The following is a 72,089-nucleotide window of genomic DNA, read 5'->3' as shown; positions in this document are numbered from 1 at the left end:
CATTTCCTTTAAATCTCACCTCATTCTTTACACTTTCTTTGCAATTCAACTCACAAACAACAACAAAAAATGACCCCAAATTTACCCGACTTCTTAAGCTCAGTGAAGCTCAAATACGTAAAACTCGGTTACCAATACTTAGTTAATCACTTCATTTCTCTCTTGCTTATTCTAGTCATGTTAAGCATCTTACTACACCTTCTCCAACACGGCCCGTGCGAGATCATCCAAGTATTCTCGTCTTTCCATTACCTTAACTCGTTACAAATTATATCTTCTTTGTTAGTTATTGTATTTGTGTCCACCTTGTACTACACGTCCCGCCCACGGGCCGTGTACTTGGTGGACTACGCTTGTTTTAAGCCACCCGCTATGCTTAGGGTTCCATTTTCGGCTTTTATGGAACATTCCAAACACATTGTAAAAGACCAGAAAAGTGTAGACTTCCAAATGAGGATTCTAGAACGTTCCGGGTTAGGCGAAGAGACGTGTTTGCCTGCCCCTATTCATTACATCCCGCCTTCGCCGAGTATGGCTGCAGCTCGCGAGGAAGCTGAGGATGTTATCTTCAGCTGCCTAGACAAGCTGTTTACCAGTACCGGAGTTAAGGCAAAGGATATCGATATTTTGATTGTTAATTGTAGCTTGTTTTCTCCTACTCCGTCTTTGTCAGCAATGGTGGTGAACAAGTATAAGTTACGGAGTAATATTAAGAGCTTTAATTTATCTGGGATGGGTTGTAGTGCAGGATTAATATCAGTAGACTTAGCTAAGGATCTTTTACAGGCTCATCCTAACTCTAATGCGATCGTTATAAGTACGGAAATTTTAGTCCCGAATTTTTATTGTGGGAAAGAAAGAGCTATGCTCCTCCCAAACTGTCTGTTTCGAATGGGAGGAGCGGCTATTCTTCTTTCTAACAAGACTGCGTACAGAAGGCGGGCTAAGTACCGCCTTCTGCACGTAGTAAGAACACACAAAGGAGCCGACGACAAGGCTTATAACTGTGTGTTTCAAAAAGAAGATGATTGTGGTATAATTGGGACTTCACTTTCAAAAGATCTTATGACTATAGCAGGCGAAGCGCTAAAATCAAACATTACTACTTTAGGTCCATTAGTCCTACCAACTTCCGAGCAACTCCTTTTTCTACTCTCATTAATCGGGAGGAAGCTCGTTAACACCAAATGGAAGCCTTATATACCCGATTTCAAGCAGGCGTTCGAGCATTTTTGTATTCATGCTGGTGGTAGAGCGGTTATTGATGAACTCCAGAAGAACCTTCAGTTGTCAGGTGAGCATGTAGAGCCATCTAGGATGGCTCTACATAGGTTTGGAAATACTTCGTCGTCGTCGTTGTGGTACGAGTTGGCCTACATTGAGGCCAAAGGGAGGATGAAGAAGGGTGATAGAGTTTGGCAAATTGGGTTTGGAAGTGGGTTTAAGTGTAATAGTGCTACTTGGAAGTGTTTACGAGGTGTTACTTCTGTTAGCAAAGATAGTCCTTGGGTTGACTGTATTGATAAGTATCCTCTTCATATTCCTGAAGTTGTCAAGTTTTAATTAATCTCTTAATTAATTAGTTTAATTTATCTGTAATGGATGAGTTTCAAGGGTGTGATTTGTAATGTGATTTCTAGTATTTGATAATCAAGAAATAAATATGATCTATTCTGTTGAGTTTAAATTGAAGGGATTGATGGTTTCATGAATATACTGCATTTTGTTGGGTGTTGCTATTGGTGGTGCAGTAGTTGTCTTCAGTTTTGATTTTGATTCTGTTTTTTTATTTAAAATTGTTGTGCAATGAATTCAGTGTATGGTGATTGAGATATGAAATCAAAATCAGAGGTATTTTTGGCATTTATTCGGTAAGAAAGTGACAAATCTTGGTCGAAAATGATAAGGTCAATATTTAAATTTCTAATCTTTATACCACAATATTTTACAAGTACAATAGAGTTATTTAAGTATAATCAAGGAAATTTTGTCTAAAACCACCAGTTTAAAATACTTTTTTGTTAAAAACCACCCACTTAAAAATATGTTGCCCAACACCATCCAAATTAAAATTTTTGTCGTCAATGACCACCTGACTCAACATTTCGGCATTGACCATAAACTTTGGCATTGACTTAAGGCACATGACTTGCACGAGATCCTCCTTCTTTCTTTTTTTCCTTCGATATTTTGGATGCCCTCTCTTCTCTCTCCACTCTTCTTCCTTATTCTCTTTTCAATCTCCATTTTTACTTCTTAAGTTCTAAAATTCTTATCACCCATTATTGAATAGTAGCAAAATCCTTTGAATTATCCTTAACTCATATCCCACCTAGATAAAACAAGTCATCCACACGAAATCAACCTTTTTGATTTGGGGTAAAAAAGAAATAAAGAACATGAAATTAATCCAAAAAATTATAGACAAACAAGGGGGAGAGGAGTAGAAGATGAAGAAAGGTTAGGAATCAGGCCATGGAATAATGAAGTTTAGAGGATGGGTTTTAGAATAAGGAGAGAGAAGAGAGGAAAAAAAAAAGGAAGTCAAGGCACGTCTTAGGGTCAACGCCGGACAATTTAATCAAGGTCTAATTTCCAGTGATAGGTGGCATTATTTGACAACATAATATTAATTTGGGTGGTACTAGGCAACAATTTTTATTGAGGGTGCGTGGTTTTAGACAAAAAAAAAAGTGTTATTTAATACAAGTAGGTGGTTTTAGACAAATTTCCTAAAATTTACAGAAAACCAAGCCCCAATCACAAGCTCTGGTGGAAGGCCCTCTTTCAAAAAAGATGCAATTTAGCTAGCTCTCTTGAAGAAGTTTATGTTGGACAATATTGTACCTAGTGCCGTCGCTGGGGCAGGGCAGCCGGGTCAACCGCCCAGGGGCCCCAAATCAAAATCTCTGTTTGAATGATAAACGGAGTAAAATTTAAGTTATAATAATTAATCTCCTTAAATATTTGAGAAATAAGAAAACAACTTAATGGTTATAGCATGTTGTTATAGTGGGCTTTAATAAGCCTTGTGTTTTAGGTACGAGACCTGTCATATGTTTTTAATTCAACTAGCCTTTTGGTTTGTTCGGTGCGCGGGTTCTTATCTAGGTTATTTCATATGTAGGTATGTTTTTCAATAGTTGAAACTTTTGATATGAAATACGAAGTAATTGTTTCATTGCTAAGACTTAAAAGGAAAAAAAATAGGGATGTCAATGGGGCGGGGCGGGGCGGATGTTGGCCTTCTCATCCCCATCCCCACCTAATATTTTCATCCCCATCCCTGCGGCGGGTCCAATTTTCATCCCCATCCCCGCCCCACCGGGTACAACTCCAAAATCATCCCCGCCCCACCTCCACTTGGATATCCATCCCCACCTAATCCCCGCCAAAGACCTGCCTAATCCCCACCCAATATCCACCTAATATCCGTATCTCAAATACACAATCTTACATAATTAATACAAATTATAAAATAAAACATTCTATACACATTTTTATGTTATAATATAAGAGTCGTACAAAGTATTATAATTAATATTGTATTTCATGTAATTATTTTATAAATAGAATAAAAGTATGTAATTTTGCTTTAAAAGATATATAAATGTGGGTATGAGGTGGGGATGAGGCGAGTACAAAATGGGGCGGTACAACTTAAAATCCACCCCCGCCCCATCACCCATGACGGGTATGGTTTTTATCCCCACCACCCGCCACACCACCCGCCAAACCGAGACCCATAATGGGGCGGGGATGGGGCGGGTCTCCTATTTGACCCGCCCCACTGACATCCCTAAAAAAAAATAATGAGGGTAGAATTGTGGAAAAAGATAAAGGAATTTCGATACGTATATATACATGAAGATTGTAGGATATGAAATGACATATTGGTATAAGTTATATTTTAAATCTATTAGTTGAAAAGATAATTTTTATATAATTTAATTCATATGTTTATGTGATACATATTAATTGGTTCAACTTTATTTTATTATGATGGAAATGAAACACTTCATTTTCTTAATTGTATTTGCAAGTTATGAATATAAAGCCTTAAACAAAAAGATCAAAAGGGGTGACATGTGTCATATGTGGTAGTGAGTGACTTGTGATGACATGTGCCATATGAAAAATTATGGTTTGTGTTTTTAAATACTAAGTATAGATATAGATATAGATATAGATTTTTTTTTTGTACTTCTTTTTTAATTTTTAATTTACTACTTTCTTTCTACTATAACCATTAGCATTTTTTAAGTTTATTTTTATAGTAGGCTTCCAATTTACTTATTTACTACTGTCCCGTCCCATAATATTTGAAACAATTTGAGGCAGTTAAAAATCAAATGAAATATTATAAAACTATGTAAAATAAAACTAGAACATATAATTTGAGATTCTAAGACAAAGAGGGTATAAATTTTTGGAAATTTTGTTCGGATAAATCTTTTAAAGTGACATTTTTTATCAGAAAAACCTTTTTAAAAAATTTTGGCTAGGAGAAACCTGTTTTATAAAATTTTTTTGTTTAGAAAAACCTGATTAAAATTTTTTTGGATAGGAGAAACCTGTTTTATATATTTTTTTATTTTTTTTTTCAGAACAATCAAGGGGGACTTTTTGACTTTTTTTTTTAATGAATTTGCACTTTAAGTTAATACTATTTTTAAGTATAGTTTTTAGGAAAATGAATGTATATCTAGTATATCACGCAAACACCCAAATTTATAGGGGCCCCTAAATATTAATTAAAAAGACTTGCGTGGACCTGCTCCACAATAATGTTATTGTGGACTCGAGGTTTATATACACGCAACTGACATTATATTGAACATAGTGACCCTTAGTTTTTACATAGTAACCTTATTTTTAATATAGTAACCTTATTTTTAACATAGTAATTAACCTTTATTAAAACTAGTTTAATATTATTGTGAACTTAAAGTACAACGTTATGACCCTAAATTTAACATAGTGACCTTTATTATTCATATTAAGCAGTATATAAAATATTTTATTAAAAAATTAACCTCTTATAACCTATATATTACCAAAATGACTTTTATTTCAACATATATAGAGACCTTTTTTCTATTATAGTGACTTTTTTTTATTAATAAAACAACCATAATTTTCCTAATGCTAGTGGTCCACGTACAATAAATTAGTATGAATCAGGTCCATTTAAGAATTTATAATTATTTTTTGTCCTTAGGCCCCTAAAAACTCATAAACGGCCATGATTGTACCTAGCTAGTGTAAGTATAAATGTGATCTTCACTTTATTTTTGAGCTATAGAATATAGTCATATACACTTTGATCCATTTTGATTGACGAAAAATGTGTCAATCAAGAGCCAAAATTTAAAATGGGAATGTTGTCTTGCTGCTATAAAGCACGAAATAGTTATCAATTATTTTTATGTAAGTAACAACTAATTAATGTTTATATTCCAAATTTAATTGGACGGTCTCAGATTTTTCACCCTGTCATTAATCGTTACTGAAACAACCTACTTTTTCGTGTACTAGCTTCACAGTATGGCTAACTAGGTAAGTAGCTTTTACCTCCTCTTTTCTTCCTGTGGAGTATTTCAAATGAGGCCATTTATTGAAACTTTGTTGGTGTGTTCCGACATCCAAGCGCATTTGTATCCAATATATATATTTTTTGGTTCTTGGTTGTTAAGATGAATGACTCTACTAACCCGGCTATTCTTATAGTCATATAGGATAAGCAATACACATAAGTTAGTTTGTTTGGGGCATATCCGTATATAGTACATACCGACAATATGCTAACTTATGTGCTACTTGTCGTTCAAATAGGAAACTCGTTATCTATAATAACTTGAGTCATTAATGATCATAATAATGTGCATTGATATAAATTTATGATTAGTTGGAGTACCAAATTACCAACAAATGCAAAATACTTTGTTGGTATCAAACTACTAGGTTATGTTGGGTGCCTGGGTGTGATTGAGTTATGAATGACTCAAGTTATTAGAGGCTGAGTATTACTCGAATAACTAATGTTGTACTGTATTGTGTTAAAAAATGTGGGCATTCTTGAGAATTTGTACTGCCGTAAAAGCCGGAGATGTGGTGAACTGCAGAACTACTGCTGGGAATTAGCTCAATTTAAGCCACATATAAGTGCAATGGCCCGTGGTCATTAATCTAAAGGTACGATTTTATTATGTAAAATTTGGAAAGTGTCATAAATGTTTAAACAAGAACTATACTTGAATTCAATTTCATTGTCCTCTTAGCAATTACGACTAATTTATTTTGTGACACGTTTTGTATTTATTGGTGCAATTTAAAGAAGCTAGGCCAAGGACGACCCAACACTTGTCAATATAATCAGCAAAGTGAATCAGACCAACTCAATTACTAATCGAGTACAAAGTTAAAGAGAACTTTGCTGATCAAAGGCCATCCATTTGTTCGTGTGGTGAGAATTGAGAAGAGGTTCTTTGCATAAATGACTTTCAAAGACATTGTTATGTTTTGATTATTCATCTATTATGGCATAATGAGTAGTAGTAACTAATTATATATTGCCAATTATAAAATATGTGGTATTGTTAATTCATTAATCAACAATAATTATACCTAATATTAAAAAAACAATCATTATACAGAGCACTAATTATTGATAAATATATCATTAATCCGGAGTTAATATCAATCAACGATCATTATACTTTTTTTTGAAAGAAAAAAAGGTATATTTTTTGTTCTAATTATTAATAAATCATGAATAATTATTAATAGAAAAATATTATATTAATTATTGATTATTTAATTATTATATAAATAATTAACATCAATAAAATAAACTTAATATAAGATAATTATGAGAAGAAATAAACTAATCTAAACTTAACTATATTGAATTTAATATAGTTGAATCGAATTGAGGGTCCAAAAGAATGTGACACAATATAACGGGAGCAAAGAAAAACGAGCCTTTGTATAATCGTGTATTCGTGTAGCATTAGGGACTTTTAGTTGTAACGTGTAAGCTGCTTTGACTAGCTATTAGCTTTTAACTATTTGAATTAACAACTTTTGACTAGCTAATTGTAATTATTATTATTTTTTTTCACAAACTGTTGGGTGCAGACGTACAACTGCCTCTTTCTTCTACAAAAATCCCCCTTCCCCTACTTTGCCATTTTTACCAGCGTCTTCGCCGAGTATCCCCTTGCACCATCGATCGGAGGAGCAATATACTCGACTCGAAAATCAACCCAACCCACATAAACCTGATGAAACAAACCTTGAATCTCGAAATCGGTGGTTACGGAGGTGCGATTCGCTGGTGGAGTTCATCGGTGGTGGTTCGATTCGTTGGTGGTGGTGCTGTGATTTTGGAAGGGTCGTGGGTTGGTGCAGTGAGTGAGGTTATGGTGGTTTGGTGGGACTGTGGCTGGTCGTGACTGCAACGTGTGGCCGTGTAGGGTTTTCGTAGCAGATATGGCAGTCGTGTTTAAGGGAGAGGTGGTGGCTTGACGGTGTAGCGGTGGTGCCTTGCTGGGGCTGGTGGTTCGGTGGTTGATGGTTTGGTGGGTGCGGTGAGATCGCCACGGTACATAGATTTTTTGCGGCTGATTTGAAGGAAATGAAATGAATCATTCACTTTCACTTGAAACGAGTGGAAGAAAGAGAGGAAAAAAAAGTTGTTGGTTGTAAATCATCCTTCCTCCGTTTCTTTTTAGTTGACACGTTTCTTTAGTCACGTTTGTCAATGCACTTATTCAATCATTAATATCTTTAATTATCAACAAAAATTATGAAAAGTTGATATTTCGAAAGAATATAACGTGACAAATCTAACAAGATCTCACATGACTATATTTTTCATTACGTATAAAGCACAAAATACGGTCAAAGGGAGATGTGTGAATAGTGCTTAAGTCAAAACGTGTCAACTAAATAAAAACGGAGGTAGTATTAGATAAAATGATGCATATGAGCCAATAAAAGTAAAATATCAGCTATATGATATATAAGTCAATAAGAGGAATACATCAGCCAACAAGAGGAATGTATTAACTATCAAAAGGTACTTATCAGCACTACTAGAATTAAGGCTGTTTCCGACGGAAAAAATCCCTCGAAAACATCCTGATTTCCGTCGGTAATGGTGTTTCCGACGGAATTCCGTCAAAAAGTGGCGTCGTAAAAATGTTCGTAGGAAAATCGACCTTTTCCGACGAAATTTCCGTCGGAAACACTGTTCCGACGAAAATTTCCGTCGTCAGAGGTTTTTCAGTCCAAGAAAAGTCCGTCGGAAATTTCCGACGGAATTGCATTCTGTCGGAAAATTCCGTCGTAAAACCCTTTACAAAAAAAAAAAAAGATGAACCACCCCATACCACCACCAGCCCGCACCGCAATACCACCACCTCCACCGCAACAAATAAAACTAAAAAAACTCCTCAAATATTCCCCACAACCACCACCACCACCTCACGGCCTTACCTCCCCCTTAACCTCTCTACCAGCTCAAACCCCACACCACTACCACCGTTCACCACAAAAATAGAAATCTAAAATAAAATTAACCCAATAAAAAAAAACAACAACCACAACATATAGATCTAAAGTTAACCACCAAAACAACAACAATTAACCCAAAACAATGTCAAAACAAGTAGATCGAACCACAAAAATCAAAAGGATTCAAATAAATATACAATTATCCTCAAAAATTCATACACTAATATTACAATTACTTGAAAAATTAACCATAATCAGAAATTTATTAAAAAATACAACTAGATCTACAATCTAAACTAAACTAAAACAATATCTACAATACTTGAGCGGTTGACGATTCTCGCGACGGTGGTTGTGCAATTGGTTTTGTTGCGTGTTGTCGGTGTTATTGTGGTCGCCGTTGTTGTTGCACGGTTGTAATGGTGTCCGTTGTTGTTGGTAGTTGGTGATGGCGGTGGTGTTAGGAGAGAAGGGGAAAGAAGAATGCGGAACTGCGGACAGAGAAGAGGCAAGAAGGAGAAGAAAAAAGAAGAGGAAAGAAGAAGGAGAGAGAAAGAGCCAGATCATAGGAAAGAAGGAGAGGAGAGAGAAAGAGAAGAGAGGAGAGAAGGAAGGAGAAGAGAAGGGCGGACAGGAGAGAGAAAGAGAGGAAAGAGAAGAGAGGGAAAAAAAGAAAAGGGGCGGAAGAGCTGTAGGGTTAGGGTTTGAAATTTTATTTTTATTTAAAGTTATATATTCCGTCGGAAATTCCGTAGGAACTTTCCGACGGAATTTTTTCCGTCGGAAATTACTCTTTTCGACGGAATATTCCGTCGGAAAGTACTAATTTTTTGACGGAATTAAATTCCGTCGTAAATTTACGACGGATTTGCGACGGATTCTTTAGTTTCGTCGGAAACATACGACGGATCAAAAATCCGTCGGAAATTTCAAATTTTCCGACGGAATTACGTGCCCGTCGGAACTAGTCCGACAGAGATAGGTTGTTTTCTTGTAGTGCAGCCAAATAAAAAAACATATCAGCCAACAAATGAAGTATATTAGCCAACAAAAAGGATGAAATCAGTCTAACAAAAAGAATGTATCACTCAACAAGATGAATGTATTAGCCAACAAAAGGTACTTATCAGCCAATCAAAGAAACATATTAGCCAACAAATGAAGCATATCAGCCAAAAAAGGATGAAATCAACAAACAAAAGCAACAGGTAAGCCAACAAAATAAACATATAAGCCAACAATTAAGATATACATATCAGCCAACAAAATAGTTATATTAGCCAACTAAATAAACATATAAGCCAAATGATGTCTGATATCAGCCAGCAATAGGGAAAAAAAATAAAAATCAACCAACAAAAGGAATATATTAGCCAACAAAAAAATCATATTAGCCAACAAATAAAATATATCAGCTAACACATGAAACATATTAGCCAACAAGTAAAATATATCAGTCAACCTCCCGCACTAAACAGTTTGTGCATCCATCCGCACACAATACCTTCTCATTTTTTTTATAAAAGTGTTAATACTTGTAGACACCCAAATGTGTCTCCCCAAAACCAAACTCAATTATGAGTACCTTTCACGTCGAATCATAATCGAATGAAGTGAAAGTGTGGAAATTCTAGTGTTGCGGATAGTTTTAATTTCTTTTCTCTTCTCTCTGTTTTTGAAAACTTATTTTAAGAAAACAGCCAATCCAGTTTGGTTGGTCCATGATATGGGTCCAATAGTAGTGTAGTTAGATGGGGCTTGCAAAGACCTTTCCAACGATATATTATAAGCCCAATTCCGATGAATATTGAGGAAGTTATGGCCAATTTACCAAACTGGGCCCGGTTTGTGCCTTATATACGGCCCAATGATCTAGGGGAGGGCCTACTATGATTTATCATTCCTAATGCTATTAGGAATGGTTTTAGTCTTCTAGATTCTTCTAGAAGGTTCTTTACATTCCTAATTCAATTAGCATTGATAAATTGATTTTTGTTGACTTTTCAGAGTTTTAATCAAAATCAAATAGCATTTTCGAGGAAATTATATGATTTTATCCTCCAGTACGGCAAACTTATCTGATTTTCGAAAACACGTTAAAACCAGGCTTGGCGCCTGACCCCAGCCTTTGGCGCCTGGAACCAGGCCTGGCGCCTGGCGCTAGCTATTGGCACTTGGTGCCAATGTTGGTGCCTAGCGCCAGTTAGCCAGGGTTTGCGCCAACTCTGTTCTTTGTGCGTCAGACTCTGTTATGTTTATTTTATCTTTTTGGCTGATTTTCTCTATAAATAACGTATTAAAAACTCCGTTTCCAATCATCTACAATCATCATTCCCCAATTCTCACGAATATTCACCTACAATCAGTTTTCATTCGCAATCATTAATTCTCTAATTCTCTCTTAATCATTCACCAATTCTCATCAAGTTTTCTTGATTGTTTCATCTCATTCAATTCTTACTTTGTTTTCACATACAAAATTCCGCATTCACAAGATCTAGACACACCTAGCCATATTCGAAGTTACCTTCGCCCTAGACGTGAAAGGTTTTAATTTTTGAGGGTTTGGTCCCAAATATTTATTTCAATTATTTGATTTAATTGTTTTGATTATTATTTTCCTTGAAGTTACTAACGTGTGTATTTTGTTATTAGAAAGAAATACGAGGCATCAAAGTAAATGCTTTAATGGTTTTTAATTGATATTATGATGTAGAAATCATGTTTATATTGTTATTATGATATTCCTAGTATCATGTTTAGGGAAAAGGTTATAATATCAAATATGCTTATTATGATTGTTGCGATGCTTCCTATGTTCTTCCTAATATCTGTGATTGTTGGTATCATGTTAGGGTTAAAGATTTGATTTTTATTTCTTAGTGACATGCTAGGGTTTGTTATTAATCTTGTTAGTATCATGCCTAGGATCTTGCTATTATTATTATGCTATAATGTTGATATGATTATTTTAATTATGATTTATGATTATGATTTTATGATTATAATTGTTATAATTTATGATTATTATTATTATTATTTTGATGATTATAATTTTATTGTCATGATTATTAATTATTGATTATTATTATGTTGCTTGATGCTTATTTATTGTTATTGCTTGATCACGCCTTTATGCATGTTTAAAGGGAATCCTATACTTGTAATCACGCTTAATAAGATAATTAATAATCTTGTTAGGTTTAATTTGATTATAATTCAAGTGATCGCCAATAATAGTTTATTTGTGCATTAAATTCAACCAACATAGATTAAACAGGTTTAGGGTTAATCCTATTGATTGCATGTTAATCAGAAAGCGCACATGAATACGATCAGAATAAATTAGAGGCCTATTATTAGGGCAGGTTCAATCTCTTTTAGGTTGGATTTGTACCTTCATCCCCGAACCCTTATTTGGTTCTAGACCTTATGGAGTTGACGATCTCTTGAATCGTTAAGGGGTGTAACCTTCATCCTGTGAACGGTTTACAAGTTCCTAAAAAACTTGTTGGCGACTCTTTTGCTCTATCTTCTTCCCTTTTGGACGCCACCGTACTTTAGTGTATGATCACAGTGGGGTTCAAGTTAGTGGGATTTAAGGCTTGAAATTATTCCCTACAATACTGTTATGAAATATTGTATGGATATCCATTATCCTCCTTTATTATTTCGGAATGTTCTAGAACTAGGGTATATTGTTATCTAAGCAAACCCTAGTTATATTGTATGTATATATATATATCTCCTCTCTATGGAATAATATTGACTGATCTATTCTCCCTAATTTCTCCTATTTCTCTTTAATTTTATAACACGTTATCAGCACCAAAGCTCTAATCAATATGTTAATTTTATTATTGATTTCTTAGGTTAATGATTAATTCGTTGTATACTGAATGTGTTAAATTATACTCATTATTATCTTGTTATGTCGCATCTTGGGAAGAAATTAGAAGGAGATTAATCTTGATCATGGGATTTGATCTTTTAATAATGAAATCACACATTTCAAGAATGTCATATCATTCCCAATCCTCATTAATTTATTTGGGACTAGTACAAGAAGTCTCACGGTATTAATAATTTGGTTACAAAGAACTACTTAATAATAGATTAGGCTTAATCAAGAGATATACTTTATTTTCTTTTCATTGATGTTTTCATGAGTTACAGGCTAGCAGATGACGTTGACAACATGAAGTTGACGATAAGGCTAGTTTTTATAGTGGACAAGGTTTTTATATCAGGAAAGTTCATTCTCAACTATGCTGTTATTGTTAATTTTAAACTTTACATAATATGTTTATATTGTTTCCCAAATTTTCGTATTTTTATTATTCCTGTTCAATGAGCAATTTGGGAATAGTTGGATTTGATGCAGAATAACTAATTAGTAGTTTTGTTTTGACTATGAGTTTTGTTTAGTTTGAATCTAAAAGGTATTTAAAATTATTATTGGGGTTAATTTTATGAACGTATGGTTTTCATGAACTTGTAGTACATATATTTGCTAGATTTTGGTATTACTTTTCCTATCCGTAAACGAGTTTGGTTATTTCTTTATGCTTGATAGCAAATATGAATGGTTTGATTTAGCAATTATTTACCCATGTCTAATGCCTTGAATTTTGTAAATTGTACGAAGTAAGCCTAAGGCACATGTGAACTATTTATAATTTATGTATTGAATTATGTTTTTATATTTCAAGTATGATATGAACCATGTGGTTTTCCACTAACGTGAATGTGTTAATATTGGTGCTTATGTACTTGTTTCTATTTTCTAATTAAGCTATATCAGGCAATATATTGATATAATTGATCGATCCGACAGTATAGTTGATTCAATCGATTCAGGTATGTTTTTATTAAAGCGTGAAGTAGTAGGTTCTCATATTATTTTTACCTTCTCATTCAATTATAGTATTATGTACCTATTATTATTATCCTTATAAGTTGATAAAATTATGAAGCATACTATATATAGATTATATTGATTGATGTGTGATTAAATTCAATTATAGTATTATGTACCTACTTGAAGTTAGATTATTGGAATGAATGTAAATTGAATATGATGTGCGGACCTGAAGTTCCTTATATTTATAAAGAGTATTCATGTCTTATTTTTACCTTCTCTTTCTGAGAAATGTAGATGGATTGGTATATATTCTCGTACATATGGACTTGAAGTTCCTTAATTAATTAAATATATAGCAAAAAGTGTGTTATGAGTTCAAGTAATTAAACATGACATTGTGAGAAACTATACATAATCAACGTTTTATTATGCGCATAAATATAATGATCATAAGTTTATCATGGACCCGAAGTCCAGTGAAATATGGATTTTTAAATCCACACTGTACAGTGTCTTGCATCATTTTGAGTCTTATTTTCATGTGCATGTGTGAGTCATAAGTTAATGGATATTTATTGCATATATAGGAAGTTGTTAGATGCATTACTTTATTGTATATTTGTTAATATGTTATCATATTTTCTATATCTCATATTGCATGCATTAATTTCATACAATAACTGTGGTGTATGTAAATGTTCATTCAAAGTATAGTAAGGTATGTTTACAACTTTGATGAAAAATTAGAAAGAGATTAATATTCCAATGGGCTTATAATTGTGATGAAATTATTAAATGACACCGATTTAATTGCACATTATGAATTAAGAAGAGTTCCTGAAGAACTTATATACGACCTATTGTAATATCCAGCCCTACAAAGTTTATATCTTGAATTTGCAATTATTATCAAACTCTTGAAAATCTATGTACGTGACAACATTATTAACATCTCAACCTGAAATTTGAGCATATGAGAGTTAATGAAATTAACTATTTGTATTTGCAAGAGAGCTATCGTGTCAATTATGAAACATCTAAATAATATCAATGGATCACTTATGCGTGACAATGTTTTCTTATGGTCTAGAAGAACCATAATTAGCGTATATAATTACGTGTGTTATATTATAAATCATATGAAAAGAATTATATTAATAATATCAAGCTAAGTTTTGTCATCAAATTATTACTCGTATTAATGAATGTTTGATCAAATAATGATCATCAATATTTATTATCAACGACTTTCAGAAGAAGTCATAACCGTATAAGTTTATCCTTTGAATCAACTATTAAACAAAGATTTGAAATATTGATATTAGAGATAAACACATGTATGGTGAAATGAAGACACTTCACATGTTAGCGTGAAGACTTGAAGATGCAATTTCAATTTAGGAGAATCAAAGATCAACAAGTGATATTTTACCAACTTATTAAAAGATATCCAACATATTGGATTCATTACTGCGACACTAGAAGATCTCAAGTTATGTATTCATCAAGGGGAGAAAATACGGGTGCACTCTTTTTCCCTTGACCATGGTTTTGTCCCACATCGGGTTTTCCTGGTAAGGTTTTTAAAGAGGCAACATCTCAAGCGTATTACGAAAAATGTTGTACTCTTTTTCCTTCATTAGGTTTTTATCTCACAGGGTTTTTCCTAATAAGGTTTTAACGAGGCACAATCTTCGATAATGGACATCCAAGGGGGAATGTTATGAAATATTGTATGGATATCCATTATCCTCTTTTATCATTTCGGAATGTTCTAGAACTAGGGCATATTGTTATCTAAACAAACCCTAGTTATATTGTATGTATGTATATATATATATATATATATATATATATATATATATATATATATATATATATATATATATATATATATATATATATATATATATATCTCCTCTCTATGGAATAATATTGACTGATCTATTCTCCCTAATTTCTCCTCTTTCTCTTTAATTTTATAACAAATACCGATTATTTTAGAGTATAAAACAACCAAAACATTAAAAACTCCTCCAAAAAGCTCCTTGCATGAAGTTTTTTAAAAAGAGTTTTTAAAAATTTCTTTCAAATTTTTACTATCAAAACAATCTACTCCGTAAAAAACTTTTTAAAATGGTCAAACAGTTGTATTTGTTTTCAAAAAGCCTATACTAGTCGTATTTAAGACCAATTGGTCAGGTCCAAACAGTTATTTAATCCAAACATAAATATAAGCCCAAACTTTTATTTTCTGAAATCTAGCCAAAAAATTTAAGAATTGAAGCCCAAAATAATTGCTCACTTAACATTTACTCCCCTGTCCTACGGTTTCTACCGATCAAAGAAAGCTCCCAAGATACTGACATTATTTTTCTAGTTCAATAAGTGTAATTAGCATCAATGAATGCCTCTAATTAAGATTTTTTCCTAGTCATTCCTCCGAAAACAATAGAATTAATAATGTTGCCCCCCTTTTCTCCGCATTGTTTGCCTTGATTAGAGCATAATTATTTCTTTCAATGTCAACGGAAATAAGAGTACGAGATAGGATTTTATTAATTTATTAAGTACGGAGTACACCGTAATGGTTAGTGTGGTGAAGAGACCTACTCCCTTTGTCTTGTACTCTTGTTGGATGTTAATGAGAGTGAAAGGATTAAAGTATTAGTGTATGGGAGAGTAAGACTCTGTTTAGTTCACCTGATTTAAGCTGATTTGGTCTAGTCTGTTCTGATCTGATTTTATTTGATCTGATCTAAACTTATATTTTCTGATCTAATCTGATCTAAACTTATTTTTTCTGATTCGATCTGGACCAAACTTATTTTTTCTGATCAGATCTGAACTGAACTTATTTTTTCTGATCATATCAGAACTGAACTTATTTTTTCTGATTTGATCTGATATGAACTTATCTTTTCTGATCTGATCTGATCTGATTTGAACTTGTTTTTTCTGATATGAACTTATTTTAATTATTTCAATATTCTATTTTTAATTTTAATCAATATTAATGTTTTATTATTATTTTTTATGATTATTATTTTATTATTATTATTGTTAGGAAAATTATTATTATTATTATAAAACATTGTAGATCCCTAACAAATATTTTAAAAGAAACCTAGAAGTATTAATATTATCAGATAGTACAAGGTAATAGACTTGTAATATTTGATAATTTTATTATTTACAATGTCCCACATCATAAATGAATTTTTTTTATAGGAAAGTATAAAAATGGGATCCTAAAAAACCTAAATTATAGATTAAATTTTTCATAACTTTTTGTTATATAGAAAAAAGATATTTGCCTTGTTTTTGTTATAGGGAACTTTACAAATTTTTTGGTAATGTAAAATGGTTGACTAAATTGAATTGAAAATTATCATTTCATATTTCAATATTCTGAACAATTATGGGTAACACCTCTATTTTCCTATATAAAACATCTTAGTGTCATAATTTTCACAATCTAAATCAATCTCCTAAAATATTTTTCTATTCATCTGTTCAATAGGTTGTTTATCTTTTATCTCCATCATAGGTAAATACTTCAACACTCTAAGTCATTAATTTTATCATTTGTCCATTGTTTTTTTTTTATAATGTAGGAAAATATACATTTATTTGATTTCATGAATTTTACATTTGACCTAATGCAAGTAATATTGATGAAAATGTAAAGCACAATTAATATTTTATCTCCAGTTCATTTATTTCAACAGCATCCTTTTGATTATAATCCTGGTGCCAATTCAACATTAATGTCTATAATTTATGCATGAAATATTGATTCCAAAGTGCTCTTTATCATAGTGTAATGGCTGGTAGGGTAGCATGGTATGAAGAATGTACGGAGATATTGTTGGACATATGCTCACTACTAGAAAAGGGTCATTTCCGACGGAAAAATTCCGTCGAAACCACCCCAAAATCCGTTGGAAAACCCGTTTCCGACGGAATTCCGTCGTAACCGATTGTCGGAAAACCTTTCGCAGGAAATTTGTCTTTTTCAGACGAAAATTCCGTCGGAAACACTTTTCCGACGGAATTTTCCATCGAAAGAGGTGTTCCAGCACCAGGAAATTCCGTCGGAAATTTCCGACAGAAATTGCGTCGAAAATTGTTTTTAAGGAATTAAAAAAAGTCGTGCCACCACGGCACGGCGTATCAACCACCACCAACCACCAAATAAACCCTTACCCCTATATCAGACCACCGCCACTACCACCAGCCCCTAACTAACCCCCCACCACCAGCCCACACCACCAACCCCCTAACCCGTCCCATACCACCACCCACACCACCAAAACCCATACCCACCTAACCCTAACCCACACAAAAGAGCCCAGATCTACCACCCCACCTAAGCAAACCACCCCCACCACCCACCTAAAACTACCACCGCCACTACCACCAAAACAACCTATCACAACCCAAAAATTAAACAAAAAAAAAGAAAAAAAATTAAAATCCCAACCCAACACCCAGAAACCCGAAAAACTCCCAACCCACCTCACCCTAAAACCGACCCACCCTCCTAACCGACCCAGATCCGACCAAAAAACCAAACCACCATGGCACCAAACCACCACACAGGCCACCACAACCACACCGTACAGCCAACAATCGAAAATATTTATAAAAAAAAACCAAAAAAAATTAAAAGACTCGAAAAACATACCTTATTAACTTAAATTGGCTTTGAATTCTTCAATTTGGTTTATATAGGTCAAATTCGACTATAAAAAGTGTAGATCTACACTTTTCATGGTCGAATTTGACCAAAAAACCATTAATTTCGGCCATGGAAAACACCAAGTAAGAGAAGAGAAATGAGGAAAGAGATTAAAGAAAGAGAAGATGGTGGATAGAAAGAGATGGAGGAGGAGAGAGGAGGCGAGGAGTCTGAAATTGGAGAAGAGAAGGGGCGGAGGAAGAGAGAGAAGCGGAAGAGAAAGAAAGAGAAGGGCGGAAAAGAGAGAAAGGATGAAAATGAAATGAAGGAGCAGTGAGGAATTTTCTCGCTTTAGGGTTTTAAGAAAGGTTGTTTTATATATATATATATATATATATATATATATATATATATATATATATATATATAATTGTATTCCGACGGAAATTTCCGTCGGATTTTAATTCCGTCGGAAATTTAACTTTCCGACGGAATTTTCGATCGGAAAGCATATTTTTTCCAACGGATTTATTTTCCGTCGTAAATTTCCGACGGAATGTTAAAATCCGTCGTAAATAAATGACGGATTAAAAAACCGTCGGAAGTTCCGATGTTTTCGACGGAATTTCGTGTCCGTCGGAAGCATTCCGTCGGAAATCAGCCTTTTTCTAGTAGTGGCTTGGAGATGAAAGAATTTGGATAATTAAAGCTTAATTAAGATAGAATAGTGAGTACTTTGATCGTAAAAAGTGGAAAGTAATTCAATATCAAACAAGTAACAAATCATTGGAATGATTTGAGGAATAAATTCAAAATTTGGACTGAGATGGAGCTCAATTGGACTGACCTTAAATTTGATTCTATTACCGATTGTCCTCTAGTTGAACAAGATAATAAGTGGATGCTATTTGTGAAGGTATGACATGTTTTAAACAAGTTTATTATCGGTACATTGTTGGTTACTTTATTAAATTTATTTAATCTAAATTAAATCTTGTTTTTGCAGAAACATAGAGATATACTTGGAATATTCCTTAAAGACCATTACCTCATGTAGAGAAGATGTGAGCACTTTTTTCTTAACAGACCATTACCTCAATTAAAGGCGATAATTGAAAATCCATCAGTATTTTGTGAAGTCGTTACCTAATAATAATAATAATAATAATAATAATAATAATAATAATAATAATAATAATAATAATAATAATAATAAATAATAATAATAATAATAATAATAATAATAATAATAATAATTTGTATTTAATCTGAACTTATCTGATCTGAACTTATTTTTTCTGATCTGATCTGATCTGAACTTATTTTTCTGATCTGATCTGATTAGAACTTATTTTTCCTGATATGATCTAATCTAAATTTATTTTTCCTAATCTGATTTGAATTTATTTATTCTGATTTGATCTGATCTGAACCTATTTTTTCTGAAATAAGTAAAAATAAGGTGAACTAAACAAGGCCTAATAGGACAAACTTAATGGAATGTTAGGGAAAAAAAACTTTTTAAAAAAAAAATAAATAAAATAAAAAAACTAGTTGTATAAGATAATCTTTTGAAATATAGAAAAAATAACTAACACAGGTTTGTTCTAATTTACAGAACTGAGCTGAAGTGAACAAAACTGAACTGAATTGATTGGAGATGAACTGAATATTTATGAGATAAGGAGATTCGGAACTAATCTGATTAGAGCTGAACTAAACTGAAAATAAAGTGAAGAGAACAAGCCCTAAAATAAAATACTTCGTATAAGTATTTTTAGTTTGGAAGTGGTTGGTTAGAGCAAGTAAGGGCCTGTTCTCATTGACTGAACCCAGCTGAACTGAACTGAGTTGAACTGAACTGAACTGAAATGAATATTTTATAAGAGAAGGATATTAGGTGCTGAACTGAACAGAGCTGAACTGAACTGAACTAAACTAAACTGAATTTTAACGTAAGAGAACAAGCCCTAAATATGGGTTGGTTATCTAAGTGAACTAGTCAAAATCAATTTGTCAAAACAAACTTGCCTCGTTTACCACATTAGTCAAACTCTACCTATTTTAGTTTATCGTACAAGTATTTTGACAAAAAATTTCCTATCTTAATGGTACGGTTTGGTTTGTTTAGGCGATTTGACTAGGATTTATTTTTCTAAGCCAAAATTAGGCTAGGCTTAAAGTCCAAGGACATGAATTTTTTGGGTTGAAATCAAAATGTGTTGAGTTGGACTACTTTTAAAAAGTATTTAGTAATGTTTGGTGCTTTGATGTAACAGTAACCGTAATATAGTTATGTATAAATTTATTACGACTAAAGTGTTTACTCACTTGATAAGGCTCTTACCTCCTTAGTGTTTGACCCGTAAATATTAGACTAAAAAAATCATAAGGGTTGAAATATGATCAGGGTCCTCTTTATAATAATAATAAAAAAAAAAATTAGAGTTCGTTTGGCATCATTGTAGTTTTCTGTTTTTTGGGTTTTTGTGTTTTAAAATCATATAATATATGTCATATAATGAATTAAAAATTAGTCAAACTTATTAAAATAATGATAATTTTGAAAACTGACAACAAAAAAGTGAAAACATCATTTTCTTGTTTTTGGTTTCTAGTTTCTAGGTTTCAAAAAAAAAAACATAAAACTAAAAACAAAAAAAGACGCCAAACACGTCCTTATATGTAAACTTAAAGGCCTATTCTCATACGTTGAAATTCAGTTCAGTTCAGTTCAGTTCAGCTCCTAATTTCCTTCTCTTAATATTCATTTCAGTTCAGTTCAATTCAGTTCAGTTCAGTTCAGCCGAGTTCAATCAATGAAAACAGACCCATTATTAAGTTTATTTTGACATTTATTTGCAAGATTTTTTATATACTGTATTTTTTTACTCACGAAGATCCTTTATAAATATAATACTCGGTACATAGTAGTGTGTACATTTATTATTATAGTAGAAAATATTATCATAATTTGTAATTTGGGACATATTTTAATTTACTTCAAGGGAATATTCATATTTTTCCGTGATAAAAACAGTTGTTCATCTATTAATTAGAATTCACATCAAAGTAGTGTGTACCTTTAATAATTATTTTAGATTTTAAATTTTTTTGTTAAATAATCAGTTATATTTAAAAGTTGATACAAGTATTATTTTTTAAAAATACAATTACCGTGCGTGGCACGGGATCTAAACTAGTACCTAATAAAAATTTTGTATACACTCGGTATTCAGTAATTTACTGTACATTGGGTACACTTTTGTCAGATTTAGTGTCACTTTTGTCAAATTTAGGGCATGTTCTCTTCCGTTGAAATTCAATTCAGTTCAGCTCAGTTCAGCTCAGCTCAGTTCAGTTCACTTCAGTTCAGCTCAGCTCAGTTCAGTTCACTTCAGTTCAGTCCAGTTCAGCTCAGTTCAGTTCAGCTCAGCTCAGTTCAGTTCAGTCCAATTCAGCTCTTAATTTATGTCTAATGATATTGCTAATGATATAAAGTCAAATTTCATTCTTTTAACCTTTTATTACAACGACGACGACAACAACAACAACAATAATATTAACAATAATAATAATAATAATAATAATAATAATAATAATAATAATAATAATAATAATAATCAATAAGTAATAAATAATAATAATAATAATAATAATAATAATAATAATAATAATAAGTCCATCATCTGGCCGATTACCGGTGCTTATTTAACCAGCGAAGTGCTCTGTTTTTCTGTCATTAATTCCGTTGTTGTTGGGGGCGTTTTTCCGGCGTTATATGACCTCTTTTAGAGCGTTTTTTTTTTGCTGCGGTTTATGGTGTGCTTTGGGTGCAGTTTTCTGGCGCTTTTTAGGGGTGTTTTCTGATGTGTTCTGGGTGCAGTTGTGGTGTGTTTGGTGCTGCGATTTTCTGGTTCAGTATTGGTGCTTTTGGCAGTTGTTTTGGGTTGTGTCGTATTTGTATTTGCTGGTGTATTCAAGTGGTTTCTACTGTAGTTTTCTTTGGTGGCTGTGTGTAATTATGTCGGCTGCCCGGGTGAAGTTTCATTTCCCCTTTGTAGGACTTAGTGGGTGTCAAGATGGAAGTGGCAACGACCTTACTAAAACTTCTCTTATCAGGCATCTTGGTGATCGTCATTTTTGTACTGGTGCGCGGGATATCACACGGCATTCTCTTACTTCTAATTTGGCGGTTTATTCTGAGGCTGAAGTTACCTTTTTGCGTATGGGGATTTGGCTATGTGGGGTTTGTTACAAAATACATACGCATCGTACGAAGTGTCGTCATAGTCGGAATGAGTTTGTGTCACCCCCGGATGATGGAGATGGTATTGTTCGTTTTGTGCTTCATGGGTTCTCTAAGCCACAAGCTCCTTCCTCTCCGGCTCAGCTTGGACGCATGAGTGGGTTGGTTCCAGATCAACAGTGTGGTTTTGATGTGGCTCTTCTTGATTGTTTATTCTCCAAGGGGCTTCGTACGGTGAAATCTATCCCTCCTAAGTGTCGTTTGGGATTTTCTCGGGTTCTGAAAGGTGCTCTTGATAAGGTAATCTCTAAGCCTAATGACATTACTGTTTGGGTCTCTTTGTTGGTGTTACCTCTTTGCATCCTTAAAACTTTTCGCCCGCGGAGCAGCTCTGAGTCTAGGTCTTCAGTAAAGCGTCGGCGTCAAGAAGAGAGTATTTCCCGTGCTATTTGTTCTTGGAGTGCACCAGGCGGTAATTTGTAGCTTGTGAGGGATACTTTGGCTGAGGATTCTCCTACTTTATCAGTGGTAGATGATGAGGACCTTGATCTAGAGGAGCGAATATCAAGCAGTGTCGCAGGAAGATTTGTGATGGCCATTACACTGCTGCGGTCCGGGTTCTTTCTTCTTCAGGTGTTTCTCCTTATAATGAGGCCACTATTGCGGATTTACAGTCTAAACACCCTACTTCTCTAGCTCCATCCTTGCCTGATATACCTATTGATGGCCTTCATCTCGTTACTACTTCTGCTATTGTTTTGGATCGGATTAAGATTTTTCCGCGTGGCACATCACGTGGTAGGGACGGTTTAAGCGCTCAACACCTTATGGATTGCTTGAGTGGTGCTGCTGTGGCTGTATCAGATGAGTTAGTTAATTCTATTTTCGGGGTGGTTAATCTTTTTCTATCTGGAAGATGTCCTATGGAACTAGGGGAATATATTGCTAGTGCTCCACTTACACCACTTGTCAAACCCGGTGGCGGTATTTGTCTTATAGCTGTGGGTACTATTTGGCGGCGTCTGGTTTCGAAGGTAGGTGTTGTTATGGTTGGCCAGTCTTTAGGAAGTTACTTTGATGGTCTTCAATTTGGCGTTAGGGTTTCTTTAGGTGGTGAGGCAGTTCTTCATGCTGTGAATCGGTTGATTGAGGACCGTGGTTCTGACGTTGGTCTTTCTATGTTGTTGGTGGATTTTCAAAATGCTTTCAATCTTGTTGATCGTACGGTCATGTTGCGTGAAGTTCGTCGTCGTTGCCCAGGCATTTCGCGATGGGTTGAGTTCTGCTATTCTAATCCAGCTAGATTGTATTATGGGGACCAATCCTTATGGTCGTGTCAGGGAGTGCAGCAGGGTGATCCCCTTGGTCCTCTACTTTTTTCTTTGGTTTTACAGCCCTTGGTTTGTAAAATCAGAGATGCTTTTGACTTATGTCTTCAGGTGTGGTATTTGGATGACGACACTATTATTGGTGACACTTTGGTGGTGGGGAAGGTTCTGGAGTTGATTATAAAGGAAGGGCCTCGTTTTGGGTTACATCTCAATGTGGAAAAAACTGAAGTTTTCTGGCCTTCAGAGGACCCTCGAAGCAGGCTTGTGGGTGTCTTTCCGCCTAATATTGCTTGATCTTCACATGGTGTTAAGTTGCTTGGTGGTCCAGCTAGTTTCGATCCCGGTTTTGGAGGTGACCTTATGATGCAGAGGGTGACCAAGACCATTTCTCTGATGGATAAGGTTGCTAAGCTTGATGATCCCTAGTGTGAGTTGTTGTTGCTTAGGGCATGTACCGGAGTTTCAAAACTCTACTTTGCTTTGCGTACTTGTCCTCCGAGTATTTTCGAGGTGGCTCAGCGCACTTTCGACGAGGCTCTTCGTTCTTCCTTGGAGCGTATCGTTACTGCTTCGGGGCCTGGGTTTGGCGATTGGCAGTGGAGACTTGCCACCTTACCATTTGCGTTTGGCAGACTTAGTGTTTATTCTGCTGGTGATGTTCGTCATTATGCTTTTCTTGCCTCTCGGCTACAGTCTGCTGGGTTGCACACAAAGTTACTACGACACGCTGGCGTTGTTGGCCTTGGTTAAGCCTTTGCGGATACGTTGAGTCTGTTTTATAGAACGGTTGAGTCTGACATTATGAGTAATCCTACTGAGGTCGCTGCCCCTAAACTTATGAAGAAATTGGCAGATATATACTTCACAAAGGTTACCGCTTCTGCAGAATCTGCCTTCTCTTTATCTCCTCGACAATTAGCATTGTGGAAATCGCAGCAGGGAGATCATACCTCCGTTTGGCTTCGGGTGGTTCCTATTTCAGGGTTGGGTCAGACGATGAACGCAAAGACTTACCGATGTGTGTTATGTTACCGATTAGGTGTTCCATTGTTCTCTGTCTCGACGTCATGCTCTGCTTGTTCAAGGGTTTTCACAGGGGATATTTTCGGTGATCACGCGATGTTGTGTGTTGGTATGGTGGGTATTAAACATCGGCACAATGTTGTTCGGGATACCCTTGTTGATATTTGCTATCGGTCAGGGATATCTGTTAGGAAGGAGGTGGACATTGGGTTATCTGGAGGGAATATCGGGGCTCTCAAACCTGCAGATGTGTTACTTTATTCATGGGATCGTGGTCGCGATGTCTGTGTTGACTTGATAGGGTCTTCTCCATTGACACAATTTGGGCTTTCTGACTTTGTTCCTGGACGGGTAGTGACTGATGCGGCTAATCGGAAGCGGGTGAAGTACGAATCTAGTTGTCGAGCAATAGGATATGGCTTCCTTCCTTTCTCTTTCTCTTCTCTTGGGGAGTTAGAAAAGGAGGTTGTTGCATTGCTGAAGCGGATCCAGAATTTTTCGAAGACTCAGGACATTGGGGCGCGTGCTGCAGATCATATCTTTACTAGGATTGGCTTTTCAATAGCTAGAGGAGTGGGGGCCCAGATTGTATCTCGGCTTCCCACTAATTTTCTATAGGTTGTATAACTTTGTATGTTATTGAGATTAATAATAATAATAATAATAATAATAATAATAATAATAATAATAATAATCAATAAATAATAATAACAATAACAACAACAACAACAAACAACAACAACAACAACAACAACAACAACAACAACAACAACAACAACAACAACAACAACAACAACAACAACAACAATAATAATAATAATAATAATAATAATAATTTGGGGTTAGATACTAGTTAGATACATGTATTAATTAAAACATTTAAGAGAGTGGGTTAGGGTGTTGGACTGTTGGGTCGTTGCCTCTGTTAGCTTTTCGTGTTTTTTTTCTTTTTTTTTAAAAATATTTTTTAAAAAAATTTGTTTAAATGGGTTAGATACATGTAAGTGTTTTGTGTTCTTTTGTCATAATACTATTTTATTTTTAAATTAAATAGTATATGTGTTTAAAATGTTTAGAGGTTTCAAGTTTTTAATATATTTTCCATAAATTTTATAATTATATAGTATATTTTTCGTAAATATTTTAATATGTACATTTGTATATACACATATGTATAGTAATAAATAATCAATAAATAATCAAAGATCACTAATCCATAGTTAAAAATCACTAATTAATAAGTTTAGTTCAGTTCAGTTCAGTTCAGTTCAGTTAAGCTCAGTTCAGTTCAGCTGAGTTTAGTCAATCAGAACAGGCCCTTAGTGTCACTTTTGTCAAATTTATCAATGAAGCATAAATAACTTTTATATATGTCAAGGTAACTTTTGTGTGTTTTAGTGTAACTTTTACACATTTTATTGTCGCTTTATAATGGATGTTAAGTAATTTACCGAACATCCGTTTTATTTAAAAGTTTGTCCTATAAATAACACCCAATAATATTCTGTACTTAATATTTTAGTTAAAAAGAGATAATGTATTTGGACTAATTCTAATGAATAATGCTCATATGACTGACCAGGTGAGAAACCACAAATAATTTTCAATTCAAAAACAAAATAAAAGCACAACAAAACACATGCGTTAGCGTCACCTTAAATTCTTCCATGTCTACTCTTCTTTAAGCTTTCTCTTATTAACTCATACCTTCACCTACATTCTAGAGAGAGAAATATAGAAAGAGAAAATATAGAGAGAGAAAATCAATGGGTAAAGAAGAAGCAACAGCAGCAACGACATTGCTAAAAGAAACCATAGAAAAAGCTGGAGGATGCGGTGTTATTGATGGTGGACTTGCTACTCAGCTTGAAATTCACGGCGCTTCTTTCGATGATCCTCTTTGGAGCGCCGTTTGTTTGATCAATGATCCTCATCTTATCAAAAGGGTACTTTATTTTATTTTTTTTATAATTTTTATTTTTAATTTTGTCAATATTAATGGAAATGTTATTGTAAATTAGATCGTACACTCGAGTGCATAATGCGGGTTTTTATAAGTAAATGAGAATGTAGTTGAGGTTAAATGTGTTGATTGGTTTTAATTTTATTTGTAGGTTCATTTGGAATATTTGGAAGCTGGTGCAGATGTTTTGGTTACTTCATCTTATCAGGTTACCATTTTTTGTATTTCTTATTCATTTTTTTATTACATTGTTCTTGAAATTTTATTTAATTTGTTTTTATTTTTGCTATTATAGATTTTGATTTGTTTTTACAAAAATGTTGGTGTTGGTGTTGTTGATGTTGTTGGTGTGGTAGGTTTAAAATCAAAAGGGGTAACATTTCAATTGGGTTGGTGTGTCTTGGAAAACTACAACGATTGACTGGAATTGAGGAACATGGTTAACATGATATTGTGATTTGAACTAATTATATAATTTGAACTACTAACAAAAATATGAAAGTTATTTATGTAATATATTGTGGTAACGGTTATAGAATCATCATTATATTATGAACTTCCTGTCTTTCCTGTTTCATTCATATACTCCGTAAAAAAATAAATAAATAAATAAAAATAAAGAGTTGTGATAGATGCTGCTGAAATGTTAATTTGATATTGCTTAAAAACTACTTTAAGTCATTACAACAAAAATGGTTGGTGAAATTGGTAAAATTTATGTGTTGACAAACTCTTTTTGGAATCAAAGAATTTCTTGTGCTGAGAACTTTGACCTTTGACAAGGGAGAGAAAGAATTTAATGACACGGTTTTCTTGGACTTTGGATTGATTTTAAAGATTCAGTTTATTACAGGAACGTAGGAAGGAAAATTGTATAATGGGTCTTTTTCCAAAGTTTAAAGATTTAAGTATTTCTTTGCTTTATGCTATGTCTCCATCAGTTTGGTCGTAGAGGCTTACCATTTGCACCCGCTATTGTTGCTTAAAAGTATTACCATCTTTTTTATTCTTACCACTGTCCTAGATGTTCTGCTCCCAACTTGATTGCTCCAGTTAAGTTGTATTCTACCGATGTAAGATAATTATAATAATTCAGTACACTCAATCTTCAACATGATTATCAGCAAATTAGGATAGATAAGGTCATAATGCTGATGTTATTGTCAGCATAGAACTACAAAGATGTTGTGGGACATGGGTGTGATGAAACAACATCATCATAGGAACGGCCTAAGAACACTTATATGCTTGGATAGCCATGTAAAGGGTCTTGTAAATGAGGCCTTGAATGGTTTGCATTGGTATATATTGGAAAGTAACCGTATTTTTCATTATCCTAGTTGTGTTGTGTCCAATTGTCCACAATACTAGGAAGGTTTATATATTGAGAATAGCCAAAAGACCTTAATGGATGTATGGCTTGCACCTTCTTGAAGCCATATAACTGTAATAACTCAACTAATCTGTTTTCTAGAATTGGTAGATCAACTAACTCATTAACCAACAGGTAAATTCTAATGAGGAAGTTTTCTTACATTACCTACAATTTACCCATTAGGTTAGACTTGGACAAAATCATCAGTATTACTGTAGCTGGTGACAGTGAGGGTGAAGATGGTTTATAGATTGAGAATAGCCAAAAGACCTTAATGGATGTATGGCTTGCACCTTCTTGAAGCCATATAATTGTAATAACTCAACTAATCTGTTTTCTAGAATTGGTAGATCAACTAACTCATTAACCAACAGGTAAATTCTAATGAGGAAGTTTTCTTACATTACCTTCAATTTACCCATTAGGTTAGACTTAGACAAAATCATCAGTATTACTGTAGCTGGTGACAGTGAGGATGAAGATGGATTATGTGATAGAGAAGGTAACCTGAATGTCATAAAATGTATTCTTTCTTGGACCTAGGGCTACTTTCGTGTGACATGAAACTTGATGAAGTCTTTTTAGATTGTATATACTAGGGTTATGGGTCGTGGTAAGGTTAACTTTGAATTGATCTGTCTAAAACTCTAACCTTAAGATGTTTTACCTCTTACAGGCAACCATTCCAGGATTTCTGTCAAGGGGCCTGTCAATGCAAGAAGCAGAGTCATTGCTGGAGAAGAGTGTAAGATTAGCTATTGATGCCCGTGATGAGTTTTGGAATGCTGTTAATAAGAAGTCTGAAAATAGTTATAATAGGGCCTTGGTGGCAGCATCAGTAGGCAGTTATGGAGCTTATCTTGCTGATGGCTCAGAATACAGGTGATTTCTTTGTGAATCAACTAATCTTGCATCAATTCTCCGAATATATGATTTCCTGTTCTGATTTCAATTTACTAGCTTTGATGTAAGCTGGTGGGAATTTTCTATGTATATATACGATTATACGGTGATCTAAATTTTAAATGTAAACCTCTCTTTGTTGCAGTGGACATTATGGACAGAATATTGATGTGGCGAAACTAAAGGATTTCCATAGGCGAAGAGTACAAGTTTTAGCTGGAGCTAGGCCGGACATATTAGCATTTGAAACAATTCCCAACAGACTTGAAACTCAGGTTTGATGTTCCTGACCAAATATATTGTTGATTTGTTGATGTATTCCAATATTCCTTGTAAATGGCTCTAGTACCTCTAAGATATTGTCAATGTCTAGTTTGTACAATTGTCCTCAACAAATTTAGAGGGAGAAAAAAATAATAATAACTGACTTAGATATCTTCAGAAATTACTCTTTATCCATTTCAGAAATTATATTCGAAATGATTTCAGATGCCTTTAGGTGACTTACTCTGACACTGATATTGTTATAATCATGATACATCTCTAAATAAAAGGCCAGATCGAACATCAAAAGACACTAATAAGGCGATAATGAGACATGAATCATCTTGACTTCTTGATGTTGAGATAGTACTATCTGATTATTTTATTTGCTCTTGGAGTAATTTGCCTCATTGCTAGAATATGTCCAAGGAACTGGATTCTTGGATCTTGAGGGGGCTGTTAGTTATTTCCAATGGAAGATGAATGAAGAAGAAATAATGTCACTTAATTTGCTGTACACTTTGGTAAATTGATTGGGTTTGGGAACTCAATTCACTGTCAAGAGCTGTTAAACTGTTCCAAAAGTTTATCACTTTACCAATTCACATGTTAATCTTATTCTGAGAGAAGATTTGCTAGTATTCAAGAAAGCTATCAAGTTCTTATTTTGGTGTGTTCGACTTGAACTCAAATCACTTTCTGGGTCTTGTATAATTCTTCTTACATGACAGGCACTTACCAGTTTGTCAAGTGTCGTTCCCGTGTATTTTAAACACCTGTTATCGCCGAATTTAGTTTACAGTGGAGAAGGTGGAAAACAAAGGGATTAGACAGAACTCACTGAAGTAGTAACTAGTGCAGGATAGATAATAAGTTCAATAATTCTTTTTTCTAGGCAACTATACAATGCTAATTGAAAAGTAAATAAAAAGGAATGAGTATGTGAGTAGAGCTTTGATCTCTCTTCGGTTTCTGGTTTAATGCGTTTTCATTACAGTTCATTTGCAAAGGATTGTTCTGATGTCATTGACGGGCCAAACTGGATATGTGATGTTTAGGATAAATATATGTACTTTGCAATTAAGCTCCCCTCACTGTATATCAAACATCTGTCATGTGTGAAAATGTCTGCAACTATTCTCCGTGACTTATGAGAAAATAACCTGACACCCCCACAATTGCAATATTAATTTGCAGGCCATTATTGAGTTGCTTGAGGAAGAAAATATCAACATCCCGTCATGGATCTGCTATAGCTCAGTAGATGGCGAGCATGCCTCATCAGGAGAAAGCTTCGAAGAATGTCTCAGTGTTATCAATAAGAGTAAGAAAGTTGCAATAGTTGGAATAAACTGTGCACCGCCACAATATGTTGATGGTCTAATTCGCAAATTTAAGAAGGTATACTGCATCAAATTTTACATATATCTGCTTAAATTCTGCCAGAGTTATTATTATTATTTTTTTAATGAGATTCTCATTGCCTTCTTTCTCCAATTTACAGCTGACAGACAAGTTGATAGCAGTTTATCCAAACAGTGGTGAGACATGGGATGGCAAAGCAAAGAAATGGCTGGTGAGGCACTGGTTTATGCTTCCTCTAATCTATGCATGTTTTTCATTATTCCTGACTTAACTGGTATTCGAATCTCAAATTGTTGTTTCTAAATGATCTCTGTGCTGTTTGTTTGAATATTACAGCCACCCAAATGTTCGAAGGATAATGATTTTGGGTCGTTAGCTATAAGATGGCGTGATTCAGGAGCTAAACTTATTGGTGGGTGTTGCAGGACATCGCCTGCAACTGTTCGGGATATTTCTAAAGCCATGAAGACAAACCTTGATTTGTAATGTTTTTGTTTTTAAACATTAGTTTACTTGTGCAATTCCTATAAACATCTTGATATGTTTGCTATTCTTTTGTCACTTGCTCCCTAGTCAGTAGTAACTCCCTTTGTTTCACGTTATTCTTTCCGCTTTGATCATTTTTGTCTCACCTCCTATTCACAAGCATCAATAGTGAAGATGCCACCCTTTCACCACTTCTTACATTTTAGTGATTTTACCCTTGGCAAAATGAGTATTTTTAAATGGCAGGACTTTGCAAATCTTATTAATGTTAATAGGTACTAGACATGGCAATCCTAATCCTGAACCGACCCGAATGACTCGAAACCAGTGACCCGAAATTGACCCAAAACCCGAATCAACCCGACCCGACCCGAAGTGGAACTGACCCGACCTTGACTTGAGAACCAAAATGACCCAACCCAAAACGACCCGACCTAAAGTTGACCCAAGACCTGAAACGACCTGACCCGATGTTGCCTAGACCCGAAAATGACCCAACCTTTAACTTCTTTTAGTAAATAATTATATAAGTTACAAAAAGTTTATAATAGGAAATTATACATAATAGACCCAACAATATCTTACGTGACTACATTGACTTTCATATAATAGCTAAAAAAAAATTGTCAAAGTGAGATGTGTGAATAGTGCAAAATGTTAAATCGCTAAGAGTAATTTGGGACGGAGGGAGTATTAAAACTAAGATCAATAAGAGAGTGAGGTATAACTCAATTAGTTAGAGCATCCCTCTTAGTTTCATGAGTTCCTGAAATTGATTCCGAGTCTAAACACACACACAAAAAAAGTCAAACAATTACTATATTCCATGAAAAAATAGCCTTAATAAATACTAGTATATTGAGTTTTCCGTCAATAAATAAATAAATATATGTATAGAGTTGAATTTAACCAATGAATCACCCGAATATTACTCGACTCGAAGTTGACCCGAAAATTGGACTCAAAAATTGACTCGAACTGACCCGACCAGAAAATTAACCCGCCCCAAACTGACCCGACCCAAACTTGACCCGACCCGAAGTGCTGACACGAGACCCGATTATTAGTCGACCCAAAATCAACCCGAAACCCGAAATGACCCGACCCGACACGAACTTGACCCGATAACCTTTTGATCCGAACTTGACCCGACCCATACGCGACCCAAATGACCCATTTGCCAGGTCTAATAGGTACTCCGGTTTTAATCTTAAAAAGTACTCTGTATAATTAATCACAAATAATGATCAACTTCTTAATTCTGTAAAACATGTTGATTTATGACCATTGACTAATACTTTGGACTGAGTTGAGTTTTGAATAACTAAACATTATACAAATATCAATACTTACAACTTTACAAGCTACATCAACCAAAACTATTAGCCTATGTAAATGTGTAGTTGTGTATTTACTATAATTGATTTTCATTCCCAATGTACTCTGTATATATACTCACATACTAAGCAATGAGAAGGCACGGAACATATTCCTACATGGTATCAGACAAGGTTTAGGGTTCCTGTCTTTTCGTCTCCTCCTTCTCATCTCTTCTCTGCTTTCTGCCTCCCATCCTCTTCTCTTCTTCTGCTGCCATGGCCCAAGAACAGCCAAAATCTTTCCCTTTTCACCCTGCTATAGCCGTCAATAACATCAAAAGTGTCATCCCCATTACATTGGAAATGAAAAAATGTTCTCTATTCTTCTTGGGCTAAATTATTTAAGGTTCACGCACATGCATACGACCTTATCGATCACATTATCCCACCTCCTGACAAAGAAGAACCAGCCGACCCAGCTGTTTGGAAGCGCCTTGATGCTATTGTGCTTCAATGGATATATGGGACTATATCCAACGACCTTCTTCAAACCATCTTGGTCCCAGATTCCACGGCTCAACAAGCGTGGGAACGCTTTCGTGATATCTTTCAAGATAACAAAAGCTCTCGTGCGGTGCAATTGGAGGGATTGTTCTCTAGCATCGAGATGAAAGACTTCCCTAATGTCTATGCTTACTGTCAACGGGTAAAAATTCTAGCCGACCAACTTGCTAATGTTGGTGCTCCGGTCAACGACCATCGTTTGGTGTTAACCCTTATTCGCGGTCTTCCGAAATCCTATGACGGTGTTGCTACTATCCTCCACCAATCAGACCCTCTGCCTTCCTTCTATAAGGCACGGTCCATGCTCACCCTCGAAGAGTCTCATCTTGCGGACCAAGCTGCCAGTGAAGCAATTGTGGCTGGCTCCGCCCTCATAGCTGCTAGGCTGGAACCGACTCCGCTTCATATCACAATGACCCCTCCCCTGCTTCTGACTCGCAAAATCGCTCATCTCACCGTGGACACAAATCTCAGGGTCGTGGAGGTCGCCACCGCGGCGGCGGCGGTCGTGGCCGCGGCCGGAACAACAACCACCGCGGGGGTGGACAGCATAGCCACGGCGGTGGTAATAATAACAACAATCAACAACAGCAACAATGGAAATCGTGGGCTCCTTGACATCAATACCCACCATGGGCTCCATGGGCTCAGCAAAATTGGGCTGCTCCACCATGTCCCTACCCAAAAGCCTCATGGACTCGCCCTTCTGGGCCGCGCCAGCAAGGTGTACTGGGACCTAGGCCACAACCGAAAGCTTTCTCTGCCCACACACCTCCTCCTTCAACCTATGCTCCAACCGACATCGAAAGTGCTCTTCACACTCTTTCCCTCACTCCGCCGGACGAGGGGTGGTACATGGACACCGGCGCCACCTCCCATATGACTTCAAACCAAGGTACTCTCCAATCTTATTCTAATTTGAGCAACATTCATCGTAATATAATTGTTGGTAGTGGGCATTCTATTCCAATTCATGGCATTGGCAACACCTCTCTTCCCCCACCTCTACCTCCCTTATCCCTAAATAATGTTCTTCATGCTCCCAAGTTAATTAAAAATCTGATTTCGGTTAGAAAATTCACTTTTGATAATTGGGTATTAATTGAGTTTGACCCGTTTGGTTTTTCTGTGAAGGACATTCCGACGGGGACAACCATTTTGCGATGTGAGAGCTCCGGTGATCTCTACCCACTCACCAAAGCCGCACCCACTGCCCTTTGCTCTTCCACATTTCCCGCAATCTCCCCCTCTCTTTGGCATGATAGCCTCGGCCACCCCGGCACTAATATTTTGCAAACTCTTAGAAAGAACAATTTTGTTGAATGTAATAGACTTTTAAATGCTTCTATTTGTTCTTCATGTCCTCTTGGTAAACATGTGAAATTGCCATTTTATCCATCTATGTCAACTACTTGCATGCCTTTTGATATTGTGCATAGTGATCTTTGGACGTCCCCAAAAGTTAGTTCGGCCGGACATATGTACTATGTGCTATTTTTGGATGATTTTACTAACTTTCTTTGGACTTTCCCTATTTGCAAAAAATCTCAAGTTTACTCCTATTTTATGCAATTTCGTGCCTATGTCACTACCCAATTTGAGAAACAAATTAAATGTTTTCAATGTGACAATGGAAAGGAGTATGACAATGAGTCTTTTCGTATTTTTTGTGAGCAAAATGGTATGCTCTTCCGCTTCTCTTGTCCCCACATATCTTCCCAAAATGGCAAGACCGAACGAAAAATAAGAACCATAAATAACATGGTCCACACCCTCCTTGCTCACTCATCCATGCCTCCCTCTTTTTGGCATCATGACCTTCAAATGGCCACATATCTCCATAACATCCTACCCTCCAAAACTATCAAATCTAAATCTCCAACTCAAGTTCTCTACCACAAAGACCCATCATACTCTCATTTACGGGTTTTCGGATGTTTATGCTATCCTCTCTTCCCCTCCACTTCCATAAATAAACTCCAAGCCCGCTCCACTCCTTGTGTGTTACTTGGCTATCCTCCAAACCATCGTGGCTACAAATGTTACGACATGTCTACTCACAAAATTTTTGTCTCTAGGCATGTGATCTTTGATGAAACACAATTCCCATTCTCTAAAATTCACACTCCCTTAGCCCATACCTATGACTTCTTAGATGTTGGGCCCTCTCCTCATATTATCCACCACTTGAGTCAAGCCCAACCTGCCAATCCCATTCCCACTGTCCATGTCCCAAACCCACCTCCCTCACCGTCAGGCTCAGCCCAGCAGCAAGTGGGCTCCCCTTCACAGCCCACTATCACCACTCCCACCTCAATACCTCCTGATTACCCACGGCCTTCCATACCAGCCCAGGACCAAATCCGCAGCAACCCACCTCCACCAAAAATGGCTACAAGAAGCACTCATGGGATCTTTAAGCCCAAACGCCAATTCAACTTAACTGCTTTTTCCACCCCTTCTCTTCTTCCAAAAAATCCAATTGCTGCCCTATCCGACATGAATTGGAAAAATGCCATGCTTGATGAATTTGATGCTTTAATTAAAAATAAGACATGGGAGTTGGTGCCCCGCCCGCCAAATGTTAATGTTATACCTTGTATGGGGCTATATCGCCACAAGAAAAATGCTAATGGTGATTTTGAGAGGCACAAAGCCCGTCTTGTTGTTAATGGCAGGAATCAACAGGTTGATGTGGACTGTGATGAAACATTTAGTCCCGTGGTCAAGCCCGCTACCATCCGAACCGTCCTAAGCGTTGCTTTGTCCAAGTCATGGCCCATTCATCAAATGGACGTTAAAAATGCTTTTCTAAATTGTAGTCTTGACGAAACGGTTTATATGCACCAACCACCGGGCCTCTAGAAATCCCTCTCATGTTTGTCTTCTCAAAAAGGCACTTTACGGGTTGAAACAAGCCCCAAGAGCTTGGTACCGCCGATTTGCCAACTTTGTCTCCACCATCGGGTTTATTCACAGCAAATCCGATCATTCCCTCTTCATATACTCACATGGCAAGGAAATTGCATACATACTCCTATATGTCGACGACATAATTCTCACCACATCATCCAAAGCTCTTCAGTTGTCTATCATGGCCAAGCTTCACTCCGAATTCGCAATGAAGGATCTCAGTATCCTCAATTCTTTTCTCGGTATTTCGGTTACTCATCATGCAAATGGCCTATTTTTATCTCAAAAATCATATGTCGAAGAAATCATTGCTAGAGACAATATGTCATCTTGCAATCCTTGCTCTACTCCGGTCGATTCTAAGGCAAAGTTAAGTGCGACTTCAGGTCCCCCTGTTGAGGATCCAACTCTCTACCGTAGCCTAGTAGGCGCCCTCCAATATCTCACATTCACGCGCCCCGACATCTCCTACGCGGTGCAACAAATATGTCTCTTCATGCATGACCCTCGTCAAGAGCATATGCAAGCTCTAAGACGCATCATTCGGTACTTAAAAGGCACCCTCAAGCTCGGACTGCACCTCTACTCGTCCTCTCTCTCGGCTTTGATCTCCTATACCGACGCCGATTGGGGTGGCTGCCCCGACACAAGGAGGTCTACCTCGGGCTATTTCGTTTTTCTTAGTGACAACCTCATCTCGTGGTCTGCCAAACGCCAGCCAACCCTCTCTCGTTCAAGCGCCGAAGCCGAATACCGCGGCGTGGCAAATGTGGTGGCTGAGTCGTGCTGGCTTCGCAACTTACTGCTGGAATTGCGGTGTCCCATTCGCAAGGCCACTGTTGTCTACTGCGATAACGTCAGTGCAGTTTATCTCACCAGCAACCCCGTGCAGCACCAACGAACAAAGCATATAGAAATGGACATCCATTTCGTCAGGGAAAAGGTCAGCCGCGGACAGGTTCGAGTTCTCCATGTCCCCTCTCGTTATCAAATAGCCGATATTTTCACCAAGGGGCTTCCGTAACAGCCTTAGCGTTCGATTACCTCCCGCTACGACTGCGGGGGTGTATTAGCCTATGTAAATGTGTAGTTGTGTATTTACTATAATTGATAATCATTCCCAATGTACTCTGTATATATACTCACATACTAAGCAATGAGAAGGCACGGAACATATTCCTACAAAAACAAACAAAACAAAACTAACGGATAAACAATAGCTTACAAAATTACAATACAAAAATATTTTACTTGCAACTTTCAGTTTGACAAAAACTGCATTTGATGGAGTATTCATCTCCATCATTGGCGTAGCAAAACTTGATTATATACATTAGCAAGGGGCATTGGGAGCTATGGGATCGGGGCGAATGTAATACTCGCTAGCTAGCTTTTGGTAGGAGGCAATGAAGAAGGATGTATCTTCTTTCGGAACCAAGATATGCAACCACTTTTCAACTTACTACTTTGCCTTTCACTTTCATCATCTGTGCTATCATGTTCACTCCTAGTACTACTTGTAGTCGTCGTAGTACGAGTAGTTGTAGTAGTAGTGTTCTTCATTCTCTCCGCTTTCCTGAGTTCTGTTTTCTGCTTTTCCAGCATTCGCAACACATGAACTTCGGCTATTTGTGCCATTTTTTACTCTAGTTTTAGCAAACTCGTCTCACTATTAGATCTTGTTAATGAAAATGAATGAACCTACAAAATTTGGTACGTAAATTAAGGAGACAAGTACTTATGATTATATTATGGGCTTCTCTTTTATAAGACGTATGGGCTTGGTCTCCAAGAAAATATTATGATGGGCCCACAATAATGTAGTTTTTTAACATATAATATCATTATTATGGTTGTTGTGCTTTGTCTAACTTGGTGCCCAAGGCTATACATGACCTATTTTAATTTTAGTCTTAAGCTTTTGAATGACATGAGCCATGACGACTAGTATGATGGTTAATGTCATACTCTAAACTCTAGTACTCTACTAGTAGAGAACTAATAGGATATTAATACTTTACTACAGGGTAGTAATCATCCGTACTTTCTCTTGAAAAATATAATGATATTATCATCAAGTGTTTTGTATTTTGTAATGAAAAATAATGATTTAAGTAGGCCTGATTATTGGGCGGGCCGGCGGGTCAAGTCGGTTGCGGGTCTGGTAAAAAAGGGTCACATTTTATAAAGTTAATATTGAATCGGGTCAATGCGGGTCACGGGTCAATAATGGGCAGGCCTACAAAATATCAATTAAAATAAACATTAGACAAAGCCATTATTAAGTATGATTACAAATTTATCTATGTAATTATTTTTACATTATCTATTTCTTTATCAATTAAATTGGAAAAATATTTTAGCCCTATATTAACTTTACCCAATAAAAGCTTTGCCCTATCCATTAAAATTCCTTTAAATTTGACCCTCACTATATTATCATTTATGTGAACAAGTTTATGATACTATTGTTTTTTTTTTTTTTTTTTTTTTGACACAATATGATACTATTGTTATTTTCCAAGATGATGTAACAAAAAGCTCCAAATATCAATAAGGGTCAAATATTCCATAAACCTCCACACGAAATAGCATCTTTAAAACATTTTGGCACCAGTAACATACACTTTTAGGGGGTGTTTGGTATGAAAATTTGTAACATAGGAAACGTAAACAAATAAGTGTTTCTGTTTCTATTAGTTTGGTATGAGTTATAAGTAACAAATACCGTTTTCAAAGGGTAACAAAATCCCCCATTTTGTTACCCTTATCCAACTAGTGGAAACAAAATGTGTTTCCCTCCTCAATCATAAACTCCTCAATTTGTTTTCATTTTATAAAAATACCAAACATATGTCAAAGGTAACGTGTATCATTACTCTTTCCCTTACTTATATAAATCATTTCCATTTCGTTTATGGAATTTATACCAAACGCCCCCTTAATCTTATGCAATATGTAATTCCATGAGATTGTTAACCTCTTGTAAGGCTCCGATCCTATGCCATTAATTCTTCCGCCTAAGATTGTAGTTAATTTAATTATGTTTTTCTTTTTTTTTCTCTGTGTATTTGAATGATGGCCGGGGAGGGAAAAATGGTGAAATCTCTCTATTGCTGGAGGGATTCATTTCCTACAATATAATCCGTTCATTTCTCTCCCTTTCAATTCCCTTCCTCATTTGTTATCCAAATAAAAGATACCTCATTTCCCCATTTCTCTTCCCTTTATTTCCTTTAATTCAAACACAATATGATAAGGTATAAACTCTCAATACTTTTTCTATAAATGGCTTGTAGTATAAAGAGAGAGGATAAACACTTTTTAATTTTTATATTCAAAACCAAGAGTTGTAATTACATCAAGGAAAAAGAAAAACTAATAAACAAATTAAACAAGTGATAGATTTCGATATGTAGGCCACGAGCATCTAAGGCTTGATTACAAAGTTACAATATATATATTCATGATTTTTGCTTTATTTATTATTATCCTAGTACGAAAGAACTTTACATCTCACAAATCCTCCAAAATAAGCTTGGTTAGATTCTACTCATAGTCTCTGTTGATTGTCAACTCCATGCGTCATAAAACCAACTTTTTGGTAGACTTTTTCTTCGGTACGTAACTTGAAAATGCCTAAATAATAGGATAGGTAAAAGGTTGCATCATAGATGTAGTTTCTGAATCCCTAAAAAATATCATCATATGCAAATTTGGGACTTGCTAGCTTATGGTAGGAGGCAAAGAAGACGGGTGTAACTTCTTTTGGAACCATGATAAGCAACCACTTTGCATTTGCTCATCGGTATCGCCATCTTCATTCCCAGTACTTGTAATCTTCTTCTTCAGATCTTCTGTTTTCTTCTTTTCCAGCTTTCGCAACACGTAAATTTCAGCAAGACTTGGACCAGCTTGTTCCATGTTTGTTTCTCTTGTGTGTATATGAATATAACCAACAAACTATACTCATATTTATAGAGATGTATGAACTTGGGTTCCAAGAAAAAACCATGATGGTCCATAATAAAAAGTTGGTAACATTTGATATGCAACAATTCAACGAAGACGGTTGTTCAACTGATTGTCGTGAATTTTCTCCTTTAGCAGTCTTACTTGGTGTCCAAGGACTAAGGCTATGCTTTTGTCACTTTTTGAAGCGTTAATTTGTTGAATGACATGACCCATGACGACTCGCTAGTGTAATTGTATTATCATATTCTAGTAATTTTCCATGGAAATTTCAACAATTAATTTGACTTGACTAGACATCAAAGAACTCTCACATATACAACTATACAAGTACCTATTTTCCTTAATAGTCTCCTCTTTGAAGCCAGCAACGAATTTCTCATCATAGCATGGGTTATTTCAGAGTCTGCTCACTATCTTCCTTCTTATACATGGGTTATTTCAGAGTAACACTCCATGTTTTTCAATGATTGATGATCTCTAATAAATAATACTCCGTAATAGTAGATCAGCCATAAAAACAGTATAAGAAATTTAAAACGACTTCTGAAAGCTCGCATTCTTGCTCAGGCTTAAATTACTATCACAACAGTGCTGTTTCATAAATCTAGCATCATTAGAAGCAGTAACCAATCACCCAACAGCACAAGTATGAAGCAAACATAGACCAATGAAACTAAATAGACTTTATCTTACAGCTTAAATCACTTGTCAGGAGGATATATGACATTGTAAAGGCTTAGTTAACAATTAGAACCTGTAAAATTAAAGCCACTTTTACTTTTTTTTTTTTAGGGTAAAAAAGAGGAGGAATACATGGCAAAGGGTACATCCATCTCATAACTACCCCCCACTCCACCCACACCCCCCCCCCCCCCCACCCCCTCCCTTTTTCTCTCTCTCTCTCTCTCCCTTCCTCTTCCTTTCCGCTTAGCGAATAGCTATACCAAGATCAGTAAGCACATTTTCAGATGCCAGTCAGAGGTATTGGAAGTCAATGTCTGGGACGCTTATTATAAGGGCCCCAGGCTCCACCATACCCATCAGCAGATGATCCTCCACCTGAATACCTCGTATCTGGGAATCCATTGTACATAGCATAGCTGGTGCCACCACCTAAAAGAAAGAAGCCAGATGATATCTCAGAAAAGAAAATACAGGTGTACAATACCTTAAAAAGCTCAGCTATTGCGAAATTCAAACACATAAAGCAAGATGCTGAAATTAGTCCTTTAACTTAAGTGAACATATAGGAAACACGTTCACTCAAGTTTACAGAAAGCTGTATCAGTTAGGAGTGGGGTGGTTGAGACACAGAAACAAGTAGAATGAATAGGTTGCCCCGAATAACCAACCACAAATAAAGTCGAATAATTTATAGAGAATTCTGGTGTAAACATTCATAAATGTGTTTCAGTAAAAACAAAGGGAAAACTCTAGCTAAATCAATTTTGTAAATATTCCAGGCATCAACAGAAGGTGACAATCACCCATACTAATAACTGTAATAATACTACAAAAGAAGTTTAGCCAGTTACCAAGTGCATTTCCTCTCCTATCCACGTTCAGCAGCTCTGCTCGAAGCTTTTCAATCTCACGAGCCATTGACATGAGATTCTTCTCCATTGAATCCTTCTGCTGCACCTGCTCCGCATTTGCTTTCTTTTCATATTCCAAAGCTTTCCTAAATATAATACAGGAATGAACTTAGCCAAAAACTTAAAGAGCACTTGAAATCAGCAAAAAGATGAGATCACTAATTGTTTCATATATATGACATCAAGCTGAGCAGTATTCTTGACAAGATAAGAAACAGGCTATTGCCCACATTTGAGTATGGAAGGTACCAAAGAGATCCCACCCTTTAATAAAGATGAAAAAGTAAAAGAAGCCGTGGACATTTGCAGAGTTATTTCCCCTTGGTATGTGTGAAGTTAAGCCAATCACGAATATAGATCAAGTACCACAGCGTAGAGTCCTAGACAAGATGCTGAGAGTTCTGCATTATTTGGTACTAACCCGATTGAGAACACTACAAAGTTGTTCATCATAAGCCTTAAAAATCATTGGAACTGAATCATAACCCTGGCAGCTAGCAACTATCACCCACAATCAAACCCTTGTAAGCTCTTATATATATATATATATATATATATATATATATATATATATATATATATATATATATATTTTTTTTTTTTTTTTCTAAATTTAAAATTCTTTTCAATAATTTATCTAATGCAGAGTCAAACTAAAATTTTTTTGTTAATTCCCCCATCATCAATGAGACATCAGCTTCTCATATCTTAACAGTATTAGAGGAATATTAAAGAGTGTTTGGTAGGGGGAGAAAACATGAACAAGAAAAGGGAATTACCATTTTCCTGTGTTAGGTTTGTAAAGGGTAAAGTACACTATCCTTTATAAGGATGGGAAGTCACATTTTCCTCACTAGACCTTCCTATTTCTCCCTTCCCATCCATCTTCACCTAAACAGAATAATTGTGTTTTTCCTGAAAAGTGTTTTCTATGGAAACGTGTATTCTATTGAAAACATTTTCTTAAACCAAATAAGGCTTAAATGAGAAACTTATTGGCTCTCGCTAACTCGGATTTATTGGATTATGATAGAGTTGTTGGCCATTAGCCAAATAGTACTGACTAGTGAATTGTGAATTATGCAGAACTCTAAAGGATCAGCCAAATGTAATGTGCTAGGGTCCAATGTGTCCCCCTAAACAGGCATAGAGGCATACTGATCCCAAGATTTGTGCTAAACAAACTTACTTCCAGCATGTCCCCCAAAATAGGCATATTGATTCCTATGCTAAACAAATTTAATTCCAACGTGTCTCCCTAAATAGGCATATTGATTCGTAGGTTTGGGCTAAGCAGACTTACTAATTTGCATGCAAAAAAGGAAAGAATAGACTAGATAAATTGTCAACCTGGCTTCAGCTAGTTTGTTGCGAATGCCATCAACATCAGATCTCAAAGCACTCAACTGCTTATTTTCAGAACGGATACGGGTTATTTCTTGAGTGAGACCATGAATTTGACCAGTCAAATCTTGTCTCAGAACATTCAGCTTCTGAGCTTCAGCTCTAAGACGCATCACTTCATCTCTAAGAGGCTCAGCAGCACGTAGATCAGCTTCTATCTTCAAATTCTTCTCAATAAAACCCCTAAACTTAAGATCATGGTCAGCTCGAAGTTTATTAATGAGCTCATCCAATCTGTGAATTTCATCTTTAGCAGCATGCAGGTCTCTTTCAAGATTCACATTTTCATCAAGCAAATGCCGATTTTCAGCAGCAATCCTCTGGTTTTCGCTGTGTTGAATATCAAGTTCTTCCTCCAGAGCCACAGGATAAACAGGTAGAGGTCCTGGTCCTCTGTTAAAAAATGGCCTAGGGCCATCTCTAAAACCATGTGGATTAACAGGATGGCGAGGCATACGGTTTCTCCCTGCCATGCTAAACATAACCCAGAACCAAAAGCGAATGACACTCAGGTAAGATCACAAAAGGGAAATAAAGCTCGGCAGTACTACAAAAGAAGAAAGAAGCAATAATAACAGCAGTCCCCAAATCCTATTATTGAAAACTAAAATCTAAACATCTTTTGAGAGCTCATCGGCCAAAATTGAGACCAAAGGAATGTTTAAGCCTAATGCAACTACCAACAACTCCGGTGCACCAGAAATATTAAGTCAAACCACTCTTAAGTTCTCCCAGGTATTTGAATTAAGTTGCAAAGACAATTGGTCAAAAATCATTTCCAGAGGACACCATTACCTTACCTGTAAATCTCCACTTGGCTTCTCAAATGATCAATTTACATTTAATTAGATGCAATTTGGAACCTGATCTTGACGACTTGACTAAAACGGTCTATATACACTTCCAATGCTTTACACACAGAAAAGATGGAAGACTTACATAAGTTAGGATACACCACCACTATACAACTCCATGTTGAAACATCAAACAAAACCTGGTAACCCTGGAATCTCCTGTTTAAAACCTTCTGGCATTACTCTAAAAAAACTACTTAAACAAAGCTCTCTAGCATATCAATAACAGAAAGATTGTACTCCTTTCTTAAAGACATATCTAAAGAGCCTTTATAATCACTATCAAGTATCTATAAAGCTTTCCTGCTTAAAGAAAGAGTTGTCTTTAGTGCATTGTCCACCTAACAAGGGCCATCAAAATTAAGGCCATAACTAGATTAGATGAACCTCCCTCAGATGATTCAATTTCCAATAATAGGCCCACCAAAATTAAGGAAGGAAGCCTTCCTCTAACCTTCAGAATCATATGAACTACCGCTTCCCTCAAAATAATGCACCAGTCTCCACAACTACTTTGAACTCGCAGTCCTCAAAACTTCTGACTTTCTGAGCAAAAGAAAGAGAGAGATAGAAAAAACTAAAACAAACATGTTAAACAAAAGCTGAAAGCAGAGCAGAAAAGGCAATAACTAGATTAGAGAGATGATAAATAACTAGATAGTATTGCCTCCACGATCCAAAATTCCAAACCTCAGAATGTCACAGCATCATCTCTATCCAATCAAAGATAAACATAAAGGGGAGGCAAAAGTAAGTGAGGTTCTACTTCATTGTGAAATTCAGAAAGTGAATTACACATCAACCTAATTATGTAATTAAGGAAAAGACCACACACGTCACACACCATGCCATAAACTGGCAAATATCTTGCATGTATGCCAGGTTCCTTACTACTATTTTGTTAGCATAAGACAAAAACTCAATAATTTCTTTGGCAAGGAGCTAAATACTTGCTTTTACAAACCACTATACCGACCACATATACCGTTTGGCATATACCGACCACTATATCTCTTCCCACATACCGACCACGTAATGGCATGTCCAACTTAAAGCGCAAGGTGCATATTTCATACCCATAGCAAATAAAATATAGTAATCGAAAAGGCTAACATGTAAGACAGTAAAAGTTGGAGTAGCATAAGTCTAACATAAATTCAGGCATTCAAAGTAAACTGGGGGGTTGAACTAACAGAGATGTGGGCATATCCCTTCTAAATAGATCACAAATAACTACCTCATAATCTCTAATCAGCCAGGCACGGCAGATTTCATAGATAGCACCAACTAGATCAACCTAGGACAATCAAATACACCTAATAAACCTTATTCTGGCACACCCAAATCACGTAATCTCAAACTCCGAAAACTCATCATCAATTCAACCCAACAACACAATTGCTTTACTGTTTAGCACGAATGGGAAGTACTCGAAAATATCCAAAATGAGAGGGATAAAATACTATCAAGAATTAGCCACACTACCATAACGAATTGCCGATTAACCATTACAACGGACAATGTAACGTTATAAGACAATCATTCGAATGCCTGCAACCCTAAGATATTGAACAAGATACAAGAAACCTGTGATCCTTACATTACCCCCAACAATACCCCGATCAAACAATAGCGAAACGACTGTCGAATTGTAACTGGTGTCTTCTACAAACATATGGGCTTTGATTAAGTCCAAAACATCCAATTATGAAACTCAAAATCACAACTTATGCAAACACCCAAAAACATGGAGTATAAACCAGTAAAAATTCTACAAATTGCAAAAACACCCAAATTAAACCTAATAAATAGAAAATTCACAACAATTGAATAAAAAACCCAGCTCAGAATTTAGCATCAATATCAATAAACAATCATCAAAATTACCAAAAAATTACAAGTATAAATTAATGAAAAATTATAAATAGAAGAAGAAAGAATTGAAAAAGAGGTAAACTTACAAGAAGAAATCAAATTACAGACGATCCCGAAAGTTCTAGGTCTTGAGCGCGGGTAGTAGAATTGGAGAGAGAGAATGGAGGAGAGAGAAAGTAGGAGAGTGGAAAAGAAGACGACTCGCCGACTTTACGATAACCGTAAAGAGATTCAACGCCTGAACGTGAGCTGGTGGTATTAGATGCGCGCAGGCTCTTTCGTCATGGCATTTACAAATTCATTTGGCCGGTGCTAATTGCTAAATTTGTACGGTGCACGAGTAAAACTTACTGTAAATAAGACACAAAAATGACAAAATACACAATTTGACGGGTGTGGGTAAACCTGTCAATTGAGTCGGGTCAATTCGGATCGCACGCTATTTTTGGATCGCGTGGGTTACCTCATGTCATAGGTTGAGAAATGCTCAACCCTAACCCAATGTTTTAGGTTCGATTCAATTCAACGGATTTCCGACAATTTTTTGCAAATTCAGTTTTTGACTTATTGTTGTTATTGCGAGGTGGGGGCTGAGTTGGAGTGTTTTGTGGGTGGGCAAGGGTTGTGTGGGGAGTTTCGTAGGCTATGGAAAGGTTGGGGTGGGGTGGTCGGGGTGGTGGTGGCCGGTTTCAAGGTTGAGGTAGGTAGTCCTGGCCAAAATCAATGGAGGGGAGGGGGAAAAAATTTCCTTTTTAAAATTAACTAGGGGTTCCAGCTAGCCATTTAAGCAGAATTATTATTGATGTCATTTATGTCCTATGCCGGTTTATATGTATAATATTTCATCAAAGTTATTTGCATATAAACGATAAATGTGTTGGATGTTGTGTAGTTGTGTAATTTTCTAAACTTTAGTTGAGAACTACTTTAAAATAACGCCCACATAAAGCAACAACCTTCGTTGTCCAGTGACTAATGTTGTCAAGTAATTAAACCATAACCTCCATTAAATATAGAAAATTCTAAACTTAATTAATCCATTCTCCATTTAATTTCTTATTAATTGATGGATTTCAAGAAAAATAAAATTAATTACAAATGGGGATAAAAAGGTAAACAAACATTTTTGAGGGATATAATGGTATGTGCACTATTCATAAGAGCAATTTCCTACTTTAGAGCAATTTCCTACTTTTTAGTAGGGATTTGTGTTACTTATATTTTTTTTTTTTTGAAGAAGAAGAAGTGTTAATAAAATTAGTTAATTAGGAGTTAATTAATCCCTATGTTCTTATCAATTGATATTGAAACGGGCACAAAGTTTAAGAAATGTTTGAATTGGGTAGTTTATTGAAGTATTTATTGTAAACCGAAGTTAGTGAAATGTTATATATTCATAGAGAGTGCATGGGCCATTGTAAAGTTAGTAGAAAATTTGAGGTGGGGTGGAAATTATTTTAATATAAACCTTAAAAGTAGTGAGCCATTGCGTAAGATAGGAAAATAATTAAATATTAGGGGGTCCTTGCCATTATAAATAATGTGTCAATTATAAAGGAACGTAATAAAAATTAAAGTAATTTTGTGTGAGACCAAACTCACCGTGAGTCAAGTGTATAACACCAAATTTTGACTTTTTGTATATTTGATTATGACCTTTGTATTTCAGATTTTAACCTATTTATATCATATTTTGATTTTTTTTTCTTTTTTTTATCAGATTTTGAATTTTTTATATTAGTTTTTGATTTTTTCTTCTTTTTTTTTCTATCAGATTTGAGTAATTTTATATCAAATTGACATTCTGATTTTAAATATGATATTAACACTTTAATATCTGATAATATTATTTCGGTATCAGAATATTAACATATTATTAATATCTAACATCATAATTTTAATATATGATATCAACACTTTAATATCTAATATAAACATTTTAGTATCTAATAAGAAATGTATAATATGTAAAATTCATTATTTGATATCAAAAGTTCAATATCTAATTTGACATTTTTTAATTTATGATATCATTTTTAACAAAAGCATGTCCTCGACCTTTGCCTATCCAACTTCAAATATCTAATATAAAAAATTGTATATCAAATTTGGACTTATATACATCAAATTTAGTTACTATTACTATTACTATTACTATTACTATTACTATTACTATTACTATTACTATCACTATAACTATTATTATTATTGGTGTTAGAGTTTTGTTTTGCGAAATTACTTCAAATGTTTCAAACTTTTAATAGTTTTGAGATTTGTTTAATCTTCCAATGAGGAATATGGCTGATCTAGAATTTTTATGAGTGAGTTTAAGTCAAAACTAATTCTTAATCTAATGTGAACAACTTATAAGTCTAAATCATAAAAAAAAAATAAAAAAAGTTATACACACTTTCGAATGGGGTTAAACTTTTTATAAAAATTTATATTACATATTATATAATTATTCATATTATATATTATATATTATATGTTATATATATATATATATATTATATTTTTTCATTCTAAACCACTGTTAATACTTCTTCATTGAATATATAATAAGTTCATTTATATGTGTGATTATTATGATACTTGTTTTGCTAATTAATTTCATCATCATTGATTTCCCCAATGTACATCACCCCTTCACCATCCTTACCCACATTAATTTCATAATACTAAAAAGACTGGGAAGCCCAGCAAAAATAAATAGAATGTAAGCCCAAAGTATTTCTCCTGCTATCACCCTTAGCTTGCTCTTCGAAGCCAAAACAGATTGTTGTGAATGTGGTACGTAAGGAGGAAATTAATCACATTCAATACTCAGACATTATCCATCTTCAAAATTTCTAGTTTATTGTTTTGTTGATTTCAAAAAATTCATCCTTATTTTTGTTGGATGTATTTACCCTGTGAATTTTCTAGTTTATTGTTTTGCAGGATATGTAATTTGCGAATTTTTCATGATTAACCGAAAAATACATGCAATGTACACTTCATATTGATAATTATTAGCCTTATTTTGCTTTATTTTGAAAATGTAACTTCAATTTTCATATGAACTTGTACTTTGTGAAGTTCCAGTTTAAAATGAAGTACTTCGTATTATATTTTACCATCTGAAATTGTAAAATTTCATTGACGAATAAATGAATTGAAGACTGAGGAGACAAATCTGAGTAAAATTTAAAATTATCATCTTAACTTTTTTATTAAATAAAATCAGGTTAAATCAGGTTGTAATCGGGTTGAACCGAACCCGAAAAGATCAGGTTCGGGTTGAGAATTCTGACCCGAAAAGTTAAACAGGTCAGGTTCAGGTTGGGGGTTTTCAACCCGAACCCGAACTAACCCGAACCTGAAAGTGACCCGACCCGATCCAATTGCCACCCCTACTTTGAACATTTTCCCTAACAAAATGCTAGTCCAATGCAAGATGCTTCATTTTCAAATGAAAGACAGGATTTGCAAACATATGTAGCTCTCGCATTATCACAATATATTACCGGAGCTAAAATAAATGTATTACCAAGCTCTTGGAATAAGATTTGTACCCATAATACCTCTGCCGTGGCATTAGCTACAACCCTGTACGCATATCAGCTTTCGTAGGTGATCGAGCTCAGGTGCGTTATTTTTTAATCCCCAAGATATAGGATTTTTACCAAGGGGCTTGTTTCAATCCATAGAGGGCTTGTTTCAATCCATTTAGGGCTTTGTTCAACTTGCTTACATAGTTATGGAACTTTGGATCACCATAGCCACATTAGCCAGGTGGTTGGATGATAGGTTGTCGTACACCTGTCAAAAATAAATTCCTAACAAAACCAACAAATAATGTAGTAGGGTAAGTATGGTCGAATCCACAGAGAGATGGCTATTCAATCTAGCTTTTAAGTTATAGAGAAACTAAACAAGTCACGAAATTGGGATAAAAATATAGTCTAAATTAAAATAGGAATAAAACAAATAATAAAAAGACCTAGGGTTATGGTTCACCATGTTTGTATATAGTTCTTAATCTATCAAATATTAATAATAATTTAATCAATTAATTATCTAGAGCAATTCCTAAGCCTACGGCCGGGTCTTAACGCTCTCAAATCATCATATGTAGTTCGGTCGCTAACATAATCTGAATTGCTAATTGTAGGTAAGCCTTTAAAAGTGCGATCTTTCGATTCAAACTCTTATTAATAATAATTAATCAAACAATTGATCAGGTTTGACAAGTTGTAAGATTAACAATAAAATACTATCAAGTAGAGAAATCAATAATTAAAATATCAATAACATCAATCAAGATTCATCATATAAACATGGATTCCTAAAACCCTAGAAATAAAACTATTCAAGCATGAAATAAAAAATTAAAACAAAATCTAACAAACAAAACATAATTAAAGTAAATAAATAAAAATTACCTCAATAACTTATTGTATCAAACTCAAGGACAAATCCATGGAGGAATCCATAAAGTTGTCCATGAAAAACTAGGGTAGAGAGAAAACTAAAAAGAACGTAAAATAATAAAAGGTATAAAAAGCATAAGAGGAAAATAAAATCCCTTGGAATATTTATGTTATCCTAAAATTAATCTAATGATAAATAAATAAAATAATATAAGAAAAAATAGCTTTTACATAGGCCGTCTAATGATTGGTCGATTTGAATTGAAAGAGTCATAGTCAATGTAGGTTTCTTCGTTGATGCCCACACGCCTAACCCATCGGGGGATGGGTGGCCGCTGGTCGGAACTCCTTGGTTAGTGACGACACTCAACCATCGGGGGACAGAAAACCAGCTCCCCAAGCAGCATCTCACGCATTAGCGCACAACACGGCCATCTCCCGATGGCTGAGCGAGCGATGGTTGGAAGCTTCACTGGGTCAACTGAAGGGTCGTATCTCGAGATCTAGGAAGCGTATAAGGGTGTGCAACATATCAATGGAAAGCTCTTCAAGTCTTGTTTCAACACAATTTGATACGCTTTAATCTGATCTGTTAAACTCAAGCTATGATCAAAAGAGTGAACAAAGGTCTGTTTTGACACTTCATTCATCATCGTTTAAATTTGTGTTTAAATTCAAATTCAATCCCGAAAAGTGCATAAGGATCCTTGTAGATGCTAATCATACTTAGTATGCTTATAATTCTCAAACTAAGCTTAGCTTCCACATATATATTACTTCATTCAACGACCTCAATTCATGAACTTTTCATCATTTAATTGTATGATTCTTCCAAAACTAGTATACTCCGAAAGCGTCCAAATAGTTATGAAAACTACTTGAAACATACGAAAACACAAACGAAGTGTAATAGGGTACAAAACGGACAACTAATGCATTTACTACCTAAAAGTGACAAAAGAGCTAAAAAGCAACTATAACACTAGCATTAACATTAATTTTTACAATAAAAGCAACTATAAAAGTCCAAAAGAACAACCCCTTTTTTACAGTAATTTTTTCTATTTTTATTTCTTTTTCAATTCTCCGAAATTTTTTTTTTCGAAAATATTTTATTGACATTAGTTTTTAATGAAATACAAAAATCAAAATAAAAGATTATTCTTCGGTGTTCTTTGTTGTTCTTCAAGCTTTTTGAATGTTCTTCGAGTTCCTTCGTCTATGGATGAATTTCACCACCAATTATTGATTTGTGTCCCTTAGAGTTAATTGTGCATCAATGGATATTTAAAATATGGGAGCCAGCTCTAAACCGCAAATTCGAAACTTTAAGATATCCCAATTCCGAGTTCTAGCTAATTTGGGATTGTTGTTAAATTCTTGAATAATTGTTTTTTATTGTAGAATATTCATCCATTGATGACAAATTGCTAATATTATGTAGATGAAATAAAATTTTAAGGGCCTAGATCATTAATTAGTGGTTAACTTCAGCTATAGATTAAGAACATTGAAGAACAACGAAGAACACCGAAGAACAAATTTTGATTTTGATTTTTTAAATTTAATCTTATTTTTGGATAATTAAAAGATGATTCTAATAAGATAATTTCAAAAAATTGAAAATATGTAATTTTGGGAAATAAAAAAAATTATGATAGTGCATACTCTATCATTGGAGAAGAGCTCCTCAGAATTCCAGGTAGGCGATTGTCCGTTGATCCAAGGATGGTGAATTTTAGTTTTGCACCCATCCCCAATAGACCGGAGGCAACCTTTATAAAGAACCTATAATCCCCATTTTATTCCATTCCAACCCCAAGTTCCAGCCTTTCTATTCTAGGAATCATCAAACAAAGAGTCATCACTTATTCCATATTTTGCAGTAAACGCCTTACTTAAAAGGGAATCTTTATCGTGTAGAATGCGCCATCCCTACTTAGCCAATAAGGCTTGGTTGAAAACCCGAGCATCCTTGATTCCTAAGCCTCCTAACTCTTTTGGTTTGGTTAGAATCCTCCAATTTTTCCAATAAACACCCTTCCTACTTTTATTGCCCACCCACCAGAATTTAGCAACAATGCTGTTAATCTTTTTTAATAAATTAAAAGGGCACTTGAAAATTGAGAAAATTTAGGTACCTAAACTTGAAAGCACAGAGTTTATCAAAGTTAATCTTCCTGCAAATGAAAACAAGAGAGAGTTCTAAGCATTAAGCCGCTCATTAACTCTATCCACAACACTTCCAAAGATTTATTTTTTGAGGAACCAAAATCTGCAGGAATACCTAAGTAGACTCCAAATTTATCACTCACTCTAACCCCGAGTAAATTACTGAAACTATCCTTATCATCAGTGTTGATGCTAGGGCTGTCTAAAAGAACAGATTTGTCCTGATTGATAACTTGACTAGAAGCTCTTTAGTAAGTATTTAAAACATCACCCAAGGCCTTAACACATTTCTCGTTCCCCTAAATAAAAAAGGCTGAATCATCTGCGAATACAGGTGTATGATCTTTGGGGCTCTTTAAGCAACTCGCACCCTTGTGATGTTTCCCTTCCTATACTCTTCTTGATTGAATTAACCCCGTAAGCCCTTCCATACATAAAATAAATAGGTAGGGAGACAAGGGATCCCCCTATCTCAGGCCACACTTCGGAGTGAAAGCTTCCTGTTTATTTCCATTAATTAAAACTGTAAAGGAGACTGTAGTTACACAATTCATGATAGTTTTGATCATCAACTTAGGCAACCCCACTTTAATTAACGTTTTTTCAGGGAAGTCCCACTTAATTCTATCGTATACCTTGCTCATATCTGCTTTCACTGCCAATTTGCTTCTCACACCTTTCTTTGTTTTCCTTATGTTTTCCAGTAACTCATGGGCTAAAAGAATATTGTCAGAGATTGCATGACCCGGAATGAAAGCGTTTTGAAATTGGCTCACTAGATCGTTAATAACTCTTCTCAACCGGTTAGTAATGAATTTGGAAATAATTTTATAAGTTACATTACAAAGCCCAATTGGTCTTAATTTTTCAGCACTATAAGGGTTATCACACTTTGGGATTAGGACAATATTTGTGAAATTCAATTCTCGAAGATTGTTACCCGTACTTAGAGAAGATTGTACAACGCCTACCACATCATCCTAAACCCAAGACCATTGCTTTTGGAGAAAGCCTGCTGGGACACCATCTAGCCCAGGAGCTTTCCAAGGTTTCATGGCAAACATAACGCTTTTTTTATCTCTATTCTAGAATAGGGTCTAGACAGCATATCTCTTTGGTCTTCTACAAGGGATTTGTTTAGACCTCTTGCTCAGGCCTTCTTCAATCTCTTTTTCTCTGTTGCTGTTAGCTTCTTCGTAACCCCCATAAAATACCTTTAAAATACTTCAGAATAAGTTCACTCATCCATCTTTCATCACTGATCTAGTTCCCTTCTTCATTTTTAAGGGCTTCTAAGTGATTTCTTGACTTACGACCTTTAACAAAATTGAAGAAGTACCTTGAGCATGTATCTCCTGCATAATACCAGTTTAGTTTTTCCCTTTGTCTCTAATAAAGCGCAATTTTTCTTGAGTACTCCTTTAGGTTCTTGCTGGCCCTATTGAAATCTTCATCCTTCCCAGTAGATTCTAGAAGAAGTTGGGCTTCTAGAAGGTCCTTTTCAAATTTATCCCAATTCCCATTCCATTCTTCTATCTTGTCTAAACTCCAAGACTTTATTCCTTGTCTCACTAACTGTATTTTTTTAGCTAGTTTGAACATTGAAAAACCTCTCAGGTTCGAATTCCACTTGGTTTTTGCTAGGTCAATGCACTCTGCATACTCTAAGTTCCACCTTTCTAACTTGTAAAAACTCCTTTTCTTTTGTAAGGGTGGAGTATTATAAAAAACTAAAGAGGCATGATGTGACAGTTGTATGGGTTGGTGTTTTATAATAGCGTGGAAAAAATAGGTAAGCCGTTTAGAGTTAGCATAACCTTTATCCAGCCTTTCTAGCACTCTCTCGTCACCATCCCTTCCATTAGTCCAAGTAAATCTTGGACCTTCAAAGCACAAGTCATGGAGGTCGTTTTGGGCCTTCCATGAGTTGAAAATATTCACTCCCCAAATGTTAGTCGAGTGTTTTCCTGTTTTGTCAAAGCTACTATCTACTTGATTGAAATATCCCATAATCGCAATCGAGAGATCAAGATCAGGATTTAACCATTGATTGAGGCTACCTCAAACTTCACCCCTACGTGAAGCATTTGGTTCTCCATAAACCAAAATAAGTCTCCATTTTCCATTCATAACATCATTGATATCAAGTACAAAGAAATTAGTACAAACAAAAACAACATCTAGCATATTCTTAATTTTCCAACCTAGCCAAATCCCCCACTAAGGCCTCTAGCATTGACACCCTTAAAGAAATTAAAGCCTGGCAATCTTAATCTATTAAAAACCAAATCTGGACAGTTTTTAGTTTCAGCAAGAAAAATAAAGTCCGGCCCAAAAGACCCAACTAGTTTTTTAAGCTTTGGAATTATCGGGGTAGTTAGGTTTTTATTACCCAACAATTCCATAGAAGCCCAATCATGGAGTTGTAGGTGGTTGATTTGGGTCAACCACCGCAACCCCATCATTTGCAAAAGAAAGCTAAGTAAAAACCTTAAAGGCAAAGAAACGACTCGGCCCACCACTAAGCCTTGCTGAAGTAGACGTTCCAACACCTGGATCACCATGCCCAACCATGTTTTTTCCTAGACAATAAAGAGTCAGCATCATTCATCTCTTCTTCTATATATAAAATCGATAAAAACTAGATATAGGTCAGAAATTGCCTTCCTTTTTAGAGGGCACTTCTCAGATTTGAACCTTATCTTAACCTATTCTTTTTTGAACCTCTTGTTACGCATTGTCCTTCCTATCCTATCCTTTTCTCCCCACCCGGTGAAGAGAATTGCATTGTCTAACATTGTTTCGGTTGCTTTGCAGATTTCAGCTTTCCTGTTCCCTGTGATTTTAACTTCTAGTTTCTCAATTCGGGGTTACTGAACTTCTTGCCCCTGAACTGCTTGCACACTGTTCTCCTCCAATTGATCTTCCTAAGCAATATTAATTGGCACTTCCTCCATCCACGGGCTCATCGGATCCTCGGGAATATGGCCTATAGGGTTCATAAAGTGGAGGGGAGTCAAGCTCCCTTATTTCCACTGCCCTTGGTTTGTTCTATCAATCAAATGCGATAAAGAAATGCTCGTTGTATCCTCGATTATCTTCCCTTATACCAACAATATCATCATTCAATATCACTCTTGACTGAACTGCAGAGCTCATAACTAAATCATGCCTGACACTTTCAATTTCAGGTCTAGGGGATAGTCGCAAGCATCTCAATATTAGTGCTACCTTCTAGTCCAACATCTTGGGTTGGATCTCTAAACGAGTTTCCTTCATTCACAATTCTAGTTGAATTGCCTGCATCTACAGACCCTTCTTTGGTAACCATGGGAGCTTGCCCTTCTGGATTATTTTCCGTCTGTGCATGTTCATTTTGACCAATAATTGGCCCCCTGAATGGAGCACGCTTGCTATTGAAGCGTGCTATTAGGGTAACGGGTCTTTCTCCATTTTTAATACCCAAGTCAAAGTCCACCATGATATCCGATGCCACAAAGCTAGGCGAGGTGGACGGTCTAGTTCCTCTAATAGACTAAGTCTCGTGGTGATTGTTCGTTCTGAGAACGGTGTAGCCCTCAAATCAAGACTGAACATTGAGAAGCCGTCCTCTGTAGCCAGAGTTGGAATACCCCTAGCCATGTATTCCATCATTTTATGGTCTATATCTTGCTTTATAAGCTCTTCATGCCTCATACATCTTGAGTACTTGTGGCCAATTTTGCCACATCCGGTGCAATACTTAAAAATTTTCTCGTACCGCAGTTGAATCCAAATCACAGCATCATCATCAAGTTTCAGAAAGAAACCTGGAGTTAAAGGCTCTCCAAGATTCACCATCATCTCGATCTTCTGATAGTCAAATCTGGGGACAAAGTTCAGTTCGAACTCAATTCCAAAAGGAGCCCCAAGCAGTTCTCCAATTGTTTCTGCCATATGAGCATTGAGATACTCAAATGAAAGTCCACCGATTCTGACCGTGAACTTTGCTCTCCTGAATCTAACCTAGGAAGGCACTTAATTCAGCCACCAAGGGGCAAAGACCATTCAAGCTCCATCAAAGCAAGCTTTTGTCTTAGCCAACACTTCTCTTTTGTCTTAGCTAGCATTTCTCTTTTGTCATCATCATGTGAACATTTGAAGACATACAGATCTCCCATTTTATAGGAATGGTAATAGGGATGTGCATTCTTTAGCTAAAATTAGTTGTATTTTTGTTGGCCTTATAGTTTGGCTAGAATAATATCGTAATGAGGCTCATGGAATTGTAATGGCTGACCTTAGCCCGACCTATTTTTACTTAATAAATTTGTTACTGTTTCCTATCAAAAAAAGTTTAGATGAACCCCACAACCTTTCCCCTTGGCTAATATAATGCAATGAGAAAATCTTAATATGCTAAACTGACTTTATATAGGAGTTAAAAGATGATATAAAAGGTTAAAATCGGATATTGAGATGAAAAAATTTGAAAGTGGAAGAATGACAATTATAGAATGCTCATATCTTATTATATATATATATAATATATATATATATATATATATATTATATATATATATATATATATATACTGTATATATATAAAGTAAATACAAATTTTCTTTATCTTTTTTATTTCAACTAGTTAAATAGTTTACAACATTTAATTAGGAAAAATTGAAAAGAATAATATCACATTTTTCAAGTTCTACTCGAAACAATCCCTTAGCCGTTTTGTTTACTTGGTAATTTGTTAAAGAATGTAACTTGTTACGTGTCACCTTCTAATTGGTCTTAATTTTATTTTTTAAATAATAGAAAAAAAAAAGTAATTAAAAAAACCTAGCCTTTCCTTCCCCTTCATGTTCCCCTTTCTTCTTCTCAATCCCCCACCCAAACAAAGCCCACCCCTGCCGGAGAAACCCCACTTTCTTCCCACTCCCAATTAACTATCAACTGTCCCACTACTCGCCCTTATCGAAATTTTCATTGTAGGTGTGCGTGAACACCCTAATAAAAAATCAATATAGTATATGTTAAGATAAAGGAAAAGTTGTCCAGAATAATCTCATCTTTGCCTCATTCGCTGAAAATAATACTAACTTTGGATTTTTTTTTTTAATTCAAAATTTTAACTTGAATTTGCTTGTAATGCCCTAACAGGTCACCAACCTACGGTAACTAATTTTATATGTCACGTGTTACTTTTTTAATTGGTTAAATTTTTATTTTTTTAAGAAAAGAATATTATGATTATTAAGAACTAATTAAATTCAAAACACTTACCCCCTCCCCCAACTAGAACCCAGACCCCCACCTCTAATCCTACCAGCTCCACCCTTTGCCGGAACCTAAACAACGAACCATCCCCTGTGGTTGGTGCCGCCCATCCCCCTTTCTCCATTCCCTCAATCCCTTTACCTTCCCTCCACCCTCTAGCGGCTAAGGTTTTTTTAGGGTGGGGGAGGGATGATTGAGGGTTTTAGGGGTGGGGGTGGGTTTTCTAGGGGGTTTAATTTCGAGAGGGAAGGAAGGGGTTTTTGGGGTAGGAAGGAAGGTTGTTTAGGATAAATGGGGAGGGACGGAGACAATAAGGGTAGGGAAAGAGGGCAGTGTGTATGCAAGGAAAGGGGGTAGTGTTGATGCAGGGAAAAGGGGGTTGGGTGGGGGATAAGGGTCCTAGGCTGGCGGATGGTAGCTGGGGGCTAGGAGGGTGGCTAGTTGGTGGGAGAGGTGGTGAATTAAATTAATTAATTAATAGTAATATAATAACTATAATAATATTAATATAAATAAATAATAATTTATTTTTTAATTGATTTTAACCAATCATGTGGTGACACATGTGCAAATGACTCCAAGTCACAAATATATATACCTGTTTAGCCGGTTTTAAATCACTTGGGACTTTTAAAATTAATGGGCTATAAAGTTAGGATTATTAAAAATTAATCGAAAGTTGAGATTATGTTAGGCGGATGGAACAAAGTTCGGATTATTCTAGATAATTTTTCCTAACAAAAATGACTCAAAACCAATAGTTGACCTACAATGTAATTCCTCCAACATTACATGATACTCTGACCACTTAATCTATTTTGATAATTGATTCAAAGTCCTATTGTCGTTAGACAATTTTATAAATGGTCATGTTAGGCGGATGTGAACAAAGTTCGGATTATTCTAGATAATTTTTCCTAACAAAAAATGACTCAAAACAACAATAGTTGACCTACAATGTAATTCCTCCAACATTACATGATACTCTGACCACTTAATCTATTAAATTTGATAGATAAATGATTCAAGGTATCTCTGTCCTATTGTCGTTAGACAATTTTATAAATGGTCATTTTCTTATCTCCTCTCTTTCCTTCTCACGTTCCTCCTCTCTCTAATTCTCTTTCTCTAAATTTCCTCCCGTACTCTTTCCTCTTCTCCTTCTCGTTCTCTTTCCTCACCTTCCTCCATCTCTGTTTCAATTCTTTGTTTCTTCTTCATTTTATCTTTTTCTTAGGATTTCTGTCAACTAATGAATTGTGGTGTTGTATTTTTGTCAAAGTTTGGTATTAATGGTCAAAATCGACCATAAAAATTCCAGATCTGGAGTTTTTATGGTCGAATTTGACCATATAAACCTAAAGAGGAAGAAGTTTTGTGAAAGGTATGTATTTCTTCTCTGAATTGTTATTATATTTTTGTTTATTCTCAATTTTTGTTGTTTTATTTTGTTCTCTAATTTCCATGATTGTTCAATTTTTTTCCGATTTTTGTTTGTGTTTTTGTTTGAGTTTTGGTTCGATTTTTGAGTGTTTTTGTTTGAGTTTTGGTTCGAATTTTTGTTTATTTTGTTTAAATAGTGGTTCGATTTTTGTCGAAATTGTGTGATTGTTCGAATTTTTGTGGGTTTTTTTTAGTTGAATTTTTGTTCAAATTTTGCTTAGTGTTTGTGGGTTTGATTTGTGTTCGTATTTTTTGCTGATTTTTATTTAATTTTTGTGCATTTTATTTGTGGGTTAAATTGTTTTGATTAATTTATGTTGTTTTTTTTTTAATTTTTTGTTTGATTTTTGTAAATTTGTTCGAAATTATATGGGTTGTTTTTGTTGGTTTAATTGGATTTTTTGTTGGTTCAATTTCTGGGTTGATTTTTTTAATAAATTTATGTTTTTTTGGGTTAAGGGTGGGTGGGTGGTGGTGGGTATTGATGGTTGAAGGGGGCGGGGGGGGTGGGCGGGGGATAGTGGTTGTTTAGGGTGGGCAGTGGTGGTGGCTTGGGTAGGTGGGATCTAGTTTCGGTGGATCTGGGTCAAGGGTGAGTGGGTGGTGGGTCTATTTTCCTTTTTTTTTTGTTTTTTTTAAAACTTTTAGCCTGCTTATGACGGTCACTAATTTCAAGATTTGTGACCGTTTCATAAAGCGGTCGCAATTATTAATATTTGCGACCGTTTTCTTAACGGACGTTGAAAATAGTAAAAATGGTCGTAAAAAATCTGCGACCGTCAAACAGTCGTAATTTTGTTTTTTTGCGACCAAGAGAATAACGACCGCCATGTTACGACCGTTGACGGTCGCAATTATGTTTTGCGACCGTTTTTGCTATTTTCTGCGACCGTTTGAGGCGGTCGCAATTTGGCTGAATTTTAGTAGTGCAAGCTATAATGGGCATACATTTTTTTTTAACACTCTCCCTTGTATGCCCATTATCTAAGAGAGATTTAATGCGCTTATATACTACCTCATTAAAAAACCTTTCCAGGAGTGGGAAAAAACCATGGATAAGGAAAAAAGAGTGCAGTGCGCAATTACTCCCCTCTCATTATTATATCACTAAAGATCTTTGAGACGACACAATCCAATATGATAAACTAACTTTTTAAAGGTTGCAGTTGGAAGAGCCTTAATGAATAAGTCTACTAAATTCTCACTTGAACGAATCTGCAAAACATTTATATCTCCATTCTTCTACAGATCATGAGTGAAGAAAAATTTGGGTGAGATGTGCTTTGTTATGTCACCATTGATGTATCCTTCCTTGAGTTGAGTAATACAAGTTGCATTATACTCATATAGAGTTGTCGATGCCTCTTTCCCAGATGATAAACCACAAACTTCTTTTATATGTTAAATTACCGACCTTAACCAAACACATTCACGACTAGCCTCATGAATTGCTAAAATCTCATAATGATGGGAAGAAGTAGCTGCAATGGTTTGTTTTATAGAACGCCAAGAAATGGCAGTATCACCATATGTGAACACATATCCAATTTGTGATCGAGCATTATGAGGATCAGATAAATAACCTGCATCTACAAAACCAATAAAATTTTCTTTGGATAACTTAGGGAAAAATAAACCCGTATCCTTCTTATATTGAAGATAACGAAGTATATGTTTAATCCCATTCCAATGCCTTCGGGTTGGACATGAACTAAACCTTGCTAATAAATTAATTGAAAATAATATGTCGGGTCGTGTATGACTTGCAAGGTACATTAGTGCTCCAATTGCACTTAGGTATGACACTTCAGGACCAAGAATTTCTTCATCATTTTCCCGGGGTCAAAATGGATCTTTCTCTACATCAAGTGATCTTACAACCATAGGGCTGCTCATTGGATGTGTTGTATCCATAGAAAATTTTTTAAGAACTTTTTCTATGTATGTTGATTGATGCACAAGGATTCCATTCTCTAGGTGCTCTATTTGTAACCCCAATCAAAATTTTGTCTTTCCAATATCTTACATTTCAAACTCTTTCTTTAAACAGCTGACAGTCATTAGGCCACCTATATATACATGATGATGACGTTTTATAAAATAAGGGGAAAGGGTGAATAATAGATATAGATGTAGAATTGTAGAAGATAGTAGTGTTGTATTCATCCATTTCATTAGGTTATCTATATATACATGATGTGAACAATGTAACCTATATGGACAATAAAGAGTCCATTCATGAGGGGTTACAATGTGATCTAATGGCATATAGGGGCTACATAGGAAGTTTTAAAGACACTTAATCTAGTCATATTGAAGGAGATTTACAAGCTATAATGGGCATATATTATTATTTGTAACAATTTTAGATTATTTAAGTTAATTAGCAGAATTAATACATATGGATTAATAGTCATTTTAGGTAAACTATAGACAAACCTCAAGGGTACTAGTAAATTTTTAAAAACAAAGGAGTATTGCGTGAATTTTATTATTAAGCCTCAAGGGTACCTACCTGGTGAAAAATCTGGAAAAAAAATTTATTCCGTTAACAATAATAACAAAAAAAATAACAATTATAACAATATGTAGGGGAAAAAAATTCACTATTCCTTTATTCCCAAATAAGTCATTAATTACAAATCACAAAAAAAATAAAGGCATTATACTCATTAACACCAACTTAAGAGTATGTTGCAAATACAGACACGAACTAGTGTCACTTGTTAAAAGACACCAAGTTGCCCAAAAAAAGAATAAATTTGACATTTAAGGCATTAAGCAATCAATAATACTCTACATATGATATCTATATAGTTTTACATATCCAACACATTAAGAACTTTTTTAAGTACTCTCTCCATCCCTAAATTACATTTCTGTTTTCCTCTATTATGTGAGGAATAAATGCTAGAAATAGGAATGTAATTTAGGGACGGAGGGAGTACATTGTTAAAAAGGAATTCTATACTTATACAAGAGTTGAAATTTACATAAAATTAGTTGTTCTGTGTCATTTATGTTAATTTTAATTTGAAATTTTTGGAGCAAGTTGGTGTCAATTTAGCAAGTAATATAAGTTGGTGTTACTCATTGAAAACTTCACAAAGTTGGTGATCTTGGTGTCAATGATTGTAATTTTGCCAAAAAAATATATTTTAGTACCAAAAATTAGGTCTGTTTTTTCACCTTATTTCAATAATATTTTGTTTAATACTCCCTCCGCTCCTTTTTTACATTCCTATTTGTAAAATTACACCGAAATTAAGAAACTTGGAATAAAATAAAGAACAATAAAACAAAGTACAATGGGAATGTCAAGGCATTAATTGATGTCTTTGAGTAAATAAAGATAGAATTATATTTAATGATGTACATGTCATCAATCCTTTGCAAAGAAAAAGGACCAATAACATTTTTTGGTGGAAAAAAAAAGGATCAATTATATTCATCTAAATTGATGCACATGAATTCTGAATTTTTTAGTGAGAAAACAGAAAAATAGGGAAAATTTGGTATATTTAGTAAAAAAAATTACTTACTAAAAAAGGAAAATGGGAATGTAATTTTGAAATACCCAAAAAGAAAAGTAGGAATGTAAAAAATGGAATAGGGGGGGAGTAATTTTAGTTTAGCAAAAATATAAGTTATTTGTTTCACAAAAAATAAGTTTTAATCAATGAAAATTAGTAACTTTAATGAACAAATATAGTAAAGAGTCTGTAAAAAAAAAAGGAATTTTTTGTTATGATAATATCTAAATATGGATGACTATTATCCCATGTACAATCTAGAATATTCTAGAGTTGGGTATTTGATCTTATCCATTGATGGAACCTGTAGACACCCATTTGTGTCTCCCCAAAACCAAACTCGGTGATGAGTCCTTTCACATCGAATCATAATCGAATGAAGTGAAAGTGTGGAAAGTTTAGTGTTGCGGATAGTTTTAATTTCTTTTCTCTTCTCTCTGTTTTTGAAAACTTGTTTTAAGAAAACAGTCAATCCAGTTTGGTTGGTCCATGATATGGTCCAATAGTAGTGTAGTTGGATGGGGCTTGACAAGAGCTTTCCAACGATATATTATAAGCCCAATTTCAATGAATATTGAGGAAGTTATGGCCAATTTACTGAACTGGGCCCGGTTTGAGCCTTATATGCGGCCCAATGATCTAGGGAGGGCCTAATATAGATTTATCATTCCTAATGCAATTAGGAATGGTTTTAGTCTTCTAGATTCTTCTAGAAGGTTCTTTTCATTCCTAATTCAATTAGCATTGATAAATTGACTTTTGTTGACTTTTCAGAGTTTTAATTAGAATCAAAGAACATTTTGAGGAAAATACGATTTTATCCTCCTGTACGGCAATTTTTATCTGATTTTAAGAAAACGCTTGAATTTCTGAATCAGCGTCAAACGCCATCTGTAGCGCCTGGCGCTACGCTTGGCGCCTGGCGCTAGCATTGGCGCCTGGCGCTGATGTTGGCGTCTGGCACCAATATCCAGCGTTGGCGCTAATTAATTCTTATCTGCGCCAGAACTCTGTTTTGATATTTTATCTTTTGGCTGATTTTCTTTATAAATAGCGTTGTAAAAACTCCGTTTTCATTCGTCAACAATCATCAGTTTTCATCTACAATCTACCATTTCTCATTCTCTCTCTTTTCTAAACCAGCTTCTCTTAAATACAAAATTCCGCATTCATTAGATCTAGACACACCTAGCCATATTCGAAGTTGCCTTCGCCCTAGACGTGAAAGATTTAATTTCTGAGGGTTTGGTCCCAAATATCTCTTTCAATTATTTAATTTAATTTTTGTTTATTATTTTCCTTGAAGTTACTAATGCGTGTATTTTGTTATTAGAAAGAGGTACGAGGCATCAAAGTAAGTGCTTTAATGGTTTTTATTGGTATTATGATGTTATTATGACATTCCTAGTATCATGTTTAGGGTAAAGAATAAGTTCCTTAAATTAAATATGATTGTAATGATGCCTTCTATGTTCTTCCTAATATTTATGATTGTTAGTATCATGTTAGGGTTAAAGTTTTGATCTTTATTGCTTAGTGACATGCTAGAGTTTGTTATTAATCTTGTTAGTATCATGCCTAGGATCTTGCTAATATTATGATTTAACATGATTATTATGATTATGATTATCATGATTGTTATTATGATTATAATTATTATTTTGTTTATTATTTTTATTATTATGTTGCTTGATATTTATTTTTATTGCTTGATCACACCTTTTATGCATGTTTAAAGGGAATTTGTGCTTGTAATCACGCTTAATAAGATATTAATAACCTTGTTTAGGTTTAATTTGATTATAATTCAAGTGATCGCCAATAATAGATTTATTTGTGCATTAATATTCAACCAACATAGATAAACAGGTTTAGGGTTAATCCTATTGATTGTATGTTAGGTCAGAAAGCGCACATGAATACGATCAGAATAAAGTAGAGGCCTATTATTAGGGCAGGTTCAATCTCTTTTAGGTTGGATTTGTACCATCATCCCCGAACCCTATTTGGTTCAAGACCTTATGGAGTTGACGATCTCTTGGATCGTTAAGGGGTGTAACCTTCACCCTGTGAACGTTTTACAAGTTCCTAAAACTTGTTGGCGACTCTTTTGCTCTATCTTCTTTCCCTTTGGACGCCATCCGTACTTTAGTGTATGACTACAGTGGGGTTCAAGCTAGGGGATTAACGCTTGAAATATTCCCTACAGAACCCTAGGTAATGTACATTATGTATATCCCGTACTAGATGGAATATGAAATACAACGTAACAATCTTCCCTCATCTCTCTTTATTTTCTCTTCCATATTTAACACGTTATCAGCACCATTGCTAGTCAACTGAGTAAGATTACCAAACATTTATCTAGAATCCCATATTATTATTATCATGTAAGTATGATCGTAGCCCATAACAATTATAATTTAACATTTATCTACTTTTGATGCTTATTTATTGGAATATCAACATATATAACGAATACAGAGCATGATATATAATTTAAGGTTCCATTTTTATTTTTCTCCATGCTAATGTTCTCATCTTCTATTTCGTTCTTATTTATGCATGACTTGTATCAGGTTTATTTATGCATGATTATAACGTTTAGTACATATTTTGGATACTATTTATATATACTTATCTTTTAATATTATTTTGTATAGTGAAAAATGTCGAACCTTGCCAAGCTCGAATTTGTGGCCCTTGATATTACCGGAAAGAATTATTTATCATGGGTGTTAGATGCTGAAATACACCTAGATGCTAAAGGGCTTGGTGAAAGAATAAAAGAGGCTAATAAGGCAAAACCTCAAGATAAGGATAAAGCCATGATTTTTCTTCGCCATCACCTCCATGAAGGGCTCAAAAATGAATATTTAACTGTGAAAGTCCCACAAATCTTTTGGAGTAATCTAAAGGAAAGGTATGACCACCAAAAAACAGTGATACTCCCTAGAGCTCGTTATGAATGGTTGAATTTGAGATTGCAAGATTTTAAATCTGTTAGTGAATATAACTCAGCTATATTTAAAATAACTTCTCAACTGAAATTATGTGGAGAAAATATTACTGATGCAGAAATGCTTGAAAAGACATACTCCACTTTCCATGCTAATAATATTGTCCTGCAGACACAATATAGAGAAAAAGGTTTTAAAAATATTCTGAATTATATCTTGTCTTCTTGTGGCTGAGCAAAATAACGAGTTGTTAATGAAAAATCATGAATCACGTCCTACTAGCTCTACTCCATTCCCTGAAGCGAATGTGACAACCCATAACGGGAAAGAAACTAAAAACAGAGACCATTCCAGCAGTAGTGGTCGAGGTAAAGGTCGTGTCGTGGCCAATGGCGCGGCCGGGGTCGTGGACGTGGATATGGTAGAGGTCGTGGAGGTCATTTCACAAACTCACATTCCCACCAGAAGTGGGAACGTAGGGATGAAAAAGAGAAAAGTGATAACAATATATGTTACCGTTGTGGAGGAAAAGGTCATTGGTCTCGGGTTTGTAGAACTCCAAAGCATCTTATTGAACTTTACCAAGAATCATTGAAGAAAGGAAAGAAAGTTGAGGCAAACCTTGTTCTTGAAGATGGTGAAGGTGATTTTGATTTTGGCAATGCCAATCAATTTGATGTTGCTGATTTCCTTACTTCCCCGGAAGGGAATAATTTTGATTTTGGCAGTACAACTCATTTAGAAGTTGCTGGTTTCTTCACTGTCCCAGAAGGGAATAATTAAAATTATAGTGTTTTACGTCAGTTTTAAGTATTAGACTTATGTTTGCTAATTCGTTGTAATAAGGATTTTTGCTTTATAAATTTATGAACTATTTGAGTGTTTTTATTGATTTATTTGTTTTATCATCTTTATTTTTATGCTTAATATTTTGACATGTATTTTATTTCATGAAGAACATGGATATTACTCAAGTTCAATTTGCTATGAATGGTGAAGAATTATGTCTTGCTGACAGTGCAACTAAACATACAATACTTAAAAATAAAAAATATTTCTCTCATTTGATGATGAAAAGGATTAATGTAAGTACCATATCGGGTAGTAAAAATATCATTGATGGCTCCGGAAGAGCCACTATAAAATTGCCTTGGGGAATTGAAATTAAAATAATTGATGCTTTATACTCCCCATTGTCTCAAAGAAATTTATTAAGTTTTAAGGATATTCGCAACAATGGTTATCATATTGAGACAATCAATGAACAAAATAACGAATTCCTTCAAATCACAAATATAACTCAAGGCTCAAAACATGTTTTGGAGAAACTACCTACATTCTCCAGTGGTTTATACTACACAAAAATCAATGCTATTGAAGCTCATGCTATAGTAAACCAGAAGTTTACTAATAATTTTGTTGTTTGGCATGACCGGTTAGGCCATCCCGGTTCAATAATGATGCGAAAAATAATTACGAATTCATGTGGACATTCTTTGAAGAGCCAACAGATTCTTCATAATAATTTTTCATGTGCTGCTTGCTCAGAAGGCAAGTTTATTATTCGTCCATCACCAGCTAAAATTAATTTTGAATCAATTAGTTTTCTGGAACGTATACAAGGAGATATTTGTGGGCCCATACATCCCCCATGTGGACCATTTAGATATTTTATGGTTTTAATTGATGCATCAACTAGATGGTCACATGTGTCTTTGTTATCAACTCGTAGCCTGGCGTTTGCGAGATTACTTGCCCAATTGATTAAGTTACAGGCACAATTTCCAGATACTCCCATTAAGACTATTCAGCTTGATAATGATGGTGAATTTACATCTCAAGCTTATAATGATTATTGCATGTCCATTGGGATAAATTTTGAACATCCTGTAGCACATGTTCATACACAAAACGGTCTGGAAGAGTCATTAATAAAGCGTATTCAGTTAATTGCTAGACCATTGCTTATGAAATCCAATCTCCTAATTTCTGCTTGGGGACATGCTATATTACATGCAGCAGCACTAATTCGCATTAGGCCAACAAGTTCTCCCCATTACAATTGGTTTATGGTCAGGAACCAAATATTTCCCATCTAAGAATTTTTGGATGTGCGGTTTATGTTCCAATATCTCCACCACAACGCTCTAAGATGGGTCCTCAAAGGAGGTTTGGGATATATGTTGGGTTTGAATCCCCGTCAATAATTAAATATCTTGAGCCTACAACAGGGGATTTATTTACGGCTCGTTTTGCAGATTGTCATTTTAACGAGTCACTTTTCCCAACATTAGGGGGAGAAAAGAGAGAGCTGGAAAAGGAAATTAAATGGAATGAATTATCATTATCCTATCTTGATCCTCGAACTAAACAATGTGAACTGGAAGTTCAGAAGATAATTCATTTACAAAGTTTAGCGAATCAATTGCCAGAACCGTTTGCTGACCCAAAAAGAGTGACCAAGTCACATATTCCAGCTGTAAATGCTCCATTTAAAATAGTTGTCCCGGAAGGACAAAATAAATTTGCTAATGAGTCTAAACCACGTCAGAAACGTGGAAGACCAATAGGTTCCAAAGATAAGAATCCTCGAAAAAGAAAAGAAGCATTGATTGATGATGGTCAAATTGAAGAAACAATTTCCGAAGGATCTCCAGAAGAGACTTTAGACATGATACAAGAAGAAATTCAGGTACCTGATAATGAAGAAATTTCAATAAATTATATCATGTCTGGAATTACATGGAACCAAAATCAAATCGACGTCGATGATGTTTTTGCATGCAATGTAGCATTAGATGTTATGGATAATAATGAGGATCATGAACCGAAAATCCATTGAAGAATGTAGACAAAGAAATGATTGGCCAAAATGGAAAGAAGCAATTGAAGCAGAATTAAAATCTCTTGGAAAAAGAGAAGTATTCGGACCTGTAGTCCGTACACCTGAAGGTGTAAAGCCAGTGGGATATAAATGGGTCTTTGTGCGAAAGTGAAATGAAAAGGGTGAATTTGTAAGATATAAGGCACGCTTAGTTGCACAAGGATTCTCACAAAGACCTGGTATTGATTATGAGGAGACATATTCTCCTGTGGTGGATGCAACTACTTTTAGATTTTTTATTAGTCTGGCAATAAGAGAAGGACTTGACTTACGTTTGATGGATGTAGTCACATCTTATTTATATGGCCCACTGGATAATGACATTTACATGAATCTCCCAGAAGGATTCAAACTGCCAGAAGCAGCAAAATCTAGTTCTAGAGAACATTTCTGTATCAAATTAAACAAATCTCTTTATGGATTGAAACAATCTGGGCGTATGTGGTATAACCGTCTAAGTGAGTATTTGTTGAAAAAAGGTTATAAGAATGATCCTATCAGCCCATGTATTTTTATAAAGAAATTTGGATTAGGATTTGTTATAATTGCAGTGTATGTTGATGATTTGAATATCATTGGAACTCCTGAAGAGATTTCAGTGACTATCAATTATTTAAAGAAAGAGTTCGAAATGAAAGATCTAGGAAAGACAAAATTATGCTTGGGGTTACAAATAGAGCACCTAGAGAATGGAATCCTTGTGCATCAATTAACATACATAGAAAAGGTTCTTAAAAGATTTTCTTTGGATACAGCACATCCATTGAGCAGCCCTATGGTTGTAAGATCACTTGAAGTAGAGAAAGATCCATTCCGACCTCGGGAAAATGATGAAGAAATTCTTGGTCCTGAAGTACCGTATCTTAGTGCAATTGGAGCACTAATGTTCCTTGCAAATCATACACGACCTGACATATCATTTTCAGTTAATTTATTAGCAAGGTTTAGTTCATGTCCAACCTGAAGGCATTGGAATGGGATTAAACATTTACTTCGTTACCTTCAAGGTACGAAGGATATGGGTTTATTTTTTCCAAAGTTGTCCAAAGAAAATTTGATTGGTTTTGCAGATGCAGGTTATTTATCTGATCCTCATAATGGTCGGTCACAAACTGGATATGTGTTCACATATGGTGGTACTGCCATTTCTTGGCGTTCCATGAAACAAACCATTGCAGCTACTTCTTCCAATCATTCTGAGATTTTAGCAATTCACGAGGCTAGTCATGAATGTGTATGGTTAAGGTCGGTAGTTCAACATATAAAAGAAGTTTGTGATTTATCATCTGGGAAAGAGGCACCAACAACTTTATATGAGGATAACGCTGTTTGTATTGCTCAACTTAAGGAAGGATTCGTAAAAAAAGGCGACAGAACAAAGCACATCTTACCCAAATTTTTCTTCTCTCAAGATCTTCAGAAGAATGGAGATATAAATGTATTGCAGATTCGTTCAAGTGAGATTTAGCAGACTTATTTACTAAGGCTCTTCCGACAACAACATTCAAAAAGTTAGCTTACGGCATTGGATTGCGTCGTCTTAAAGATCTCAAGTGATGTAGTCATAAGGGGGAGTTAATGCGCACTGCACTCTTTTTTTCTTAACCATGGTTTTTTTTTTTCCCACTGGGTTTTCCTGGTAAGGTTTTTAACGAGGCAGCATATTATGCGCATTATAGTGTATTATTTGTACGGATTTTGTAGTAAATGTTAGTTATTGTTTTATTCAATATATAGTCATCCAAAGGGGAGTGTTATGATAATATCTAAATATCGATGACTATTATCCCATGTACAATCTAGAATATTCTAGAGTTAGTTGGGTATTTTTTGTCTTATCCATTGATGGAACCCTAGGTAATGTACATTATATATATCCCGTACTAGATGGAATATGAAATACAACGTAACAATCTTCCCTCGTCTCTTTTTTTTTCTCTTCCATATTTAACAATTTTGTCATCAATTGCAACCATTTAAAGTTTGTATTTTGTAAATTATAGTTATTTAAATTTTTTTTTTGCAAACTGCAGCCCAAAAGTACTAAGAAATTGTAAATTGCCACCCAATTCAATTTTTTAACCGATTTACATGCAGAAAAATATTCCGTCGTGGTCTAAGGGGTTATTTTAGAACTTATGGGTCAGAATTAAGCTCAAAATTAACAAAAAAAAATAATATAAGTGCCTCATTTTGCTTATAAAAATGTAAGGATTCATGAGCAACTATTTTTTTTTACCTTGAAAACGAGGCACTTATATTAATTTTTTGTAAATTTCGAGCTCAATTAGGGGTCTTAAGAGGTAAAATAACCCCTAAATCCTTGAGGAAACATTTTTTGACATACAAATCGATGAAAAAATTGAATTGAATGGCAATTTACAATTTATTAGAACTTTTGTGCTGCAATTACAATTTTTTTTTTCAAATGGTTGCAGTTTGCAAAATACGAATTTTAAATGGCTACACTTGGCAAATTTTCCAAAAAATAAGTTTTAACCGAAAAAATAATTTTAATTCATTAAATCTAATTTTCTTAGCGCCACGTATGACCTAATTTTCTTAGCACGCCATGTTAAATTGTAAATATTAGTTGTAGCCAATTAAATAAGAGATTATTAATTTCTTTTACAATTAAATAATTCAAATGCCACGCAAGCAAAATTGGCGAATGATATTTTTAAGTTTTAATTAATTAGATATAAAATAGTATCTTTTTATAATAGGAATTTTATCTAAATATGTAATAAATTTTAGCACATACAAAAAAAAAAATTTAAAAAATTCAAACAAACTGTGCATCCACGAGGTTAATCTAGTATAATTTTAGTTAAACAAAAATAATAATTATAAAGTGAACATGTCCTAAGACATTTGAAGTTAATCCAAAAAGGCATTCTAAATACAGATTATGAGAGTATGTTTCATCAAACTCCTTATTTAATTACTTATCCCACATACTGGAAAGTGAGAAAACGAAAAGAGGCAACAGTTATCAAATTTAATTTCTTTTGTACAAGATGAAATTTTAATCACATGTGACTATGTGAGTGATTAAGACAATAATATAACGCTGCTCTAAATTAAATGAACGTACAAATACTCCCTTTGTCTCCAAAACTTTGATCCTTTTGATCTAATTTTAGTCCCAATATATATTCATTTGCATTAAAATATACATCAATTTACAATAATATTTGTGCAAAATTAGCTTTCCTATATAAAATTTTGTTTTTTCATGTATTTTTAATAATTTATCTATCTATTTTTTTACAAACCCCATTTAAATTTATCTTTCCAATATATTTTTATTTCTTTTTATTTAAGTTTCTTAATAACTGCAAAATCAAAAGGGTGAAGTTTTGAAGACGAAGGGAGTACTAATTAAGAATTTAAGATGCTGAGTTGCTGACCTGAGTCAAATTGCAATGGATTGATTTCTTAAAAAAAATGCAATGGATTGAAATTTCTCGCTTCTGCTTGTAACAATTATACTTACAATGGTTTAAGCCTCTGTTTTGAAGGAAAACGTTTTTAAGAAAATGATTTCCCCACGGTTTTAGTACCTGAGATTAAAACAAACGGAGCCTTAATCTCCTTAAATGGAATTTTTACCTAAGTCAAATGAGTGTTCTGCACGAAATGAGTACAATATAAACATATTTCAGCTTTAGAGCTGACCTATGTGAATTTCAATGGTTTAAATTTTCTCATGAATTTATCGGTTGTTACATTAACATTTAACAACTACAACTCCCATACACAAAACAGCAATGTGTATGATACTACTCGAATTTAATTCGAGCTCGAACCTAAAACTTATCGAGTTATTACGAGACTCTCTTCTAATACAAAGTCCCTCTCGTACTTACATAGTTACATTCCTATAGTGTA

At 34.9% G+C, this 72,089-nt stretch overlaps 5 protein-coding genes across 6 annotated transcripts in view; 3 read left to right on the top strand and 2 right to left on the bottom strand.

Moving 5' to 3' along the window:
- The window catches only part of LOC110719241 (3-ketoacyl-CoA synthase 5-like), a 1,758-nt gene extending 71 nt beyond the window's left edge, over positions 1-1,687 (top strand). The window contains exon 1 of the mRNA XM_021898142.1: positions 1-1,687. This exon is cut by the window's left edge and continues 71 nt beyond it. Coding sequence (XP_021753834.1) covers positions 70-1,563 — 1,494 coding nt within the window. The 5' untranslated portion in view covers positions 1-69 and the 3' untranslated portion in view covers positions 1,564-1,687.
- Positions 1,688-26,216: 24,529 nt separating this feature from the next.
- LOC110719231 (homocysteine S-methyltransferase 1-like) lies at positions 26,217-31,143 on the top strand. Its single transcript, XM_021898132.1, has 7 exons — positions 26,217-26,617; positions 26,786-26,842; positions 28,686-28,891; positions 29,058-29,187; positions 30,374-30,577; positions 30,681-30,752; positions 30,878-31,143. Exons 1-7 carry the CDS (start codon positions 26,438-26,440, stop codon positions 31,025-31,027), a joined length of 999 nt encoding a protein of 332 aa, XP_021753824.1. The 5' UTR covers positions 26,217-26,437; the 3' UTR covers positions 31,028-31,143.
- A 4,861-nt stretch (positions 31,144-36,004) lies between these two features.
- Positions 36,005-37,260, top strand: LOC110719224 (uncharacterized mitochondrial protein AtMg00810-like). Its single transcript, XM_021898128.1, has one exon. The coding sequence runs from the start codon at positions 36,005-36,007 to the stop codon at positions 36,845-36,847; it is 843 nt and encodes a 280-aa protein (XP_021753820.1). The 3' UTR covers positions 36,848-37,260.
- Positions 37,261-40,681: 3,421 nt separating this feature from the next.
- Positions 40,682-45,867, bottom strand: LOC110719219 (protein FLX-like 3). Its single transcript, XM_021898122.1, has 4 exons — positions 45,613-45,867; positions 42,744-43,271; positions 41,334-41,479; positions 40,682-40,911 (listed from the first exon to the last, which is right to left on the bottom strand). Exons 2-4 carry the CDS (start codon positions 43,268-43,270, stop codon positions 40,790-40,792), a joined length of 795 nt encoding a protein of 264 aa, XP_021753814.1. The 5' UTR covers position 43,271; positions 45,613-45,867; the 3' UTR covers positions 40,682-40,789.
- Positions 45,868-71,891: 26,024 nt separating this feature from the next.
- LOC110719207 (zinc finger protein CONSTANS-LIKE 6-like) overlaps positions 71,892-72,089 on the bottom strand; it is a 2,097-nt gene continuing 1,899 nt past the window's right edge. For both annotated transcript variants that reach the window (XM_021898116.1, XM_021898112.1), the window contains exon 2: positions 71,892-72,089. This exon is cut by the window's right edge. The gene's annotated coding sequence lies outside the window, so the exon portion shown is untranslated.

Source organism: Chenopodium quinoa, unplaced genomic scaffold (genome assembly GCF_001683475.1).
Source record: "Chenopodium quinoa cultivar QQ74 unplaced genomic scaffold, ASM168347v1, whole genome shotgun sequence".
Lineage (NCBI taxonomy): Eukaryota > Viridiplantae > Streptophyta > Magnoliopsida > Caryophyllales > Amaranthaceae > Chenopodium > Chenopodium quinoa.
The sequence above is the reverse complement of the archived record's forward strand: the minus strand, read 5'-3'. Positions and strand labels throughout refer to the sequence as shown.

Excerpts from the sequence above, each read along its gene's own strand:
- LOC110719219 (XM_021898122.1), bottom strand. The coding sequence starts at position 43,270 with ATGGCAGGGAGAAACCGTATGCCTCGCCATCCTGTTAATCCACATGGT. Across the intron at positions 41,480-42,743 it reads AACAAACTAGCTGAAGCCAG|GAAAGCTTTGGAATATGAAA; the intron begins GTTGACAATTTA and ends TATTATATTTAG. Across the intron at positions 40,912-41,333 it reads TAGGAGAGGAAATGCACTTG|GTGGTGGCACCAGCTATGCT; the intron begins GTAACTGGCTAA and ends TCTTTCTTTTAG.
- LOC110719231 (XM_021898132.1), top strand. The coding sequence starts at position 26,438 with ATGGGTAAAGAAGAAGCAACAGCAGCAACGACATTGCTAAAAGAAACC. Across the intron at positions 29,188-30,373 it reads CCAACAGACTTGAAACTCAG|GCCATTATTGAGTTGCTTGA; the intron begins GTTTGATGTTCC and ends ATTAATTTGCAG. Across the intron at positions 30,753-30,877 it reads GCAAAGCAAAGAAATGGCTG|CCACCCAAATGTTCGAAGGA; the intron begins GTGAGGCACTGG and ends TGAATATTACAG.
- LOC110719224 (XM_021898128.1), top strand. The coding sequence starts at position 36,005 with ATGGCCAAGCTTCACTCCGAATTCGCAATGAAGGATCTCAGTATCCTC.